At 40.3% G+C, this 66,684-nt stretch overlaps 2 protein-coding genes, 2 long non-coding RNA genes and 3 other non-coding genes across 14 annotated transcripts in view; 6 read left to right on the top strand and 1 right to left on the bottom strand.

Moving 5' to 3' along the window:
- Positions 1-6,793: 6,793 nt before the first annotated feature.
- On the top strand, positions 6,794-10,531 carry LOC102410616. 2 transcript variants are annotated; one of them, XR_006542338.2, is made up of 4 exons: positions 6,794-7,126; positions 7,226-7,376; positions 8,213-8,403; positions 10,348-10,531. It is a non-coding gene; the product is annotated as an uncharacterized LOC102410616 (long non-coding RNA). The 2 variants fall into 2 exon arrangements; XR_003111911.3 differs by lacking the exon at positions 8,213-8,403 and having other exon boundaries at positions 6,807-7,126.
- A 1,466-nt stretch (positions 10,532-11,997) lies between these two features.
- SLC18B1 (solute carrier family 18 member B1) lies at positions 11,998-46,308 on the bottom strand. 6 transcript variants are annotated; one of them, XM_044924216.2, is made up of 16 exons: positions 46,244-46,308; positions 45,722-46,061; positions 44,434-44,884; positions 44,003-44,142; positions 34,362-34,457; positions 33,972-34,045; positions 33,104-33,251; positions 30,691-30,847; positions 23,992-24,128; positions 19,897-19,998; positions 18,492-18,583; positions 16,919-17,014; positions 14,798-14,872; positions 13,112-13,205; positions 12,964-13,016; positions 11,998-12,740 (listed from the first exon to the last, which is right to left on the bottom strand). In XM_044924216.2, exons 4-16 carry the CDS (start codon positions 44,117-44,119, stop codon positions 12,674-12,676), a joined length of 1,308 nt encoding a protein of 435 aa, XP_044780151.2. In that variant the 5' UTR covers positions 44,120-44,142; positions 44,434-44,884; positions 45,722-46,061; positions 46,244-46,308; the 3' UTR covers positions 11,998-12,673. The 6 variants fall into 6 exon arrangements, with proteins under 6 accessions (XP_044780151.2, XP_044780150.2, XP_044780149.2 ...); XM_044924215.2 differs by lacking the exon at positions 44,434-44,884 and having other exon boundaries at positions 45,705-46,061; XM_044924214.2 differs by having other exon boundaries at positions 44,003-44,884.
- A 10,828-nt stretch (positions 46,309-57,136) lies between these two features.
- RPS12 (ribosomal protein S12) lies at positions 57,137-60,640 on the top strand. 2 transcript variants are annotated; one of them, XM_006059295.3, is made up of 6 exons: positions 57,137-57,245; positions 57,367-57,417; positions 57,602-57,718; positions 58,862-58,964; positions 59,406-59,507; positions 60,548-60,640. In XM_006059295.3, exons 2-6 carry the CDS (start codon positions 57,404-57,406, stop codon positions 60,608-60,610), a joined length of 399 nt encoding a protein of 132 aa, XP_006059357.1. In that variant the 5' UTR covers positions 57,137-57,245; positions 57,367-57,403; the 3' UTR covers positions 60,611-60,640. The 2 variants fall into 2 exon arrangements, with proteins under 2 accessions (XP_006059357.1, XP_025150303.1); XM_025294518.2 differs by having other exon boundaries at positions 57,193-57,259.
- LOC112587658 lies at positions 57,938-58,010 on the top strand. Its single transcript, XR_003112166.1, has one exon. It is a non-coding gene; the product is annotated as a small nucleolar RNA SNORD101 (small nucleolar RNA).
- LOC112587665 lies at positions 59,248-59,324 on the top strand. The gene has a single exon (XR_003112172.1). It is a non-coding gene; the product is annotated as a small nucleolar RNA SNORD100 (small nucleolar RNA).
- Positions 60,302-60,431, top strand: LOC112587664. The gene has a single exon (XR_003112171.1). It is a non-coding gene; the product is annotated as a small nucleolar RNA SNORA33 (small nucleolar RNA).
- Positions 60,641-63,240: 2,600 nt separating the features above from the next.
- LOC123327682 overlaps positions 63,241-66,684 on the top strand; it is a 6,848-nt gene continuing 3,404 nt past the window's right edge. Inside the window, exon 1 of the long non-coding RNA XR_006542337.2 lies at positions 63,241-66,684. This exon is cut by the window's right edge and continues 344 nt beyond it. This is a non-coding gene — a long non-coding RNA (uncharacterized LOC123327682).

Below are 66,684 nucleotides of genomic sequence, written 5' to 3'. Positions count from 1 at the left end.
TTACCATCTGAGCCACCAGGGAAGCTGGTCCTTCCTAGGACATCCATATTCTCCCTTCTCCAGTCCAATTCTATCACACAAGGATTTAGTGCATTTTGTTTATTTGTCTGTTTGATTTTGGTTTTTAATCTGTCTTTCTTTCAAATACTTTTAAATAGCATAAAAGAGTAGAAACAAATAAATAAAATTCTTGATATAGGTGAGGTCTAAAGGTTATAAACCAGGTCTGCCCAAATGTTCTGTGTTGAATAGAAATGTTTAGTAAAGAAATAACTTATTACCTATATAGAATAGAATACTGAAAATAATTTTTTAGAAAAATGTTTAAGTCTTTTAGTGGATAAAGTGAAGAGACTTTTTATCATCTATTTTCATACAGTAAGTCATGAGTGCCTTTAGAGTCTAGAGAGTGTGTAACACAAACAACACTTTATAGGACAGGAATTGGAGGCATAGAGAGACAGTGGTTTAAAACAGGGTGTAGAACTTCTCACTCTTTATTCCAGAATCTTTTCCTGATAACTAAGACATCAGGCATGCGTCCATACTCTAGTTTGACGTCTGTATCCAGGTGTCTGAACATTCAGTTGCATCTTTTAAGGAGTCCTATTCAAAATGACCATCTTAGGAAGATCACAGGTAAATCTAAATATTGAACAAATTGTTGATGTAGCTGTTGGAAATAGCATGTACAGTCATTGATGGTATTTTCTCATAGGTAGCAAGGAGGACGCATCAAAAATAAGGAAGCAAAACAGAAAAACCAGGCCCTTCTTTTAAAATTGTTTTCTCTTGATATTATATACTGAAAAAAAACCAAAAACAAACAAAAAAAACAATGTAGTTGAGGCCTCTAAGCCCTTGCATTTTTACCAGTATAATTTGGGTCATGATCTACTTCCTTGTCATTTAATCTAATTGATTCATTTCATTTCATCCAACTGGTAATACTTCATTATCTTTTTTGCTTAGTAGTATTTAGGTAAGATGGTGAAAATACACAAACAATCTTTACTTTTGGAGGGTAGGAACAGAAACAGTCTTATCTGTCTTTCAAATCTCAGTGTCTCCAAATTTCCTGGATGTTTTTCTCTTTGTTGCTATACACAAGAGATATAGTGTTTTGTTTATTAGAGGTTTTTCGCTGAAGGGCAAAAGGGGAAATGGTCTCTGATGCAAAGTCAGGGTGATGAAGTTTCCTTTTTTCTCTGTAGCATTTCAAAATTGTCTCATAAAAATTGAGAATTTGAATAACAAAATATTGGAAGAGTCAGAAACTAGTAAATGAAACAGCAATTTAAATATGGAAAGATCTATAATATATAAGAAAATGAGAATGAGTTTTACAAACATTTGCCATACAGTAGCTGATACACTTTTAAATCTTCACTAAATTCAGGACAGAGAACTTTATGAGTTTATATTTTCATGTTCATAAACATGATTGCTTAAGTAAGGCTGAATTAACTTCTTTAGTTTAACTCAGCTATAAAATAATGTTACCTGGCCACCGGGAACATTGATTAATTATAATTTATTGCTAATAAGATCTATTCCCTAATTTACCAGTTTCTGATTAATGTAATTCATTATAAGGGTGAAAAGTTCCAATCAATTCAAAGTTTTGAATGAAGAGTCACTATAAAAACTAGACAAGAGCTCAAATATTTGTTTCTAACTGGGATCTGATCATCTCAAAATAGTACTCAACTGAGCCTGGTTTTCTGGCTCTAATAAGTAAGAAGAGTAGAAATGTAGCTTCTTTTCTTTTCTTTTTTCCTTATTCTCATTTTTGACAGTACAACACAGCTTGTGAGATCTTAGTTCCCCAACCAGAGATTGAACCCAGACTCACTGCAGTGAAAACACTAATTCTTAACCACTTGATCACCAGGGAATTCCTTAGAAATGTAGTTTCTGCTTTGTATTCCACTTCTCTGAACCTCTATTTCTCACCTAAAAGTTCAGGTAATCATACATGCTCTATCATTTTCACAAAGTTGTCCTGAGAGTCAAAGACACATGAAAGTCCTCTGCAAGATTATGATGGAATGACAGTAATTAACAAAAAGGGGAGACAATTTATGTTAGGGCCACAGAACCACTATTTTTCAATTGAAGATCTAGTCCATATGGGGCACTGTGCTGAGGATGAAATTAGGAACACAGCACCTGGGCACCAACTCCTAGAGCATGCACAGCTAGACCAGACAGACGCACATCCATGGGCCAGTGAGAGCACAATAAGAATACCAAGGCCCAGAAAGGCAAGGAGTAGCTCCTGGCTCTGACTCAAGCTTCAGCACTTCCTGGTTTCCAAGGTTGAAATAACATTAACAAAGACTTGGAAATATCATGTACAGTCATTGATGGCATTTCCTCATAGGTAGCAAGGATAGCATCAAAAATAAGTAAACAAAACAGAAAAACCAGACCCTTCTTTTAAAATTGCTTTCTTTTGATACTATATACCAAAAGGAAACAAAAAAAGATAATACTGTACCCCCAAAAAAGTACTTAGTGGTAAAGGACAATGTTTTGTCCTCACTGGGGTTGTGCTTTGGTCTTCAGCATGCTTCTCTGACTCAGTCTCTGAGAAAGAAAATGCTGCTTGAGCCAAATCAGCCTGAACTTGAGCAGAACCAGCCTGAATTTTAACCACGTTTTGGAGTCATGTCCCACCCAAATGAGGTGCTCCTCCAGCTCTGGACTTGAAAGGGTATTCAACTCTTCAGACAGTTCAAGCAACTCAAACCAAGAGAGAAGCTTAAAGACTAAGGATTCCATCCTGGTTCTCCTAGAATGGATGGAAGGGTTAGGCATAGGAAGTTGCTAATCGCCACCTGTTTTTGACTTCTGGCAAAAGCGATTTCACATGGTTCAAACTACCCTTCTGTTTTCTTGCTCTCAAAAGTTTAGTACCATCATATGACAAGCTATAGAAGTCTCTTTGATCTGGCTTCTATCGGTATGCTCCCACACTGTCCTCAAAAGAAAAAGAGTAACAAGCTCTATTCTTAATGATTTTACTTGCAAATCCTTTATTTTGTTCTAATCCAACTCTGCCAGAAGTTCACTGACTTCACCAACAGGAACTTCTGAAATGTCTCTTTAGTTGGTGCTATAGACTAAGTGTTTGTGTTCCCCCCACAAACAGATTCACAAATTCATATGTTGAAATTTAAACCCCAGTGTGATTGTATTAGGAGGTGAAACCCTTGAGAGGTGATTAGACCATGAGGGTGAAGCTCTCATGAATGTGATCCCTGCCTTTATAATGGAAACCCCAGAGAGCCACTTAACCTCTTCTACCACATGAGGACACAGTGAGAAGATCACTATCTATGAACCAGGAAGTGGGTCCTACCAGACGGGAATCTGCCAGCACCTTGTTCTTGAACTTAGCCTTCAGAACTGTGAGAAAGAAATTTCTGTTGTTTTAAACTACCCAGTTGATGGTATTCTCTTGTAGCAGCCTGAACTAAGACAGTTGGATTCAATGCTTTGGGTAAGGTCAGGATGACTGCCACAAATGACACGAATCCATAGGACCTGAATCAAAGTCACTTGTTTATTTAGGTAGGCAGATGTACAAGCCTGCATTTGAAAGGGTTGTTGTTTAGTTGCTAAGTTATATCTAACTCTTTGCAACCCCATGGACTGCAGTATGCCAAGCTCAAACTCACGTCCAGTGAGTTGGTGATGCCATCCAACCACCTCATTCTCTGTCACCCTCTTCTCCTGTTGCCCTCAATCTTCTCAGCACCAGGGTCTTTTCAAATGAGTTGGTTCTTTGCATTGGGTGGCCAGGGTATTGGAGCTTCAGCTTCAGCATCAGTCCTACCAATGAATATTCAGGATTGAGTTCCTTTAGTATTGACTGGTTTGATCTCCTTGATGTCCAAAGGACTCAAGAGTCTTCATCACTAAAATTCAAAAGCATCAGTTCATCCATTTCTTATGGTCAAACTCTCACATATGTACATGAAAAACCATAACTACTGGAAAAACCATAGCTTTGACTATACAGATTTTGGTCGGCAAGGTGATGTGTCTGCTTTTTAATATGCTATCTAGGTTTGTGCTGTCTAGCTTTTCTTCCAAGGAGCAAGCGTCTTTTAATTTCATGGCTGCAGTCACCATCCGCAATGATTTTGGAGCCCAAGAAAATAAAATCTGTCACTGTTTCCACTTTTTATCCTTCTATTTGTCATGAAGTGATGGGGCCAGATGCTATGATCTTAGTTTTCTGAATGTTGAGTTTCAAGCAGCTTTTCACTCTCCTCTTTCACCCTCATCAAGAGGCTCTCTAGTTCCTCTTCACTTTCTGCCATTAGAGTGGTATCATCTATATATCTGAGGTTGTTGATATTTCTCCTGGAAATCTTCACTTCAGCTTGTGATTCATCCAACCCACCATGTCACATGATGTACTCTGGATGTAAGTTGAATAAGCAGGCTGACAATATACAGCCTTTTGTATTCCTTTGCCAATTTTGACCAGTCCACTGTTCCATGTCTGGTCTTAACTGTTGTTTCTTGGAGTGCATACAGGTTTCTCAGGAGATCGGCACAGTGGTCTGCTATTTCCATGTCTTGAAGAATTTTCCACAATTTGTGATCCACACAGTCATGGCAACCCACTCCAGGATTCTTGCCTGGAGAATCCCACAGACAGAGGAGACTGGTGGGCTACAGTTTATAGGGTTGCAAAGAGTCTCACACAACTGAAGCAAATGAACACACACACACAATCAAAGGCTTTAGCATAGTCAATGAAGCAGAAGTAAATTTTTTTTCTGGAAGTCTCTTGCTTTTTCTATGATCCAACGGATGTTGACAATTTGATCTCTGGATCCTCTGCCTTTCTAAATCCAGCTTGTACATCTGTAAGTTCTCGGTTCATGTACTATTGAAGCCAAGCTTGATGGATTTTGTGAACTACCTTACTGGCATGTGAAATGAGTCCAATTGTATGCTAATTTGAATATTCCTTGTCATTGCCTTTCTTTAGGATTGGAATGCAAACTGACCTTTTGCAGATCTGTAGCCACTGCTGAGTTTTCCAACTTTGCTGGCATATTGGGTGCAATATTTTAACAGCATCATCTTTTAGGAATTGAAATAGCTCAGCTGGAATCCCATCACCTCCACTAGCTTTGTTCATGGTAATGCTTCCTAAGGCCCACTTAAGTTCACACTCCAGGATGTCTGGGTCTAGGTGAGTGACCATGCCATTGTGGCTATCTGGGTCATTAAGACCTTTTTTGGTATTTGAAAGGGTACGTAGGATATAAAAATAAAACTGAAATCTCAGGTACTTACATGGGGGAAAAAATGAAAAGATAGGTTAAAAATAGAAAAGCATCAAGCAGTGGTACATTTACTGTTTTGTTGAGCAATATGAGGGCACCACAATAATTCACCAATAATTTACCTTGTTCTTCATGGGCAAGGATGTGAAAAAGCATGTTTGTTGCCTGAGGTAACTACTTACAAGTTTGGTCTACGTAAAATCCTCCACCCACCCCTGGCTGGATCCCATCTGCTTTCTTCTTTCCATGACCTGTAGCTCCTTCAGTCACCTTTGAGTTTCTGTTTTGGTTTACTTTCTGTATAGAGAGCAGGTGACCAGGGGAGGCTGACACCTTAGGCACCAGGAAAAGGAGTATGTATATTATTCTAGTGTGGCAACTCTGATTACTGGGTTTTTCTTTCAAGCAGTCATAGAGGCCAGATGGAATTATAGGGTTGGCCAAAAAGTTCATTTGAATTTTTTCCATAAGATGTTACTGAAAACCCAAATGAATTTTTTGGTCACATCAAAACATGATTTCTATTGAACAATGACAAAATAACCAGGAGAAGTAATAGAATAGAAGCTGGGCACTTCCTACCCCTCAAGGCCTAACTAAAGTTGACTCTTACATTTATTCCATATTCTTTCTCTTTAGCATATTTTTCTTCTATTGTAAAACATATCCACTCATGGACTTCCCTCCAGGTAGAGATAACTAAATTCTGCATGGTCTTGCATCTAATTACTATTTGCTTACATGGCATGAATTTTTTCCCACTGTATTGATGAGTGTCATGATCATATTGGATAATAGCTAAAGTATGGACCCTGAAGACAGAATTCCTGGGTTTGAACCACTCCTTGTGTGTACGGCCATGAGCCAGTTACACGTCCTCTCCTTACATTCCTCTCAGCTGGAAAGTGTTGATAAGTGGGCTGAATAGCTTTTGCTGTTGTTATTATCTCACACTCAAAAGGTGGAGGCCCTTTGGTGAGGGTAATGCCCAGTACAGCTTTGACACAGGTCTTTAAATCTCTCAGGTCAGATGCCTACCTGTTCTTGGCCACTAATTTGCTAAAAGAATGTCAATTAGTTCACTTGTGTATTTTCTCATTTTCTCAAAATTGTTCATGTTTCCTGTCTTCTAACATCAGCCTGACCTGAATGGCTTCTTTTGGAATTATTAACTTAAAGTCCATTTCTATGAGCTCATCTGGATGATTTTCCTCTAGCAGTCCCATAGATTTGCTCTCTGATCAATAATTCTCCCTATTTCATGCATCACTCTATTATTTTATTTTATATTATTTAAACCTATTTATTTAAACATACACACACAAAAAAACTTACTGAGAAACTGGGTTAGTCATACGTTACTGTTGGGAAGATTGTGAAATGGTACAACTGCTCTGGAAAACCACTTGGGGGTTGCTTTAAAAACTAGTCACAGCCCCACCCCTCCTGAGTGACAGTCATACTTGGAAGGAGGGCAGGGTCACAGTACCTCCCACAGCCTCTTGTTTCCTGTTCTAGAAGAGGTCAGGCAAATGTTTGTGGAGAATTTAGAGGTCTCAGTGATGGAGGAATTTCCTTATGAGCAGCGGCTTCCATTTCTTGTACGCTGGGCCATTCACCAAAGTGACTATATTCAGAGACAGAGAAGAAAAGCTGAAGTCTGTGTTTGTCTGCTTTGACCCACCCAGAATCCAAATCTTAGGCTTTGCTAAGTAAAATTTGTTTATATGGAAGATCAATTAATATACTGTATCTGTTTGGGAGTTCTTGCTCCTCTGAGTCCTGAGAACAAATCAAGATAAATTCACCAGGTACAGGAATGAAAAAGTGTGAGGAGATCTTTCTTTCTTGTGCAGTTATTTTTTTCCAATTAACAACGTGTTTGACCTCAAGTATATTTTTTCTTTCAGAGTTTGCAGTGGTATGCATGCAATTAAATCTTGCAACTTCCTTACCACCAGATGGCACTGGTACATAATGGACATCCTTGTCTTCCTACTATTCGTGTTCAAGATCTGCAGGTTGGACCTAGCTCTTAGGAATGGACACACCGACAACCAGGTAACTCTGACGGTCATCAGATACATAAATAAAAGAGGCAACAGCAAACCAGTAATAGCAATAGAAAACAACAGAAGAAATGAATATAACCATTCATTTCACTTTTGTTAGAAAATGTTTGAATGAAAAGTATTAATATGATGTTTGCAAAAATTTAGTAAACAGAAATTTCAATTAAATAGAGTTGGGAGATCAGAGGGGAAGCTCTCATACCCTGCAAGGACCAATGGGAAAAAGAAAAATTCATCTTCTTTCCTGGCAAGGACTCTCCCAATGAAATCCTAAGGCCTGTTTGTTTACCAGTGCCCTTCCAACTTCCTTTTTCCCTTTATAAAAGTGTTCTCCTTCCCTTGCTGTGTGGGGACTTGTGCATGGCTCACCATGGCTACAAACCCTGAATTGCAGTTCTCTGTTGATTCCAAATAAACCCATCTTTGTTGAAGAAATATCTGGCCATCTATTTGTTTCGAGTCAACGTGTTCAAACAAAATATTTACCTACACTGGCTTTAATTCTCTTAAAAGAAAAAAAAAAGCTCTTTTCAAATTCTGATTTGAAACTGATTTCATGCCAACAAGAAACTGAAATCAGCCAACAACTGATTTCATGGCTGTAATTTTTGAAACATATAACAATGGGACTTAGCTGATTTGGTGTTCAAACTTATCTTGAATGACAAAAACTTAAAACTGATAATCATGTACTGCTTTTTGTATTTGTTGTGCTACTGTTGACCACGATCAGTAAGAAATAACATTCCAGACTATTTTTGTACTGCTGATGCAATGGCACTAAACTATAAACTGCAAGCTATTACTGAACATCATGTTTCTTAGATTGTCACCTATAAATAAACTGGGATTCAAAGTGGATCTGTCGATTTTCTGAAAGAAAGGTCAACTTAAGAAAATGCACAACATGGAAGTTGCTAGTTAAGTTTTATTTTGGGCAAAATGAGGACTGCAGCCTGGAAGACTGCACTTCAGATAGCTCTGAGAAACTGCTTCAAAGAGACAGATGGAGGAAGGTCAGTATATCTATGATTTTGGTGAAGTGGGAAATACATGCAATCAAGCACATATTTTTCCAGAAGTTGCTGCTAGTCAGGAGGAACAGTTTCCACCATGAAGGATTTTAGTGCTTTTCTAGATATGAGGAGATACAAGAATTGGCCTCATAAAATAGGCTCCTAAAAATGTCTAACGATGTGAAGACCTGTCCTGCCAGTTTTTTCCCCCTGAGCACAGAGTGCCTCACTTTTGCTCTCCACAGTGAACTCCTTTCAGAGGGTGTTGAAACTCAGTAGAGGAGGCAGCAAATAATTTAATCTTCATAGAGATAGAGGGTAAGTGCCCATGGCAAGTGCCAGTTTGTAGTTGACAGAAAATAGTGCAAATATTTTAAGAGTTGCAGGTTGTTCTTAATGGAAAACTGAATATGTAAAGTTTTGTTTCATTTGTTAATACTTTAGATAACATTTTACTTTTTCTAAGTATGCTGTTTCAGAGTCTTACTTTCCTGCATGTTTATTTCATAAATTGAAGACATATGATACTGATACCAAAGGAAAAAAAAACATCATAACTAGTCTTTAGATCATTCCCTTTTGCAATGATTGTTTATAAATAAAAGATACCAGCTCTTCACTTCTCACTTACTAATTGTATTTAGTGAAAATCATTTGGCAGTTCAGTATTTGTTACCCACCTCTCTTGCCAGCTAGATATGAGAAGGTATGTTTAACATATTTAAATCTGGATAACTTAATAAGCAAGTAAATAGACTATTTCATTGATGTGTAATATTTAATATTTGTTGTCCAAATCTAATCTCCTATGTAAAATATATGGGTTATTTGGGGGGGAAACTAATCATGCAATTACCTTACAACTCAACAGCTGTATTCCTGGGCATTTATCCCAGAGAAGACATTTTCACACAAAAACCTGTACATGAATGTTAATAGCAGCTTTGTTTTACCTAAAAACTGAAAACAACCCAAATGCCCTTCAGTGGGTGAACAACCCAGCTGTATGCCCATATCACGTAATACTACTCAGTGAGAAATGACCTACTGACACATGCAACAGTGTGGATGGGTTTCAAGAATCTTATGCTGAGTGAAATACGGCAATCCCAGAAGATAACATACTAAATGATTTTATTTATGCAGCATTCTTGAAATGACAAAATTACAGAAATGGAGAACAGATTAGTGATTGCCAGAGATTAAGGAAGGAGTAGGTCTGAAAGAAAAGTGGCAGCCTGGGCAATCTGAAGACTGGGAATCTTTCTTTATCTTGAATCTACCAATATAACCTGGTTATAATATTGTACTATAAGAAGGCAATGGCAAGCTACTCCAGTACTCTTGCCTGGAAAATCCCACGGATGGAGGAGCCTGGTAGGCTGCAGTCCATGGGGTCGCTACAGGTCGGACGTGACTGAGCGACTTCACTTTCACTTTTCACTTTCACGCAATGGAGAAGGCAATGGCAGCCCACTCCAGTGTTCTTGCCTGGAGAATCCCGGGGAGGGCAGAGCCTGGTGGGCTGCCGTCTATGGGGTCGCACAGAGTCGGACACGACTGGAGCAACTTAGCAGCAGCAGCATAAGTGTTACAAGCTGTTGCCTTTGGGGGAACCTGGATAAAGAATAAGATGATCTCTGGGTATTATTTCTTATAACTACATGTGAATAAACAATTATCACAAAATTTTTTAAATTTAATTTCTAAAAATCTGTGATTTTTATTTATTTGTCCTGTTTATTTTTTCTTTGGATTAGTCTATGTCATATATGTATATAGGGTGCAATATGATCTTAACATAAAAGATATTTTTTACTTATATTCTACATTCAGCCTCATTAAAAAAAAAAAAAGGAGTTCTTTTAAACTGGGTACTTTTGTTACATTTTGTTACATTTAGAAGACCACAACTCAGTTGATAAATTATCTGCCTCAATACAGGAGACCTGGGTTGGGAAGATCCCCCAGAGAAGGAAATGGCAACTCACTCCAGTATTCTTGCCCGGAGAATTCCATGGACAGAGGAGCCAGGCGGACTACAAACCGTGGGGTCGCAAGAGTCGGACATGATTTAGCCACTAAACCAACCAACCATAAACACAAACAAAGATTCCCCTTGAAAGTTTTGACCTACTTCTTGGTTTCATTGTTCAAAGTTCTGCTATCATTTCTCATACTTCTAACCTTTCTGTCATTTACTTTAATATTTCAAAATCATAACATGAGGAAAGTGCAAAGTTGGTTTGGCACAAAGTGGCTTTAAATACACCAGGACCCACAGCACGTATGGACAGCTGTGTTTGGGGAGTGTGAACAAAAACTTCTGTCGCCGGACAGCCTGGAATCTTTGCGCTGACTTGGAACTTCTCTCCAACAGTCAGCAGCGCGCTAACGGTAATAGGCCGACAGTCCTGAGTGACGTCTGGACGCCAGGTCGGGGCGTTTCAAGCTACAGCGCCACTGCCCTGCTTTGAGCCGCTGACGGATCCCGGCGGTGCTTTAATAGCGGCCCTACGTGGCAGAATTGGGAACTGCAGGCACTCGGCGGCATCCTTGACCCCTGCGCGGAGGAGCGGCAGCTCCGTATTTTCCTCTAGCCTTCGCCAAAGGAAGAAAAGCACTGGAATGGAGCCAGGATGCTCTGGGCCTGGCCCTTTCCGCACTGCACACGAGTGCAGCGGGCCGGGGTCACAGTGGTCCTAGAGCCGCTCCAGCAAGCGGGGGAGGAGTGATAGGCCATTTGTGCTTGGCTTGGCACTCCCTGGACCACGTCCTTTTCTCTCTACATCATCACCTTCTTGCTTGGTACTATTAATGATTTTCTCAAAGCTTCCAAGATCTCCCTCTACCCCTAGTATGCAAACACAATGAGCTTCCTGAAATATGAATCAAATTCTGGCATCCTCCATTCAAAAGCCACTCCCTCCTCACCTCTCCAAATTCCTGTTTACTGGTCTCCAACCTTGTGGACCACGGCCGCCTTCTCTTTGACCATGTCAAGCCTTTTTGTGCAAACTGAGGAGGGCTCTTCCCTGTCAATGGCTGCCTCATTGTCATCCTTCAGATCTCAGTTCAAAAGCCCCTCCACAGACAGGCCTTATCTAAAGGAGGATGCTCACACCTAATCAACTCCAGCCAATTACTCTCTCATATCACCAGGTTTTTTCTGTCATAGATGGAGGTTCTGGTATTTATTTATCGTTCATCCCTTCCACTGAAATATTAGTTCCATAAAGGCTAGACTGTTTATCTTGATCACAGCTAACTTTGTAATACCAAGCACAATGTCTGCTTAGAGAAGGCATTCAATATGTTTGAATTACTAAATAGATGAAAAACCATTTAGTCTACTAAAAAATTGGGGGTGGTGGTAAATGTGGCTATGAAAATGGATCAGGAGGTATGAGAGTTGCACAGCAGAGATTCACTCAAAACAATGACATGGATTTTACATGAAGTCAGAGGAACCCCTTCCCTAACACAGAACAAGTATTCCTGTGGACTCACTTGCTCTGGAAATGGGATACATCTATTGGAAATATTTAATTTTTTTAATGATAGAACTAAAACAGAGACATTAAGAGAAATGAATAACATTAAACCAAGCATTATTTATAAGTCAAGATCCTAATTCACAGTATGTTACAAAATTGGAAGTGCTAAGTAATATTATTCTTGTATCTTTCACACAAACAAAATTTTTAGAAGAGCTGATGGCCATGATATACAATAGAGTTTTTATACCATAGGCTGGAAATTGCTTTTTGAACAAAAACAAACAAATAAAAACTCAGGACACAGAGAAAGCAACTACTTTAAAAACTGATTTCACAGTAATTTTTCTGTATATTTTGAGTTATCTTTACATTACCTATAGGCATGTCAAATAAATTCATTTCTTTTCCTGTTAATAAAAAAGGTACATTCACAGAATCAGTGCACTCAATAAAGTAAACAGATGAAACAGGACACCTAGAGTCAACACATCTTCAATCCAAGTCTAGCCACTCAAAACCACAAACTTCTGTTCATTTTCAATGAATCCTCTCATCTTTACGATTTCAAATATGACTGTTCAGTAGGCCAGTTCTTCAGGACGACAGGATGTGTAGCCCAACACAGGATCACCCAAAACTATGTTAACATTTCCAGGATGCTTGTGTGGAGTCCACGGAGTTTTGTGCGTAAAAATTAAGAAAGTCAAACACTAATGTTCAAGGCCAGGAGCATCCATCTTCCAGTCCTGTACTGGTTGAAATTCCTAAGGCTACCTTTCATCAGACAAGAGAGCAGTCCGTTCCTCCTCTGTGCCAAGGATATTTTGAAGTTCAGATCTATATTGAAGGAAAAAAGAAGCCAATCTCAATATTTCTCACCTTAAAAAAAAAACTCAGTACCTACATCACTACCCAACTATTTCCATATATATGTCTATCAGGTAATGAGGCACAGAGTGCCCAGAGATCTTCAGACTGGAAGAATGGGTATAAAATGTTGTTTTGCACTCCCACAAGCCAAATTTTAAAGGGAGGAAAAAAGGTCCAGAGTTGACCATACCTCCTCCTTCTCCTCAAGTGCTCCAACAGATAAAACAAGCCCATCGCTAGTCCCTTTAACACAATGAAAGATGTGGTTAATGTCAATTATCCAAGTCATGTTTCTCCATAAACATAAGAAAAATGAAAGGAAAAGACTAATTACTCACACTTGTCAGAGCCCAGAGACCCTGTAGAGCAGCTGCCCACTCGAAACCAATTTTCTCATAGAGAAATCCCCCCAGCGTTGGTCCTACAAAAGCACTAACAGTGGAAAAAAGAAAGAGAATTAAATAGAGCAAAAAAAAAAGTTACTTCTTATGGGCTACATGACCTCTTCAATTCATCATATTGAAACTACATGTGCATGCATGCTAAGTCGCTTCAGTTCTGTCTGACTATTTGTGACCCCATGGACTGTAGCCCATCAGGCTCCTCTGTCCATGGGAGTCTCCAGGCAAGAATACTGGAGTGGGTCGCCATGCCCTCCTCCAGGGGATCTTCCCGGCCCAGGGATCAAACCCTTATCTTGTCTCCTGCTTTGTAGGCGGATCCTTTACCACTAGCGCCACCTGGAAAGCCCTGAACAGGGCACTGCTGCTGCTGCTGCTGCTAAGTCGCTTCAGTCATGTCCGACTCTGTGTGACCTCATAGACGGCAGCCCACCAGGGTCCCCCGTCCCTGGGGTTCTCCAGGCAAGAACATTGGATTGGGTTGCCATTTCCTTCTCGAATGCATGAAAGTGAAAGGTGAAAGTGAAGTCGCTCAGTTGTATCCAACTCCTAGTGACCCCATGGACTGCAGCCTACCAGGCTCCTCTGTCTATGGGATTTTCCAGGCAAGAGTACTGGAGTGGGTTGCCATTACTTTCTCCAGAACAGGGCATTAGGTGTAAGAAAATAGAAAGTGAAAGTCACTCAGACGTGTCCGACTCTTTTCGACCCCGTGGACTGTATAGTTCATGGAATTCTCTAGGCCAGAATTCTGGAGTGGGTAGCCTTTCCCTTCTCCAGGGTATCTTCCCAACGCAGGGATTGAACCCAGGTCTCCCACATTGCAGGCAGATTCTTTACCAGCTGAGCCACAAGGGAAGTAAGAAAATAATTCTACCTGAAAAGGATGATGTTTTAAATGTTTAAACAATCCTAAAATTATGACTGCCTCTGAAAAGTTGGTGCCTTATATGAGAATTTTAAAAAGATGGCATGCATTCAAAAGAGTTTTTATTATATTCTCTCCAGGTATTTGTATTGAAAGTAACTCAGTACATACTGATTGATGATAGCTACGCAGCTAGCATATAATTCTCTCTCTGGTATAGTACAGAGTGGGCTCCCCTGGTGACTCAAAGGAAAAGAATCTGCCTGCCAATGCAGAAGACACAGTAGATGTGGGTTTGATCCCTGGGTCAGGAAGATGCCCTGGAGGAGGGCATAGCAACCCACTCGGTATTCTTACCTGGGAAATCCTATGGACAGAGGAGCCTGACAGGCTATAGTCCATGGGGTTGCAAAGAGTCAGACACGACTTAGCAACTGAACAACAACACAGTACAGAGTAAAAAACAGATACAAAAATGAATGAATAAATGAATACATCTTTAAACCTGAGACATGCTCCTGTTAAAAGAACTTTAAAATATCACTTAAATAAGACAAAGTATATGAGAAAACTGTTGGTATAACCACTTATCTTGAAGTCAGATAGCATGAGTCAAAACTGCAGCAATTGCCCTAAGAGAATTATGCACTTTCTTGCAGCTCATCTGACCTCTCAGTGTTTGAATTTCTCCATCTGTAAAGTGAGAGTAGTAGTCTCCAACTTACAAGCGTGAATTAAATTCCAAAGCTACTCACCCAACTGACCACATTGCACCAAAGAGACCTGACACAAGTCCCAGGGTACTTAATCCTTCTTCAAATCCATTTTCACTGCAAAAAGAAACAAGAGTATATTCATGATTAAAAGAGAAACTTTCATGAAACAAAGGAATAGCGTATGGTAGATAAATTAAACCAAACCAGGGATAATCTGGACAAACCCGACAGCAAGAGCACTCCATTTCTAAAATAAAAAGTTAACCTAATTTGAAGATATTCTCCTAGTTATGGTTACTCCAGGGTTTTCTAGAAATGCTTCTACTGTATATATAGGATATAATATTAAGAATCATAACCCACATACATTACATGTTTATTAAAGTTTACAATTAAGAAACCTTGAAATGAACATGTAAAGAGAGCAATGAGCAACTTTCAGAAAGTACAGAAGCAGCTCCTTATTCCTATGAGGACTGTTGAATTGGCACATCAGAACCAAGTTATTTTCCTGCTCAAGTTCACTTTGTGTTCTTCATCATCACATCTACTAAAGACTGACGGCCAAGTGACAAATGCCTGATGTGCTATTCAGTTCAGTTCAGTTCAGTCGCTCAGTCGTGTCTGACTCTTTGCAACCCTGTGAATTGCAGCACGCCAGGCCTCCCTGTCCATCACGAACTCCCAGAGTTCACTCAAACTCATAGTACTTCATAATAAAAAGATATATTTGGTCTTCTTCCCCATTCCTGGCACAGAGCTCCTAAAATTTGTGGACTTTCCTAAAAGATGAAAGCCATTAAAAAAAAAAAAATTGTCTTTTGTTGTATTAATGAAATAATTTTGGGACCAGTACCCAGGTGGCATGGAGAATCAATATGGATTAGAGGGTTGGAACTTTCAGCCCCCACAAACTTCTTCCTCATAGGGATGGGAATGGGGCTGGAGATTAAATCAATTGCCAATTGGCCAATGATTTAATCAGCCATGCCCATGTAATAAAGCTTTCATAAACATCCAAAGGGACTGAGTTCAGAATGCTCCCAGCTTGGGTAGCCAGAATGCTTCCACGTGCCACAGTGCTGGGCCCAGATAGAGGCTCCATTGCTTGGGACCTCACTGCCCTTTGTGTCTTGTCATCTGACTGGTTTCCTGAGATCTATGAGCTAGTCTAGTAAATTAATCAAATCCTAGTCATGGGAACTGCTGATTTACAGCCAGTGGGTCAGAAACACAGGTAACAACTTGCACTTGAAATTGGCTTCTGAAGCAGAGAGCAGTCTTGTGGGACTGAGCCCTTAACCTGTGGGATCTGCTGCTATCTCCAGCTAAGTGGTTTCAGAATTAATTGAATTGCAGGACACCCACCTGGTTTCAGAGACACACACACTGGAATTGGTACTAAAATCATTTTACCTGGTCACTCTGTGTCCTTGTATGGACCTCCACTGTGAGAAGGAAATGATGCTGAGGTCTTTCCACTGTGCTTTGGCTTTATTTTAAAATTTATTGAAGTATGATTTACTATGTTGTATTCATTCCTAACTGGAGAAGGCAATGACACCCCACTCCAGTACTCTTGCCTGGAACATCCCACGGACAAAGAAACCTGGTAGGCTCCAGTCCATGGGGTCGATAAGAGTTGGACCCGACTGAGCGACTTCACTTTCACTTTTCACTTTCATGCATTGGAGAAGGAAATGGCAACCCACTCCAGTGTTCTTGCCTGGAGAATCCCAGGGAGAGAGGAGCCTGGTGGGCTGCTGTCTATGGGGTTGCACAGAGTCTGACACGACTGAAGCGACTTAGCAGCAGCAGCAGCAGCAGCATTCATTCCTACTGTACAGCAAAGGGCTTCAGTTATGCATATACATATATATATGCTTTGACTTTTTAAAAGTAAATCTGTACCAAGGTGTAAACCAAGCCAAGCTTCTATCCACAACCCATTTTACCTATCACTGTATTAATATTACTCTCTATCATCATTTATATTATTGTATAGTTGCTTATAATATTTATAACTATATTGTGTGACATGAAATCATGAAGATTTAGTAATGTAAAAAAATATCCAACATCCTACAAAATTGAGAAATTCAAGAAAGCTTGTGATGTTTACTGTTAATTACAACACTTCAAGCAACGGAAGTAACTTACTGTGCACAACTGAGAATCTCTGGGAAAGTTGGAATCAAGCCAATTCCAGCAGAGATACCATTTATGACTAATATCAGCACCAACAACCAGAGCTGACTGCAAAAAAGTTTTAGAGAAAAAAATAATTAACATTGAAAGAGACAACAAAGCTTCATACCAAAAAGGGCAGGCAGGATCTTGGGAGAAGTTCCTTTCACAGATTACAAGACTAGTCTGATTCTTATTCCCATCTGATCTTTACATTTTGATGGAAAAAAAAATCAATTCATTCTGCTATCCCAAGGTCTTTGGCCAAACATGTCACATGCCTGGAGTCAACTTGCCTTATCACCATATAAAATCCTTTCAAAGTTGATTAAAATGTCAATATTAACACCCCTCCTTCAAGCACTTAGTTTTAAAATTCCATTGACTGAAAAAGGGCACAAAAGGGATGTGGTAAAGGAAGTGACAGGAACCTGCTATTCCTTCCATGCCAGGCCCTATGTCAGTTACTTCATATCCACTGCTCTTTTGAATCCTTGCAGCGACCCTGCCATGTGAGTCTGTTAAAACAATTAAAGAAGACAATCTAGGTGATAGAAGCAAACTTTACTTAACACTTCATGAGGTGTATGGTCTCCTTTCAGAGGACTGCAAAATGGGATGGAAGGCAGGAAGCTTTTACAGGTAAAGAGTAAAGAACAAGGAAGAGAAAATCAGAAAATATCTGATTGGCCAGGGCCACACAGTCTATCTTGTCTAGGGTGAGAAAGCCAGAGCAGGGTTGGCGATTGGGGGGTGACTGGCTGACTGGATATACTGCTTTCTGGTCAGGAGGGACATTTACAGGGACATGAAAGGTCTGTAAGCTTTGGTTTGCTGATATGGCACCCTGGGCTGGAGTCACTCCATCCTGAGCCTAGAAAGCTATTCCAGTGGCATAATTATCACCTGTTTTGTGTGTGTGTGTGGATAAGAAGACCTAGGCTCTTCAAAGTTAAATGAGTTACCCAAGTTCACACACCAAAGAAGGCAGAAAGTCCAAATACAAACCCAAACATGAAGGACTCTGAAATCCTTGCTTTTTCCATGTCATGTTTTGTCCCAGAGGTACCTAAAAATCTCTAAGTAGCTCACTTTATTTTAGCAAAGAAATTATAATAAACAAGCTTTAGTAAGCAGCTACCACATACTAACAATGACACAGAAACAAAAACAATTTAGTTCCTACCTCAAGGAGCAAGAAGTGGTGAAAAAAAAAAAAAAGAAAAGGCATATTCTAAGAACAATCAGCTAAAGGTAGATAACAAATGCTATTTTTAAAATAAAGTACAAATTGCAACTGAAACACAAAGGAGAAATAACCATTTTTCTCATTTGATATAGATTTTATGCACTGATGTTTGCTTAGACCATTGCTAGCATCCAGTAATACTGTCAGTAAAACAAATATTTCAGTATAGTCCTAAATCTCATAATTATTTAAATAATAAGATTCAAAGATACTAAGCATATCAGTGTTACACCAAAATTTTTAAAAATAATTCTTAATAATATTTGGCCAAAAATTTCAAAGAAGAAAAAAGATTACCTCTTAATGTGCAAGAATGGGGCAGGTCCTAAGAGCATATAGCAACCTGCTAAGGTTACGTTTCCAAAAATCAGAAGCCATTTCCTCAGGTGCTGAGAAAGAAAGTCCAAAGAGACTTAAGAGGTTAAAAACCTCCCATAATCCAAGAATATAAAGAAATCATCAAGGAATACAAGTCATGATATTAAAAAAAAATCAGTACATTGAAGAAAACAAAATTTTACATGTAAGAGAAAACAGGGTAGATGGTAAACACAAAAGCAAGTACAATCAGTATACCTCAAGACAGGGTGTGAGCAAAGGACAAGATCCCTTGGAAAGGGAGTATATTCTGGATTTTGCAAATGATGAGCTGTTTCAAATATAACAATTTTAAAGAAGCAATCACCACAAGAAACAGCCAAGTAGATGCATTATCTAGAAAAATTCACATTTTAAAAAGTATCAAATAAAATGTTTTCTTATAAACTACTGAAATGCAGGCTAAACATTACAAGGGTATGATATCCGTTCAGTTATATATATGGCTACATCTTAAAACTAAGCTCCAAACACTTTAAGACACTTGCTTTTTGTCACCTGGATTACCAAGTAATCTCCACATAATCAGTCTTCATAAATATATACCCACGTGCAACGAAGAGGGAAAACATGAAAATAAGCACCAGTATCACAGAAGCTTGAGACTTGGTGAATAGTACTAAGCCCTCTATACTGGTCATCTAGACTGAATCATTTAAACCTAGTTAAAGGAGAATAGAAGAAATTTTCTTTCAGGATGGCTCTGGGATAACGATGCATACTGACATGACCAGTCCTTTCAGTCTCATAGAAAAACTACATTTTATCCTTTCAAGTTGGTCAAGTCGTAAGTACCTTTGAGCTCTGTCCTGATTATTAACATCAATCCATTTTTTTTCATTGAGGGAACTTTTTCCTTTAGAAAGTCTAATCCAGGAGTTTTTCAACAGTTTTGGCATAAGCTTCCCCTTTTCCCAGCTGAAGCAATTAAAAAGTGAATCTGCTCAGGGTGATGACAAGTTGGAAGATACTGAGACCTCATACTGAAACCTCTCCATCAGCTCAAAGAAAAATGAATATTTAAGAATTTAAATGTTCTCACTGCTCCCCCTCCCCCACAAAGATAACTGTGGGGATGGATATATTAATTAAGTAGATGGAGTGAATCCTTTCACAATGGGTAGACATAGCAAATCACCATGATGTATACTTCAAATATCTTAAAGTTTTATTTGTCAACTATACTTCAATAAAGATAACATTTTAAAAAATTTGAATATGTTCATTCTGATCAGTAGCCCTGCAGAACTCCAGAAGTACAGTTGGACAACCACCAGTCTAAACATACAAAAGTCATTCGTAAATATCAATGAAGTGTACATACTGGCATTTTATCACTGAGTAGGCCCACCAGTGGTGAAGAAATGGCATAGGATAATGCCAAACCCAGGAATACCAGTCCCACATATCCAGCTGGTAAATTAAACTGTAAAAGAAATCCTGTGTTAAAGTTACATGGTTAAGTCATTTAAAAAAAATAAACATCTATCTTTTCCTTCTACATCTCTTCAGCTCTTATCACCTGCCATGAGGCTACAACTAACACTTAGCATCCTTCGTGATTTTTGTCTTACGCTTATAAATGGATTATTTTTTCATTATGGGAGAAGAAACCTAACCAGAGGTCAGAAATACAGGATGTTTTTGCTTTGTTAGCATTTGATAGTAAATATTGTATAATTACCCTTCTATGAAACACAGCATTTTTACATGTCAACCTGTGCTTTGCAAACATTGGTATACACAAAAAATTACCTGGAGAACTTGTTATAAGAGGTTCGTGAACCCCAGCCCAAGAATTTCTAATTCAAAAAGTCTGGGAGAAGGCCTGAGAATCTGCATGTCAAACAACAATCCCAGGTATGCTGTATGTCCACAGACTAAAGTGCATTGCTGTAAAAAGCACTGATGATAATATCTACTCTATCCACCTCAAAGGGATATTAATATCTAATTAAAGAATTAGATGGTATGACACTTTTAAAAAGACTTTTATAATAGTAAGCTACCTCATAACTCTGTTACTGTTACCAACATGATATAAATGCCTTTATTGGTTATCTGAGTCATTCTCATTTTCCTTAATCTCCTTCAGTTCAGTTCAGTCACTCAATTGTGTCCAACTCTTTGCAACCCCATGATTTGCAGCATGCCAGGCCTCCCTGTCCACTAGCAACTCCCGGACTTCATTCAAACTCACGTCCATCAAGTCCGTGATGCCATCCAGTCATCTCATCCTCTGTTGTCCCCTTCTCCTCCTGCCCACAATCCCTCTCAGCATCAGAGTCTTTTCCAATGAGTCAACACTTCGCATGAGGTGGCCAAAGTACTGGAGTTTCAGCTTTAGCATCATTCCTTCCAAAGAACACCCAGGACTGATCTCCTTTAGAATGGACTGGTTGGATCTTCTTGCAGTCCAAGGGACCCTCAAGAGTCTTCTTCAACACCACAGTTCAAAAGCATCAATTCTTCGGCACTCAGGAAATGGGAACCCACTCCAGTGTTCTTGCCTGGAGAATCCCAGGGACGGGGAAGCCTGGTGGGCTGCCGTCTATGAGGTCACACAGAGTCAGACACGACTGAAGTGACTAAGCAGCAGCAGCAGCCTTCTTCACAGTCCAACTCTCACATCCATACATGACATAGCCTTGACTAGACGGACCTTTGTTGGCAAAGTAATGTCTCTGCTTTTGAATATGTTATCTAGGTTAGTCATAACTTTCCTTCCAAGGACTAAGCGTCTTTTAATTTCATGGCTGCAGTCACCATCTGCAGTGATTTTGGAGCCCCCAAAAATAAAGTCTGACACTGTTTCCACTGTTTCTCCATCTATTTCCCATGAAGTGATGGGACAAGATGCCATGATCTTCATTTTCTGAATGTTGAGCTTTAAGTCAACTTTTTCCCTCTCCTCTTTCACTTTCATCAAGAGGCTTTTTAGTTCCTCTTCACTTTCTGCCATAAGAATGGTGTCATCTGCATATCTGAGGTTATTGATATTTCTCCCGGCAATCTTGATTCCAGCTTGTGCTTCTTCCAGCCCAGCGTTACTCATGATGTACTCTGCAGAGAAGTTAAATAAGCAGGGTGACAATATACAGCCTTGACATACTCCTTTTCCTATTTGGAACCAGTCTGTTGTTCCATGTCCAGTTCTAACTGTTTTCCTGACCTGCATATAGGTTTCTCAAGAGGCAGGTCAGGTGGTCTGGTATTCCCATCTCTTGAAGAATTGTCCACAGTTTACTGTGATCCACACAGTCAAAGGCTTTGGCATAGTCAATAAAGCAGAAATAGATGTCTTTCTGGAACTCTCTTGCTTTTTCCATGATCCAGCGGAATTTGGCAATTTGATCTCTGGTTCCTCTGCCTTTTCTAAATCCAGCTTGAACATCTGGAAGTTCATGGTTCACATATTGCTGAAGCCTGGCTTGGAGAATTTTGAGCAATACTTTACTAGTGTGTGAGATGAGTGCAATTGTGCAGTAGTTTGAGCATTCTTTGGCATTGCCTTTCTTTGGGATCGGAATGAAAACTGACCTTTTCCAGTCCTGTGGCCACTGCTGAGTTTTCCAAATTTGCTGGCATATTGAGGGCAGCACTTTCACAGCATCATCTTTCAGGATTTGAAATAGCTCCACTGAAATTTCATCACCTCCACTAGCTTTGTTCATAGTGATGTTTTCTAAGGCCCACTTGACTTCACATTCCAGGATGTCTGGCTCTAGGTCAGTGATTACACCATTGTGATTATCTGGGTTGTGAAGATCTTTTTTGTATAGTTCTTCTGTGTATTCTTGCCACCTCTTCTTAATATCTTCTGCTTCTGTTAGGTCCATACCATTTCTGTCCTTTATTGAACCCATCTTTGCATGAAATGTCCCCTTGGTATCTCTAATTTTCTTGAAGAGATCTCTAGTCATTCCCATTCTGTTGCTTTCCTCTATTTCTTTGCACTGATCGCTGAGGAAGGCTTTCTTATCTCTCCTTGCTATTCTTTGGAACTCTGCATTCAGATGTTTATATCTTTCCTTTTCTCCTTTGCTTTTCACTTCTCTTCTTTTCACAGCTATTTGTAAGGCCTCCCCCGACAGCCATTTTGCTTTTTTGCATTTCCTTTCCATGGGGATGGTCTTGATCCTTGTCTCGTGTACAATACTACTCTTTAATTAAGCACATGGGATCTACTTAAGTCAGTATATGTTTTAACAATTTTTATGACATAATTCAAGCTAAAAATTAGCCTTTTAAAGACAGTAGTGAGATATAAAAGTCAGAAATATCCTCTTCTGATTTTAAAACACGGTGGACCCCTTCCTTCCCTAAAAGACTGGTCGACCAATAATGGGACAGTAAAAAGCCAATTCAAACAACAGATAAGGCAGAAGAAGGGCAACAGGAAAAAAAAAAAGTGATAGAAAAACAGGGAAGTACATTTCTAAAGATTTTTATAAGTTATACATGAGCAACCTGGGTTTATGAAAGATTGTTAAAATTTTTTTCAAGGTTTGGACAGAGTTCTTAAAAGGAAGAAAAATGACTCTTAAGCAGACTCGTTGTTGACAATATGAATGGAATGTGTCATTGAAAACACAAGATATTTCTCTTATGCATTACCTCATAGATGCTCACTGCTTAATTGTAATATTATATTATTTTCCAAAACTTAGGCCTGACAGTAAAATTACAGTCCCCAAGTTTACCCGTAGAATACCCTAAACTGTCAAGTGACTTGAAGGGGTTGTGTTTCTGATAATGGTGCTTTCTTCATTCTAGGGCCTCAAAGTGAACACGGGCTGCAGCTAGTAGATTTCTGTCTTTATAAACACAGCTTAACTCTCTAGTATAATTTACCTATCAGACCCAGTAATATACTCTATTGCATTATTTCTTAATAATCTTTTTTCAAAAATATCAAAGAACAAATTGCTATGACATCAAACTTTAAAATTCAGTCATTTTCAGCATTAAAAAAATAGAGTCTCCTGGTTCCTTTCTCCCATTTCAGATCAGTATAGTTCATAGTCTTTCACATATATGCAATAGACTAAAAGTAAATGGACCCAGAGGGGATCCATTAGAAAAGAAGGACATCTCACATTAAATGAGCCACTCAGAACCTCAAATGCCTCAATGGAATTTAAAACAGAGGAAAGTATCCTTGTTAAGCAGTCAGGATGCTGCCCAAGCCAGACCTATGATGACTAGAGCGAGGCCTAGGAGAAAGAGACCATTTACACAAATCAGACCCCTAGTTATAGAGACATCACAGAGGGAAGGTACAGGCTATGTTGATGTATAGATTTCATTCTGCCTCCTCCTTGCAGCCACACCCAGAACTTTCTAGCAAGCAGGGCCTGAGAACAAGCAATTATGTGCACCTACCACAATGGGGAGTTTTCATCACCAGGCTACTCACCTTCTCCAAAACAAAGAGGGACAGTGTAGGATCAAGGAAGCCAAAACAGGAGCTGAATGAGGTGATGACAAAGGATAAAAAGGCAACCTTGGGTAAAGTGATGAGTTTCCAGAATGAGTGTTTCCCTTTATCAGACTCTTTGGGGTAAAAATTTAAAAAGAAATTAGAGTAATTAACATTGCTGAACTTAATCTTTCAGTCTACTTTCAAAAGTAAAATTGGTAGCGCCATCTTTATCCAGTAATTAAAACAACCATGCCTCTGAGTTTGCCTAAAATTGCACATTATCAACATTTGCATATAAGTTATTCAAACCTAGAGGCCATTTTCAGGTACTTAAAAAATAATTTCTCAGATTCAAAAAAAATCAACTGGAATCAGAGTATGAGGAGAAGTGGTCTTGGTTATAGGTCATAATCTAGAAGGCTTTCCCCAGATGGGAGAGAGAACACATAAAGTTGCCCTTGGTGGTAGGAAAAACCAGACACTTTATCAGCCAACAATGTGTGTGTGCTGAGGAGGAATCTGAGTCAATCAAAGAACACAAGACAATTTTTTTCTGCTTATGGAAAAACACTGGATTGAAAGGGACGCCAGTGAATCACGAGTACATTCAATTTGGCATCAAGGTCAGCTAAGAGCCAACCTCCTGTCAGTCGCTCAGTCGTGTCTGACTCTGCAACCCCACAGACTGTAGCCCACCAGGCTCCTGTGTCCATGGGATTCTCCAGGCAAGAATACTGGAGTGGCTTGCCATTCCCTTCTCCAGAGGATCTTCTCAACCCAAGGATCGAACCCTGGTCTTCTGCATTGCAAGCAGATTCTTTACTGTCTGAGCTACAGGAAATCCTTTGAGCTATAGGGAAGCACCAACCTCAGGTGCTGCCATTTCCCCAACAGCAACACAACTACTGCACTGTCCCAGGCACCAGGCACGGTTGCTCCCAAGCCTCCAATCATATCCTATAACTCCCTTCTTTTTCCCCTGCTAATTTTTCAATCTCTAGCCACTCTGTAAAGCCTCGTTCTGGTCCTAAGCATCCTGCAAATTTTACCTCCATTACCATGTAATTGAGCAACCTAAACTGCGTTTCATCTTACATGGTTTATTGTTTGATCACTTTCCTATCTTCCACCTAATGCGCTCAACAAAATCTTTGCTGAGTCAGGTACCATGCCAAATCACTGGACACACAAAGCCAAAGAAGACAAACTCAGATCCTGACCTCACAGAGAAGTTACAAAAAGGTGTGGTGAGAGCCAGGATGGAGGGTAGCAATTGGAGCATATGAGAGGCTTGCCTAATAAAGAGGGAAAGCTGTTTAAGAGAGAATTTATGAAAGTTGTAATATCTAAATTACTGTCTAAACGATGAGCTTGAGATGAGCAAGGAAAGAAGGAGGAAAGAATAATCCAGGCATATTATCCAGGAATGGCTCATTGTGAGACTCAAAAGTGAGGGGAAAGTATTCTGTTTGAGGAAATGAAAGAGCAAAAGTAAAGAAGGAGGGTGGAGATTGGAGTGTCGGGAGGAGAGATCATACTGCAGAAGGATGTAGTGATAAGATGATGCAGGACTTTGTAAAGTAGGCTAAGAAGCCCAGGAAATCACTAGAGGTTTCAAACAAGAAGTGAGAATCAGATTTGCAGTTCAAAGAGCTACACTTTTGGTCTCCTGGGAAATAGAGACAGGAGGTGAGTTAGGAAACTGTGCGGTGAGCTAGCCAGGAAGCTCTGAGGGCCAGAGCAGCACTGACATATCCTCATTTCAACAGAACTCATTATGTAATAAATGCTTGGTAAATAATGATTTGGTAGGAAGCAAAGTACAAAAGAAGCATCAAGTGTGGTCCAGCTATATTTGTCAGGATAAGAGGGATACAGTTAAACTGTGGTGTTTGTTTCTTAATTATTAGCCAAATAGTCAATGATGAACCAAACGCGAACCCAACCTGTTTCACTACAGATTTGACTTAGAAAAGGGCTAAGCCCACCATGTGGCTCAGTGAGGCAGGCCAGTAGGGAGACTTCATTGGTTATGGATTTTGGATTGTATATTACCAATGTTTAAAATAACAATGATAAAGGACCAACTTTAATCAATTACATTTATTGTGTATATAGAAGTATTACGGGTCTATGGCATAAGACAAACTATTATGAAATAAATAGTCCCTTTCTCTGAATGCAAGGTGGGAAAGGGGATTAGCACCATAAGAACATACAGGAATGTCCATGAAAATGAACACATCATGAGTTTAGCTAAGCTGTTGAAGAAGCCCAAGTAACGAAAACTTAGGGTGATACCTGTTTCCAGAGACACATAGCAGAATTACCCAGGGAGCTTTTCCAACCTCCTTAAAGAACTCTCTGCTTCCTCCATTTCTGATACATTCTTCTTGGAGGACATGACTCCATAGTTGACAATGCCTGCCACAGGAAGCTGCTCTGAGAGGTAAGGAAGCGGAGAGGCCTTCAGGTATGAAGGGACAGGAAAAATGCAGAGCACTGCAGCACTACCAACTCAGCATTTAGATCAATGATTGAGAGGGTTCAGGGAAACTTTCCAGAAGAGGTCATACAATTAAAAGTTTTGAAGGATGAGTCAGAGTTAGGTAGAGTGGAAGTGGGAGACAGTCCAGCTCATATGACTTGCCTGAGAAACCTCTAACAACAGCTTCTACTGGCTTTCAAGGTAAAGCTCACAATTCATGGATTCAGGAATTTTTATTAAGAGGATTGTCATCCCTACAGGGGGCTTCCCCAGTGGCTCAGTGGTTAAAAAAAAAAAAAAATCCACTGGTAACGCCGGAGACGCAGGAGATGTGGGTTCGATCCCTGGGTGGGGCAGATTCCCTGGAGGAGAGCATGACAACCCACTCCAGTATTCCTGCCTGGAGCATCCCATGGACAGGGGAGCCTGGCAGGCTACTATCCACAGGGTCTCAAAGAGTGAGACATGACCAAAGGGACTGAGCACCACACACAGGCATCCCTAGAGGGGTGGGAGGAGGAAGTGGTGGTGGGAGGGAGACTCAAGAGGGAGGAGATAGGTGCATACTAATGACTAATTCACATTTTTATATGGCAGAAATCAGCACAACATTCTAAAGCAATTATCCTCCAGTTAAAAACATACATTTAAAAAAATTAAATTAAAAAAAGAGGATTGTCATGTACATGACTGTGTTTTAAAAATATTTCTTTAGGGACTTCCCTGGCAGTCCAATGGTTAAGACTCCGCATAGCCACTGCAGGGGGCATGGGTTCATCCCTGGTTCCCTGGTCAGGGAACTAAGATCCCACATGCCAAACAGCATGGCCGGGGTGGCGGGGGCGCGGGATTTTTCTTTAGCACAATACAGAAGAGGAGACTTGGCAAGCAGATATAAAGGATGAGAGACAGCGAGGGACTGAAATCGACTCTTAGTAACCCAAATCCACAGTGTTTATGGGTTTAAAAGGAAGTAAACGAGTGGAGTAGAAGTTATAGAACACAAAATTCTGCCAATATCATCAAAATAAAAGGAAATTTAACTTTCCAGCCTTACCTATAAGCTTTCCTAAAACCATAATTTTTAAAAGTACTCCTTAATGGGAACACCTAAATCTATATTTATAGCTTTAACATTATAAATTGTGAGATTTAAAAAAATATATATCAGGTTTTCCCATTCAATCTAAATACAAGATCCTTACTTAGATAAACAGAAAGTCTGCCAAACCATTTTGTTCATAAAAACATAGCAGGCCTTAGGAAGCAAAAGAAAGCATAGTGGGCCAAACAAAAGCTAGCGGAGGTGATGCAATTCCAGCTGAGCTATTTTAAACCCTAAAAGATGATGCTGTGAAAATGCTGCACTCAATATGCCAGCAGATATGGAAAACTCAGCAGTAGCTACAGGACTGGAAAAGGTCAGTTTTCATTCCAATCCCAAAGAAAGGCAATGCCAAAGAATGTTCAAACTACTGCACAATTGCACTCATCTCACACGCTAGCAAAGTATTGCTCAAAATTCTCCAAGCCAGGCTTCAATAGTACGTGAACTGAGAAATTCCAGACGTGCAAGCTGAACTTAGAAAAGGCAGAGGAACCAGAGATCAAATGGTCAACATCTGTTGGATCATAGAAAAAGCAAGAGAATTCCAGAAAAAACATCTGCTTCTGCTTCACTGACTACACTAAAGCATTTAACTGTGTGGATCACAACAAACTGTGGAAAATTCTTAAAGAGAAGGGAATACCAGACGACCTTACTTGCCTCTATACAGATAGAGATATCTGTATGCAGGTCAAGAAGCAACAGTTAGAACCAGACATGGAAAAACTGACTGGCTCCAAACTGGGAAAGAAGTACATCAAGGTTGTATATTATCACCCTGCTTATTTAACTTATATGCAGAGTACATTATGTGAAATGCCAGGCTGCATGAAGCACAAGCTAGAATCAAGGTTGCATGAGAAATATCAATAACCTCAGATACACAGATGACACCACCCTAATGACAGAAACTGAAGAGGAACTAAGAGCCTCTTGATGACAGTGAAAGAGGAGAGTTGAGAAAGCTGGCTTAAAATTCAGCATTCAAAAAACGAAGATCATGGCATCTTGTCCCATCACTTCATGGCAAATAGATGGGCAAACAATGGAAACAATGACAGACTTTATTTTTTTAGGCTCCAAAACCACTGCAGATGGTGACTGCGGCCATGAAATAAAAAGATGCTTGCTCCTTGGAAGAAAAGCTATGACCAACCTAGATAGTGTATTAAAAAGCAGAGGCATTATTTTACTGACAAAGCTCCATATAGTCAAAGCTATGGTTTTTCCAGTAGTCATGTATGGATGTGAGAGCTAAACCATAAAGAAGGCTGAACAATGAAAAACTGATGCTTTTGAGCTGTAGTGTTGGAGAAGACTCTTGAGAGTCCCCTGGACTGCAAGGAGATCAAACCAGTCAATCTTAAGGGAAATCTATCCTGAATATCCATTCAAAGGATTGTTGTTGAAGCTGAAGCTCCAATTCTTTGGCCACCTGATTCAAAGAGCTGACTCATTAGAAAAGACTCTTATGCTGGGAAAGACTGAAGGCAGGAGGAGAAGGGGACGACAGAGGATGAGATGATTGGATGGCATTGCTGACTCAACAGACATGAGTTTGAGCAAGCTCCGGGAGATAGCCTGACATGCTGCACTCCATGGCGTTGCAAAGGGTCAGATACGACTGAGCAAATGAACAACAACTGGAGCTTTAAGTTAATTAAAGATGCAGGAAATTTTTAATTGAGGAATAACAGGAACAAAGAAAAATAAGTACCAAGTAACTAGGCTGACAGTGATTAGAGGGGCTTCAAAAGATACCATGTTGTGGGAGTGAGGGGCAGAGATGAGGAGAGCAGGCCAGGACTCAAAGAATTACTGATGCTGGGGCCAGTCCAGCACCTAATCACAGAAGTTCTAAATACCACATCCCACAATTAACTAGTAAGCCATCTTTTTTCCCTATATGATGTTATTGATAAAGAGTAAACAGAACTCTTTCCCCTATTGCAAGAGAATCTGATCTGGTGTCAGTTTCTTAGTTGACAGCCAAGTGTTCACCTGTGAACCCAATAGGAGGCCAGTCCGGGATGCCTGACTACAGAAACAACTATCACTATGCACAGAAAGATGACAGGCTCTCTTCCAGCTCTCAAGCTAACTCGGTGGCTGTGTCACAGTAGGAATCTGATAATGGTAAAATACCGACTCCATTACTAGGCAATCTGGCTTATAATGAAAATAATCCCTGACTCATAAATTTCATCTGTACAGAAAGAACTATAAACCAGCCATCAATACTCGATGCTTTGTGCCTCCCTGAGCTTGGGGACTCTTGTACCCAGAACGTGCCTTGTGGAGACCCAGGCAGCTGTGCCTATGGAGTTGTTATGGGATAGGTTGACTCCTACAGGGCATGAAGCTTCAGAGCCAAGATGATTCCCATTACTGCCTGATGTGGCCCTGAGTCCTCACACTTGAGCTATGCTGCACACACAGCTACAAGAAACCTGCGGAAGGAAGGTCTAACTTTGTCCTCCTGTCACAGTGCCTTTGGAGAAGACAATGGCACCCCACTCCAGTATTCTTGCCTGGAAAATCCCATGGACGGAGGAGCCTGGTGGGCTGCAGTCCATGGGGTCTCTAAGAGTCAGATACGACTAAGCGACTTCACTTTCACTTTTCACTTTCATGCATTGGAGAAGGAAATGGCAACCCACTCCAGTGTTCTTGCCTGGATAATCCCAGGGACGGGGGAGCCTGGTGGGCTGCCATCTGTGGGGTCACACAGAGTCGGACACAATTGAAGTGACTTAGCAGCATAGTGCCTTGTAATGGAAAGATTCTTTACATTAAAAGATGTAAAGAATCTTTAATTTAGAATTCAGGAAGACATCTGGTGGGCATTGCATATGTTTTATGATAAGAAATTTAATATTTGCTAATTTTATAGGTCAGAAAGAGTTTATGACAATTTATATAAACTAATTGCCTATTGCAACATTTCTGAAAAGAGAATTGATTCTTTCAGCATGCACTACAAATCTATTAGTGATTATATAAAATGAAAGTGAGTATATGTTAAATTGGTCTCCTACAAAGGCATAAAAATACTTAAATTTAAGATTCTTAAAATGAGCAATAAATGAGGTCTTACCATAATTGGGTAAAATACACATGTTGAGGGGAACCATCAGCAGAACTATGCATCCCAGAAAAATGAAAGGCACCTCATAGCCAAAGGACTGATACAAAAAGCCACCCAAAGGAGGCCCCAGCACTAGTCCCAGTCCAGAGAAAGTCTCAAGACTTCCCTAAAAATGGGAAAACAAAAGAAAGTTGAGTTAATATGTTTCATTTGAAAAATGGACAAAGCATTAATGGAAAGTTCTGAAAAAAATTCTATCCACTTTACAATTTATACACACACCACCCACCAAGATAGACCAAAAATTTAAACATGCACATTGAAATTATAAAAGTACTAGAAAAATAAAATATGAGAGTTTTTTCCTAATCCTTACAGTGAAGCAAATTTTCTAATTATGACATAAAAACTCAGAAGACACAAAAGAAGACTGATAACTCTGATTACATGAATATATGAAAAACTATGGACAGCAAAAAAAAAAGACAAACGAAGAATGGGGAAAAGTACTGACAAAAGACTAATTTCCCACAAGCACCATGACAGCAACTATTAATGAATGAGACAAATCAGCAGTACTATGGGGAAATGGGCAAATGTTATAGTCTATGCTATGCTATGCTAAGTCACTTCAGTCATGTCCGACTCTGTGTGACCCCATAGACGGCAGCCCACCAGGCTCCTCTGTCCCTGGGATTCTCCAGGCAAGAACACTGGAGTGGGTTGCCATTTCCTTCTCCAATGTATGAAAGTGAAAAGTGAAAGTGAAGTTGCTTAGTTGTGTCCAACTCCTAGCGACCCCATGGACTGCAGCCTACCAGGCTCCTCCGTCCATGGGATTTTCCAGACAAGAATACTGGAGTGGGGTACCATTGCCTTCTCCGATGTTATAGTCTGTTCACACATAAAATGAAAACAACTCATGCTAATGTGAACTGACCACCTCTAACTTGCAGGACAGCAAAGCCCTACTCCAAACATGTTCAGCCACAAAACCTTGTTTTACAGAGCATGTCAACTGACTAGCATCTTTCTGAACCCCTCTGAAAAATATACTTTATGGAAATGGAAATAGTATATCTGTTACAGTGGCCACCATGGCATGACAAATTGCCATAGAACCTAAAGCGAATTTATCCAGATATACAATACATATACAGATATATGTACTTACATTAACTGTATAAATACATATGGGTATATGCTTAATAAAAGTGTGGATATTTATATTTATACAGCAAATAGTTTACCTGATGGTCAAAACTTTCAAACTGTAGTATTAATACAGGTAAATGAGGGAACATGGTACTGAGCTGATTAGATCTGAGGTCTCTGAAAGTGAAAGAAAGAAAGAAAAGGAAGTGAAGTCGCTCAGTCGTGTCTGACTCTTTGCGACCCCATGGACTGTAGCCTACCAGGCTTCTCCGTCCATGGGATTCTCCAGGCAAGAATATTGGAGTGGGCTACCATTTCCTTCTCCAGGGGATCTTCCCGACCCAGGGATTGAACCCGGGTCTCTTGCATTGGAGGAAGATGCTTTAACCTCTGAGCCACCAGGGAAGGTGAGGGTGGTGCCTATTCTCATATACAAACCAGGAGTCCTTCAGGAATGCCTGGCTCCAGAGGAGAGAAGGCAGCAGATAAAAGCTGGGACAAGAATCTGCTACGTCACTAATACTCCGTGTCAAGGCATCTGGGCAATATATGAGAATGTATGTCAATATGATGCTACCAGGCTCCGGATTTTTATGGTAAAGTAAGTTGGAGAAGACTCTTGAGTCCCTTGGACTGCAAGGAGATCCAACCAGTCCATTGTAAAGGAGACCAGTCCTGAGTGTTCATCAGAAGGACTGCTGAGGCTGAAACTCCAGTACTTTTGGCCACCTCATGCGAAGAGTTGACTCATTGGAAAAGACCCTGATGCTGGGAGGGATTAGGGGCAGGAGGAGAAGGGGACGACAGAGGATGAGATGGCTGGATGGCATCACTGACTTGATGCACATGAGTTTGGGTGAATTCTGGGAGTTGGTAATGGACAGAGAGGCCTGGCATGCTGCGATTCATGGGGTCATCCTTTCCATGACTCTGGGAAAAGTGGAAGCAGGACTCTAGTATAAATCTGCTTCAGACAGCCCAGCCACAATCTAGGCTACAGAGAGATAGCAAATATTACTATGGAGGCTTTTTTTTTAAGAGGTAAAAAGGAGTATTTGGTTTTGCCATTTAGGGGCTTGTAAGGCCAGGAAAAGCACATTTATTGACAGCCTGCTGCTGAAAGTAGAAACTAGGGTAAAAGGTAACAAACACAGAGAGTAGAAAAAAAGCAGGTCTAGAAGAATGGGCCCCAGTTTTGGCTTGAAAGGTCAAGCAAACATTTTAGCTACACTAAAAGGAAAATAGGAACAATGTATAAAATACTTACTAATACTGTAGCCACATTGTTTGGAAAAGCCTTTGCAACGATAGAAGAAGAGGCAGTTATTGCTGCCTCGAAACTTATTGCATCAGTTATTCTCAGTAGAAAACACATAGCAATAAACACTGGTCCTTCTGGAACTTGGTCCAAGAGACTAAAAGAGAATAAAACAATCCTCAAATGCCAAATTGATTTTATTTTTTTTTTCAACTGTACTCACTGAAAACAGTAACACCTCAATCATAGTTATTAAAATAAGTCACTTTAGAATACAAATTTTTAAGAGTTTCTTTGTTATATTTTTAGTAGGAGGAATTTGAGTCATAATAACAGCCTGATTGTCCTTTTCTACTGACATATTTGATGGCTTAAATAATAATACTAAATAGGCCTTTTGAAAAGTGTAGAGTCAATCTAACAAGAACCTATGCAGAAAGACTTAGATTTAGGTCTTCCCCAAACAACAACAACAAAAAAAGCAAAATCAGGAACCTGAGAAAGACTTCTGATACATTATCTTAACATCTATATTCTGATCTTCTTTAGCTGATTGTTTAGACAAAAAACTTACCTTTTTGCTTGAGCCAAAAAAATTTGTGACTCAGAAAAGTGAGTTAAGTTTCTGTCACTCAAGTCACAGAAGTCCTAAAGAACAGATTCAGCAGCCAACTTAATGGTGATCCCCTAGAGGATTTTTTTCTTAAGATAAATGTCATTCATTTCATTCTCCACACCATCCAACTCCCTTCACCATTAGTCATATGCCAGGCATTTGATAATCAATGGTAATGACTGATTTAAAGAAACCATTAACCATTTTAAACTGAAGATAAATTAGGAAATACTGTTCAGTCAGTATCAGAACATGACTTACCCAAAGAGAACTGTAACTGCTCCTGAGACAAACATTCCTGCTACAAACATAAATTTTGCTCCAATATGTACAAGCTATAATAAACGTAAAAGAAAAGTGGTAAATTGATGACTGCCACAAGTCTATACTGACATAAACAAATCCACTGTATCAGAAAACAGAAGATTTGGGGAAGATATATACAGTTAACAAAATGTAATTCTTTAGTGGAATGACAACACGCATTCTTACAAACATGGAAGAAGTTAAAAATCAATCAACCATAAGAATGGAACTGTCGACTGAAGCACAGTTCATAACATACGATGCTGGTTATTTCTGCATCAGTGGAAATTTTAGACTTGTATATTAGAATAACTCATTACACCATTAAAAAAAAATAATACTTACATATTTTCCAAATACCAAAGATGCCAGAAAGTCAAACAAAGCATAACATCCAAAGATCGTACCAATAACTGTATTGCTGGCTCCTTTCTTTTCAGCCTTTAAAAAAACAGAAAAGAAAAAGTTTGAAAGATAAATTAGCAATAGTATGGGGAAAAAATGGATCTACTAGATCAGAGGATCATCCTCCTGTAACCTTTATCTGTAAAGCAATTTCAAAGATTATTATTTCAGAATAAACAGGCTAAGAAAGGAAAGGAAACTGTAGTAAAAGTTCTCTGACATGAAAATAATTCACTCACCAAGCCTAAAACAAATTGTTAACTTTATGATTCTGAGAAAAAAAGAGCAAAACTGGAGGTATCACACCTCTTGATTTTGAAAATAGATTACAAAGGTGTAATAATTAAAACAGTACAATACTGGCCTAAAGACAGACATATGTATCAATGGAACAGAACAGAGAGCTCAGAAATAAACCTAAACAAATATGGGCAATTCATCTTCCATGAGGGTGCCAAGGACACACATTGGGGAAGAGATATTGTCTTCAACAAATGATGTCGGAACAACTGGACATCCACATGCTAAAGAATGAAATTGGATCCCTATCTTATACCACTCACAAACTAAACTCAAAGCAAACTAGACTTAAACATAAAATCTGAAACTGTTAAACTTTTTGAAGAAAATGGAGGATGGGGGACTTTTTAAAAATTATTTTTATTGGAGTATAGTTGGTTTACAATGTTGTGTTAGTTCACTGTACAGCAAAGTAAATCAGTTATACATATACACATGTCTACTCTTATTTAGACTCTCTTCCATATAGATCATGACATTGATCTTGGCAATGATTTCTTATATTTGACACCAAAAACCTAAGCGACAAGACAAATCAAACAAATGGAATTACACTGAACTAAAAATCTTCACAGCAAAGAAAACGATCAACAGAGTGAAAAGGCAATCTACAGAATGGGAGAAAGCAATTTGTAAACCATCTCCATATAAGTAGCTAATATCCAAAATATGTAAGACTCTCCTACAATTCAATAATCTATTAATAAAAAAACACCACAAAGAACATGACTTAAAATGAGAAAAGGATTTCAACAGACATTTCTCTAAAAAAGAGACATACAAACGGCCACCAGGTATAAGAAAAGCTGCTCAAGATCACTAATCATCAGGGAAATGCAAATTAAAATCATAATGAGATATCATCTCACAGCAGTTAGGATAGACAGCAATAATTGAAAGCACAGAAGATAACAAGTGTTGGTGAGGAGGTAAAGAAATCAGAACCCTTATACATTGTTGGCAGGAATGAAGAATGGTGCAGCCTCTATGGAAAACAATATGGAGGATCCCCAAAACATTAAAAACAGAACTACCATATAATCCAACAATCCCTCTTCTGTGTATATACCCAAAAGAATTGAGAGCAGCGTCTCAGAGATATTTGCAATCCCATGCTCACTGTGGCACTAGCTAAGATAATACAGAAACAACTAAGAAATAGCTAAGATAATATAGAAATAACCCAAATGTCCATTGACAGATGAATGGACAAAGAAAATGTGGTATATACATAACACAGGATATTATTCACCTCAAAAATAAGGACATCTTGGCATCTGCAACAATATGGATGAAACTTGAGGAAATTATGCTAAACAAAGTAAGCCTTCATAGAACAAACACTGCATGATTCCACTTGTATCAAGTATCTACAATAGCCAAATTCATAAAAGCAGAGCTTAGAATGGTGGTTGTCAGGGACTTTGAGAAGGGGGCAGTGGGGAATTATAGCTCTTTGGATATAAATTTTCTGTTAAGTAAGATAAACTCATGTTATGTTCTCACCACAAAAAGAAGAAGAAGAAGAAAGAAAAAGTCCACAAGAAAACCCAAGGGATTTTTTGGAGGTGCTGAATAAGTTTAGTATTTTGATTGCAGCGATGACATCATAGATGGTGTGCATATGTCCAAACTCATCAAGATAGATATATTAAATAAGTGTAAATTTTTGTATAACAATTATACCTCAATAAAGTCTGCCCCCAACCAAAATTAAGAATTGTTAGCTTTAGCAGGCCAAAATCAAAATTAGAGTATAAACAAAACAAAAAGCCTTGGTTGAGGAAAGGTAAGCTCTGCTTCTCCTGTAGAACTAAGCCAACAGTTGATCTTGAAATGCTTTCTTTTTGGTATCTTTAAGTTCATAGAAAATATATTTATTGGTCTCTGCCTCCAGTTCTTGGCACAGAACTCTGACTATCCTTGTAACTTCCTTAGTGATAAGAGCCCTAGGAGTACTAATGTTCTAATATTTGGTCTTTGACCCTGGTGCCTGACACCAAGCTCCTAGTCCCTTGGCATCTCCTGGGTGACTCTTGGTGATTCCTGCTTGGGGATTAGTCACCAGAAAGACCAAGCCATGATTAGAAGCTTAGAACTTCTGGTCCCACACCCCATTCTCCAGAGAAGGGCTAGAAACTGAGTTAATGATTGATCGTGCCTATGTGATTAAGTCCCCATAAAAATCCCTAAGGTGTGGAACTTGGGGACCTCTGGGGTCAGTGAACACATGGAGGATCTGGGAATGTGGCTCACCTGCAGGGGACATGGGAGCTGCATGCCCCTGCTACATACCTCCCGCTCTGTATCTCTTCCATCTACATGCCCAGCTATATACTTTATCACATCCTTTTATAATAGTGTTAAGCAAGTGTTTCCCTGAGTTGTGGAAGCCATTCCAGCAAGTAACTGAATCCTAGGTGGAGAAGTGGGAGGGTCATTGTGTCTTGCCTAAAGTTTTACCTATAAGTTCAAAGGATTTGCTAACAAAAGAAACCATTTGTTACACACAAATAAATAATTTCAATTTTTTATAGGTTTGACTTAATTTCAACATGCAGTCATTAAAAAAAAAGAGAAAGAAATAGAAACAAGAGAGAGAACTAACAGACAATACACCACCAAACTGAGCCAACAACCTACATCCAGACTTGAACAGTGCTGGGAAGTCCCTTGTTAATAGCAATCTGGAGTCACAATGGGAAAGGGTCCCGAGTGGTGTGTCCACCCCATGGGTGAGACTTCAAATTGTGGTTAGGGGCTCCCACTCATAATCCCAGGCCTCAAACTGATATCATCATCAGTTTGCATGCAAAGCAGCAGCTCTGGTTTTGGGGTTCTTTGTTAACTTTTACACTGCAGTTTGCTTCACTTTGTGAGTCATAAGATTTTGTTAGACCCCAGGGATTGGCCAGATCTTCAGAGGCTCAAGAATTCCAAGACCCACTCCTTTTCTTATCTAAGCACTAGCTGTGCTTGGAGGCAGGATCCACGGTGTCCAGGCAGGTCAGAAGTAGGTCAGAGGCCCACTGTCCTGCTTCTGAAGCCTGAACAAGGTTTCCTCCATTTTAATTTCCCTAACACATGGGAGGGCTTCCCAAGTGGTGCTAGTGGTAAAGAACCTACCTGCTAATGCAGCAGACAAGAGGCACAGGTTCAATCCCTGGGTTGGGAAGATGCCCTAGAGAAGGGCATGGCAACCTACACCAGTATTCTTGCCTGGAGAATCCCATGGACAGAGGAGCCTGGCGGGCTACAGTTCATAGGGTCGCAAAGAGTTGAACATGACTGAAGAAGCTTCACACACACACACACACACACATGGGAACCTGTAACTTGTAGCCAAGTTGGACGGAAGTTGGGGGTAACATGGAGACCTACTACTTGCAATTGGCATCTGAAGTGGAGGGCAGTCTTGTGGGACTGAGCTCTTAATTTGTGGGGTCTGGGCTAATACAGATCAGCGTCAGAACTGAATTGAATGGTAGGACATCCAACTGGTGTCACAGAGAATTGCTTGGTATGGGGAAAAGACCTACACATCTGGTGTCAAATGTGTTGTGAGTGTGGTAGCAGTGTGAGCATAAAGGTGAAACACACGGGAGGAAGGTTTTCCAACTCAATATCACATTTAGTTACAGGATCAAATGCCACTAAAAAAAACAAAAAAACCCCCAAACAACCACTTTACTTTGCTGGTCAAAAAAATCTAACATAAAGTTCCTTAAGCTAGTACATGAGTCATCCCAAGGACCGTTCAGACCATTCAGTTCTCTATTTCTGATACCAATTACCTAACAGTTCGCAGAAGATAAAGTTTCCTTTCCTGACATCAATGACACAGATGAAAGAAGCTCCCTCTCCTCCCAACATGCTGCTGAAACATTTGGAGTAATGTATCGCCCATCAATGATTCCTATGATTGTTTATAGACTGCTCTATCATGGCTCCTAAATTTGCTACAGGTGGTGCTGCTGCTGCCGCTTTAGTCACTAAGTCGTGTCCGACTCTTATGACCCCATGTACTGTAGCCCGCCAGGCTCCTCTATCTATGGGATTCTCCAGGCAAGAATACTGGAGTGGGTTGCCATTACATTCTCTAATTGCTATAGATGATATAGTGTTTATTCTAAAACTGCTTCTTTTGAACTTCAAATGCTACTATTAGCTGTGTTGTACAACTGAACAGACAGAGGTCTGAAACCCTTTCTAAAACCTTGGAATTATGGTGGATCCTTAGATCAGGTTCGAGCTATAATCATTTAAGGGGTTAAAATATGAGTTTAATTTTTTAAGATAAGATTGGCAACTTGGCAAACCATGAAGCACTAAGTCTGAAACACACATCTGTCCTCTCGGGCAGTCAGTGGTCATTTATCCAGCACCTTCTATGCCTCACACAAGAGCCAGCAGTGAATATTTATAGTTAGAAGATGTGACTTAGATTCATCCTTTGCCAGAGCTTCAGCTTTTCCACAAATCACTCTACTCTGAATACAGAAATGTATGTGTACACACATACTCCCTTTAAAATCTGTCATCCACAACAGCCTTAATTCTATTTATTTATCTTTTCACTCTAACTACATTTTTTAAGATAAAAAATAAGTTTATCACTTCCTATAGGAAGTTATGATAATCATTCAATCCTTGTCTTTAAAAATATATATTCTTACATTGTGTTTCTCAATAAACCCTACATTTCTCAAAGCATCATACCACAGGAATCCAGATAGGTGAACTCTTATCTTTTTCTAATTGTGGCCCTATCACATGGCTTGTGAAACTTCCAGACCAGGGATTGAACCTGTACCCCCTGCAGTGGAAGCACAGTCTTAACTCTTAGACCACCAGGGAAGTCCAGGTGAACTCTACTTTTCATTGCTAAACTACAGGAAGGAAAGGCCCTCTCACTCTGGGAAGCACATCCTACCCCTGAAGTGCAGTCCCTAAGTGCCTGGTTGTGGGATAGAGTGGAGAAGTTGAACCTAGAGCATTCTAGAAACTGCTTGGGTGGGATTTCGGCCCATAATTTGATGAGACTCAGGATTAACCATTCCTTTTCCATCACTAATCATCATACGAGATAACGGTATAGAGAAAAGAGAGCTCTCACTATGAAAAATGTCTTCACTGGTATCCTAGCCAAAGGTTATGCTGTATGTAGACAGGAACATGGAGTCCATGTTTCTACCACACCAAGCATCAGGGGGTGCCAGGGGGCTCACTGTGTCCCTCAAACTTCTTATGCTGATGTCCTAACTCTCAGTACTTCAGCTGTTGTTGTTGTTGAGTCACTAAGTCATGTCCGACTCTTTGTGACCCCATGGACTGCAACATGCCAGGCTTCTCTGTCCTTCACTATTTTCTGGAGTTTGCTCAAACTCATGTCCATTGAGACAGTGATGCCATCCAACCATCTCATCCTCTGTCACCCTCTTCTCTTCCTGCCTTCAATCTTTCCCAGCATCAGGGTCTTTTCTGATGAGTCAGTTCTTTGCATCAGGTGGCCAAAGTATTGGAGCTTCAGCTTCAGCATCAGTTCTTCCAATGAATATTCAGGATTGATCTCCTTTAGGACTGGCTGGTTTGATCTCCTCACTGTCCAAGGGATTCTCAAGAGTCTTCTCCAGCACCACAGTTCAAAAGCATCAATTCTTTGGCACTCAGCCTTCTTTATGGTCTAAATTTCACATCTTCACATGGCTACTGGAAAAACCATAGCTTTGACTATATGGACCTTTGTTGGCAAAGTGGTATCTCTGCTTTAAATACACTGTCTAGGTTTCTCATAGCAACTTAGAAGGTGACCTTATTTGGAAAGAAAGTCTTTGTGGAAGTAACCAGTTGAAAGAGGTCACGAAGGGTGGAGTCTAACCCAGTATTACTCGTATCTTTGTAAAAAGGGGAAGTGTCTTCAGAGAGACACATGTAGAGGGAAGATAATGTGAGAAGACACAGGGAGAAGTTGCCCACCTACAAGCCAAAGAGAGAGGCCTGGGACAGATCCTCTCCTTATAACCCTCAGAAGGAACTGACCCTACCAATGACAATGATTTTGGACTTCAGAGCTGTGAGACAATACATTTCTGTTGTCCCCAGTCTGTGGTACTTTGTCATAGCAGCCCTAGTCACATAGAACAGGTAACTCTAAGGGAAGGTGTTATCAAAGGGGTCGATTGAGATGTGGAAACAAGAACTTCCCTGGGGGTCCAGTGGTTAAGACTCCATGTTCCCAATGCAGGAGGCACAGGTTTGATCCTCATTGGGGAACTAAGATCCCAATGGCCGAGATGTGGCCAAAAAATAGATGAGGAAAGAACATTCATTGGTCAAGTTATATCCATGTTGTTTGCTTAATAGATCTGAAAGTTATTTAGTTCTCAAGTCTGGCTGAAAATGTATAGAAGTTACAGCAACTAACATTTATTGGCCCCTCATTATGAGCCATGCTGATCTATATGGTTTCAAACAAGTAAGGGATGTACTTTTAGCTGGCCCCTTTTTATAGATGAGGACACAGACTTGCAAAAGTTACTTGTGTCATGGTCATAGTAGTCCTGTCCGTTTCCATCTTGCACAGGTTCCCACATTCTCTGTGAAAGTGGGATGGGGACTTAGCATGTTCAAGAATCAAACACCACAGCAGCAACTGAATACTGCTTTTGACATGCAGATCCTGCTGCATGTTACGATGGCAAGAACGGTTGTCAAAAGCAAAATTCATTATCCTCTGCCAAAGGAGGAGGGGGCCAGGAAAAGGATGAGTAGAAACATTAATTCTACACCACAAATTAAAAAGGACCTTGTTTTTCCTTGACCTAATTAGCTCGTTAATAAGAAGCATGATGGGGCTTCCCCAGTGGCTCGGTGGTAAAGAAATGGTCTGCCAATGCAGGAGATGAGGGTTCAATCCCCGGGTCAGGAAGATTTCCTGGAGGAGGAAATGGCAACCCACTCCAGTATTCTTGCTTGGGAAAGCCCATGGACAGAGGAGCCTGACAGGCTACAATCCATGGAATTGTACTGAGTCAGGCACAACTTAGCAACTAAACACAAATAAAACAGGAAAGAAAAACAGAATACACAGGGGGAAGAGCAAGTTTTGCCAGTGTGTTTGTCAACCCTAATGCTTTTTTTTAAAATGAAAAAGAGCCCACTCTTCATGTCTATACCTTTTAAAGTTAGAATGCTCTCTCTCCTGCCTCTTGCAAGCAAAAATCTAAATCAAATGCTTAAAAAAAAAGAAAGAAAGCACACACCCACAGCCTGCTTTTCCTCTGTCTGTATTTCACTGCTGCTAAGTTGCTTCAGTCGTGTCCGGTCCGACTCTGTGCGACCCCATAGATGGCAGCCCACCAGTCTCCCCCGTCCCTGGGATTCTCCAGGCAAGAATACTGGAGTGGGTTGCCATTTCCTTCTCCAATGCACGAAAGTGAAAAGTGAAAGTGAAGTCGCTCAGTTGTGTCCAACTCCTAGCAACCCCATGGACTGCAGCCTACCAGGCTCCTCTGTCCATGGGATTTTCCAGGAAAGAGTACTGGAGTGGGTTCCCATTGCCTTCTCCACTGTATTTCACTAAGAAGAATCTAACACTAGTTACTCTCACTGAGTTCCAGCTGAATCGGACATGCCTTTCTAACTAGTTGGCCACTACTCCTGTTCTTCTCTGTCTTAATTCCACAGCTTCCATTCCTCATTTTCTTTCCCCAAAATCCATATCTGTCCAGTCTAATCTGTCTTGCCCAGACATCTCTGATGACTTCTCACTGACGACATCTTTGACCTGCATAGAAGGACCCTTGCCTTTGAGCACCAACCTGCCTATTCAGATCCTCAGCTCCCATGGACCTTACTGCACCCAGACACAAGCCCCACCATTGTCCATGGTTCCCTAAGAACATGGTATTTACTTTGCTAATTTTGTGACTGTCTCCTGTGAGTTTCTAACCTAGAGGACCCTTGCCTCTCTTGTTCACCTTGGGAACTAACATTTCTCAAGACTCACCTTGGGCTTACCCTGCCAAGTCCCTTTCAGTATTACTCCTCTCTTCTTCCCTCTCACATCTGCCAGCCTCACTCATCACAAAATTAACCATTCCCTTCCCTAGAGTCTCCTTACACTTTGGGCATTCTCTTCAAGGAGATTCAAATATTCTGCATCTTTCTTATCATACTTTTTCCCTCCCAATGGACCGATGAGAGAGGGAAATTTTCCTAATTTTTTTCCAACCCTAATACATCCAATACCTAGCACATTCTAGGGTCGGAAATGGTTAAACATCCCACTCCCATTCAGTAAGCAGAACTGAACTGGGCCAGTCACTTAACTTTGGGGTCTGTTTCTTCATTTGCAATAGGATGGGATTCTGAATATTCTGCCTATCTTACAGAGTTGCTCCAGAAACCAAATGGAATAAACATGTTGGGAAGTACACTGAAAACTAAAAAGAATTTAATGGGTACAGGGTTGTACTACTGTTCTTTTAGCAGAGAAGCCATGTTTATCGTCTTTTGTAGCACACAGAAGGAAGGACCACATGTTATCAAAGAAGTCAGAGGACTGGGAAGGACACCTGCATCAGAGCTGAGGCTTTCAAAGAGGGCATGAAGCAGAACACACAGGCATATTGTCTACACCCAGCGAAGACAGTGTCATTTCCTCCATACTACACCTCACCAACCTCCAGATTTCAGGTGGATTCTCTAGGGGTTATTCCTTCATGTCTGTGCCATTATCCATAGACCCAAACATCACATAAAATGCTATGATTAGAAAGACCTAATCAATATTAATCAGAATTCCTCCTCGGCACAAATATTGCAGCTAGATTCCATATAAAATTCAACTCAGAAAAGGGAGTGGACCATGCCTTCCTAATTCCAAAATATTCATAAACCCAAAATCCAGGAAAACTGTCACTGTCTTAATATAGATCTTTCGTAATAACATTGAAATCTCAGTTATTCAGTGCACTTCCTTTTTTTTTCTTTTTTATCGGTTGCAGAAGCCAAACAGATGAATCAAACTTCATGATAAGCAAAGCAATCTTCAGAAGGTCAATCATATTTAGGTGAATTACTTCTCAAGATGATGTTATTATGACTGATTTTTTTTTCCTTCTAGTATCAAATATTCTATAAGAATTCTTCCATTGGCTTAAGTTCTATACATTATCTTTGCTATATGCAGGTTTTCACATTCTCCATACTGTCAAGTGAAATTTGTCAAAGGCTTTTTAAAAACATTAATAGTTCATATGAATATCAAAATGTCTTACCTCCTTGGGGAAAAAGGGTCCAAGGATAGAATAGCACATCATGGAACCTAAGTTAATGGAAGCTGCTGATATCAGTACAAAAATCTGTTCTCTTGAAAGCCGCCTGGATGTCTCCATTGCACCTCCTGGAGGGCCATCACCTTGAAAGCAAATAGGCTGCAATTAAATACAGGTAATTGGGGCTACTGATCAAAGTACAGAAATGTCATTTCTGTGTACAGACAATGTACTCTGAAGCTAATATTTGCTGAGCTAAAGGCTATTTTGAATATAGCATATTTGGTCTAATGTAACACAACCCTTGTATATCACTGCAATTTTCAAAACATATCACTTTCGTTTACATTACTATTCCCTATTAGAATTTCAGTGCAGAATTTATCAAACCATCTGCTTTGTTTTGCCTTCACCTTAAGGCTTATTTGTTTTACCTTTAATAGATTCTTTTAAGAATGATGAGGTCACAGGGTGCTCTCCAAATGGTACTGTCCTCTGAAGTAATGTACTTTCTCAGGTTGAAAAGTGAAAGTGTTACTCACCCAGTTGTGTCCAATTCTTTGGGACCCCTTGGATTGTAGCCCGCCAGGTTCCTCTGTCCATGGAATTCTCCAGGCAAGAATCCTGGAGTGGACAGCCATTCTCTTCTCCAAGGGGATCTTCCCGACCCAGGGATCAAACCCGGGTCTACTTCATTGCAGGTGGATCCTTTACTGTCAGAGCCGCCAGGGAAGTCCACATTCACAGGTTACTAGCTTCATATGCTACATGGACTCAATCATGTTTTAATCACTTCCTGTTAGTGGTTTATTAAGGTGGCTCAGTGGCAAAGAAGCTGCCTGCCAAGCAGGAGATGTGGTTCGATCCCTGGCTCAGGAAGATCACCTGGAGAAGGAAATGGCAACCACTCCAGTATTCCTGCCTGGAGAATCCCATGGACAGAGGAGCCTGGCCGGCTATAGTCCATGGAATCTGAAACAGTCAGACATAACTTATTGACTGAACAGCAGAAAAATTATTGAAGTGTAAGTAGGAAAAAACAAACTAAATCATTCAACTGGAAAAGTAATACTTACAGTGGCAGCTCCTGGAAAAACAAGTGTCATAAATCTATAAATCAGTAGTGTTTTACAGTAATTACTGGTCTTCTGCATCAATTCACTTAATATTTATTCTCAGGGCTAAATTACCATTTAATTTAAAGACATCAGGTCAATTACTCAGTTCCAAACACCCAGTAAATCTATTTGCAATTTTTAAATTATAAATGGTTTTGAGAGAAAAGAAGTTTAAGAAAATATATTTTGTATTTTCTGTATTTTCAGAGGCTGCCATTAAATCTGTGAGACAGAAGGAAGTCTTAAGAAGTTTTAAAAATTTTGGTAGTGGACGAGGAAAGGAGCTGAACGAGTTAAAAGGGTTAGGGGGATAACAGCGGGGCTGGAAATGTCACCATTTGCGTTTTCCTAAAGGGCATACTTATTTGAATGCATTCTTAAACACACACTACTTAAAAGTAGAGCCACAGAAAGTCATCAGAGACCACATCCTGTCACGCCAGTATCCAAACTTTAACCCTTTCCAGGGAGAAAAAATACCCACTGCCAGGACCCTGCCTTTTCCAATCTCTCTAAAACAAACCAAGCTAAAAGCAATTCAATCGCTGTTAAAGACACGGAACCCAAGCCACAGAGGTGCAACTGGCCTCCGGCTCTCCGTCACCTCCTGGGGGGCGTGGGCCTTCGGGGTCTCCCGGTGAGTCCATAGGCGGTCTCCGGCGCCTCGGCTCCCGGGTCCAAGCCCCTGGGACTCGACCTCGAACGAGCAGAAGCGCAGACGGCCACCTCTCAGCGCGGCCTAGACATCCCTGATTGCCTAAGGACAGCGCGCCTCAGAATTCTACGCAGACCTGGACAACAGCGAGGAGCTCCCGGAGGCGGGGCGGGGCGGAGAGGGGGCGGAGCAATGACTTTTTTTTTTTTTTTTTAAGGCTCAGCCTGTTATCCACCAACAGCCAAGACCTGTCCTGTCCACAAATACTCATGTCTTGTCCATTTTCTTTCTGTATAGGAAAGAAAAAAAAAAATGAGTCTGTATTTCATATAACTGAACCCCATATCTTAAAATGAGTAAAATTTAGGAATACCAAGAGTAAGAAAGGAAGCTTATGTAGTCACAGAAAAGATAGGTAGTACATAAAATTAAAAACTGGCTTCCCTGGCGGTTCAGTGATTAAGAATGCACCTGTAATGCAGGAGACGTGTGATCCATCCCTGGGTGGGGAAGGCCCCCTGGAGAAGGAAATGGCAACCAACTCCAGTATTCTTGCCTGAGAAATCCCATGGACGGAAGAGCCTGGCGGGCTGCAGTCCACGGTCGCAAAGAGTCGGACACGACTGTGAAATTTAAAAATGCAAATGTGAATTAGAAAATTAGGTTTATAACGACTCTTTTTTTTTTTTTAAGTAAAATCAAGTTTATTTAGAGAGATGCATATTCCATAGGCAGAATGCAGCCCATCTCATAGGTGAGAGAAGCCAGGACATTTTATTGAGTGAGTTATTCTTTAGAATGGGTGAATGGCGTAGTGTTTGTAACCACTGAAGCCAGACATTAGTAACCTGGAAATGAATTAACTGATGTGAAGTACTCTGAGTTTAAAAAAAAAAATTGCAAGAATTATAATGAATGTTGAAGACACATGGTGGAGTTGCTGGGAGAACCACTTCTGGAAGGAGAGGCTCGAGGTTCAGTTCAGGCACTTGTCCTCAGCGGGACATACCCTCCTTCTGCATTCCTGGGATTCAAATAAGGAGGAAGGAAATTGAAAATATTTTTTAAATTTTTTTCTAGAAATTTCCAAAAAGTGAAACTTGAATTTGCCAAGCAGAAGCAACTATTTGTAAATTATTTAAATTTCATTTATAACATTTACATTGCATTGGGTATTATAAATCATCCAGAAATGATTTAAAGCACATAGAAGGATGTGCTATAGGTTATATGCAAAAGCTATGCCATTTTATATAGGGGACTTCAGCACCTGTGTTGGGGTGTTGGGGGTCCCAGAACAGATACCCTTGGATATCCAGGGATGACTGTACTAGCTGATTGTGACTTTGCGTCACAGGTCAGTTTCTCCATCTGTGTGACTGGGATTGTAACGCCTGTCATGGAGAGTGGTTGTGAGCACTGGTGATAAAGTATGTGAAGGGCTTGGCTCTGGAAAGTGAAGCCTGCTATGTTATTCTCATCCTCACAATTTTCTGGCACAAAAAAATAGAGGCTTCACTTATCTTCAACTGATTTACTGTTTGGGAAGGGTTAAAGTTTAAGGAATGGAAAATTCTTAATTTGGGGCCAAGATAAAATACAATAACTTAGGACTATTGAGTTACTATCCTGTGCCAGGCATTGTGAATTCAAAAATAAGTGAGCCCCATCCAGTCTCTGCCCTTTGGTAACATATATACTCTCTTCTAACAGATAAAACAGACACCGATTAACAATTTATTATAATGCAATGCGTTCTGTAAGAGAAACATATTGGAAGAACTGTTTACTTGTATTACAGTGTGTGTCGAAGATTATGTAAATATTTCTGGGAAAGCAAGTAGGTGAGGAGAGCCTGTAGAGACACTAAACAGGTTTAGCTCTAGCAAAGTTTTCTTAAAGTGGACTCCAGAATCTTTTTGATATAACCCCTGCCAGTTTCTCCAATCTTATTTTACTCTACATTCTTGCTCCAATCTAACATCAAACCATAGAAGAGAATTTTCTTGAATTACTTATTTGATGACTGCATTCTCCCTCTCTCTTTTTCTTTTGTTCTTTCTTTCCAGACTGTTCTTTAAGCAGCTATTGGGTTGCTAAACTGGTCCTCTTACTTATTACTCTACTTTTCATCTCTTTCTCTTTTTGCTCCATCTTATAAGAAGTCTCCTTAACTTCATCTTCCGATCAATCCTTCAACTGAATTTTTAATTTGTTGTAGGCCTGGCGTGCTGTGATTCATGGGGTCGCAAGGAGTCGGACACGACTGAGCGACTGAACTGAACTGAACTGAATTTGTTGTCATCTCTTTCTCTGTATCCCTAGTCCCATTCTCTCCCCATCAACAATAATTCTTGCATGTTTAATACAAAATTTGTTTGTATATATTTTCATAAAATGTATATTTTTGTTTTGCAATGATCTCTTTTTAATTTACATAAAGATTTTGTGGTACACATATTCATACTCCTATCTTCCTCTCACATCTAACCTCTCCTTCCAATCCTTCCAGATCCTTAGTGTTATCGTGGAAAACATTATCATGTTATTATTTTTCTGCACCCACTGTAATAAATAACCATGAATTTGGCAGCTTAAAATAACACAGCCCTGCAGGCCAATAGTTCAAGATCAATTTCACTGAGATAAAATCCAAAATAATCTCTTAATCTCAAGATATTTAACTTAATCACACCTGCCCCCCCCCTTTTTTTTTTTTACAAAAGGTAACATTTATAACTTGCAGGGATTTAGAATGTAGACTTTAGGATCCATTATCAGCCTACCACAACTATCTATTCATGTTTTTATATGTTCATCTAGACATATATACACATATGAAACATTTTTTTCTTTACAAACTAAAATGGAATAATAATATGGTCTTTATTTAAATGTTACCTCCTCTGAGTTCAGTCTTACCCCTCTATCCAAAATACAGCCCCTTAACCCTTTGTCTCTTCATCCTTCTTTATTTTTCTTCCTAGTATCTGTATCAATCCAGGTTGCCTGTTTCTATTAAAATAACTGACTTCTGTTCATTTGAGCAGAAAATGAATTTATCCTAAGTTATTTGGTAACACATCAGGAGGGTTGTATACACCACTCAGGGACTACATGCCTAAAACCACATCCAGTGTTTATTGGTTGTGTGGTATAGATCTTTTTCCATCCTCTTACTCTTAACCTATCCATGTCTTGGATATTAAAAATGCATCTCTAATAGACAGAATATGATTTTTTAAAAAATCCATTCTAATGATCTCTATTTTTTTAATTTGAGCAAATAGCTTATTTACATTTAAGGTGAGTATTGACATGGTGGGATTTAAGTCTACTATTTTTTAAAATTTTATTTACTTATTTATTTTTGGCTGTGCTGGGTCTTCATTGATGCTTCTGCTTTCCTCTAGTTGTGGCAAGTGGGGCTGCTCTTCGTTGCAGAGCACAGGCTCTAGGCGTGGGGGCTTCGGTGGTTGTGGTGCATGGGTTCAGCAGTTGCGGCTTGAGTACAGGCTCAGTAGTTGTGGCGCACAGGTTTAGCTGCTCTGCAGCATGTGGGATCCTCCCGGACCGGGGATCAAACCCATATCTCTCCTGCATTGGCAGGCGAGTTCTTTACCACTGAGCCACCAGGGAAGTCCCCTAAGTCTACTATTTTATTATATGTTTTACATCTTCCCATCTGTTTTCTTTTTTTAATTAGTTTCTTCTTTATTATGGTCTTTTTGTTTAATTGAAAACAAATTTTGGAATTTATCTATTGTGTTTCTAGCTATGTCATTTTGTGTTATTTTTCAGTGGTTGCTTAGTGTTTTCAAAACACATTCCTAACATTTCTGGTCTATTTTGAGTTAATATTGTAGCACTTTATGCAAAGCATGAGAACCTTACCACCATATAGGTCCAGTTATCCAGTGTCAGCTTCCAATTATTTATGTTCTAGTTTTTGTAAGTATTACAATTTTTTGCTTTAAATAGTTGTATGTATTTTTAATTAATAGTTGTATGTATTTTTAATAAGAGAAAAATAATGTATCATGAATAATACTTTGTAGAAACTCTGGATTCTCTTGTGTTCTTTCAAAGAGTATTGATCGCTTTTTCTTTTCTAATTTCAGCAGAGTTAAGCTACCTTGACTCAAACTTTATAATTAGATAGCATCACCGACTCAATGGACATGAATCTGAGCAAATTCCGGGAGATAGTGAAGGCCAGGGGAGCTTGGTGTGCTGCAGTCCAGGGTGTCAGAGATTTGGACACGACTTGGTGACTGAACAACAACAATGAACAATACTCGTGTGTACAGGGGCCAATCAGAGATTTAGCTGAGTCTCTACACAGAATCACTACACAGAATACTAGTCTTCACTTTTCTGGCTCTCTCCTATCTGGGACTACCCCTCCCCTCCATTTTTGGCAGCTGTGTTTGCTCTAAACTCTGTCCTCTGATTTTCAAGGCAGTAAAATTGAGGACCTCTGACTATTAGCTGCTCCACGTGGTGCTGACAGTGGGCTCCCCTCATACTGAAAACCATAAACATGGGAATGCAGCCAGGGCCATTCCTTTTCCCAGCTGTCAGTCTCCAACTGCACTCTCCACTTCTGTCTACTTTGGGCCATCCTCCAGGATCTGCAGGTAGTTGTTTCCAAACTTTTTAGACTTACATTTGTTATCTGCAAGAGGGTTAGTCTTGCAAAACCACTAGTAATGAATATTTATTGTATTTTATTAAATTATTTAACTGTGATGGATAGGGTGAAAGATCTTCATTTAGTCATATAGTAAGCCAGACAGTTTGAGAAGCGCTAAAACTCAGCAGTGGCCACAGGACTGGAAAAGGTCTGTTTTCATTCCAATCCCAAAGAAAGGCAATGCCAAAGAATGCTCAAACTACCGCACAATTGCACTCATCTCACACGCTAGTAAAGTAATGCTCAAAATTCTCCAAGCCAAGCTTCAGCAATATGTGAACCGTGAACTTTCAGATGTTCAAGCTGGTTTTAAAAAAGGCAGAGGAACCAGAGATCAAATTGCCAACAGCCGCTGGATCATTGAAAAAGCAAGAGAGTTCCAGAAAAACATCTGTTTCTGCTTTATTGACTATGCCAAAGCCTTTGACTGTGTGAATCACAATCAACTGTGGGAAATTCTGAAAGAGATAGGAATACCAGACTACCTGACCTGCCTCTTGAGAAACCTATATGCAGGTCAGGAAGCAACAGTTAGAACTGGACAGGGAACAACAGACTGGTTCCAAATAGGAAAAGAAGTACGCCAAGGCTGTATACTGTCACCCTGCTTATTTAACTTATATACAGAGTACGTCATGAGAAACGCTGGGCTGGAAGAAGCACAAGCTGGAATCAAGATTGCCGGGAGAAATATCAATCACCTCAGATATGCAGATGACACACCCATATGGCAGAAAGTGAAGAGGAACTAAAAAGCCTCTTGATGAAAGTGAAAGAGGAGAGTGAAAAAGTTGGCTTAAAGCTCAACATTCAGAAAACGAAGATCATGGCATCTAGTCCCATCACTTCATGGGAAATAGATGGGGAAACAGTGGAAACAGTGTCAGACTTTATTTTTCTGGGCTCCAAAATCACTGCAGATGGTGACTGCAGCCATGAAATTAAAAGACGCTTACTCCTTGGAAGGAAAGTTATGACCAACCTAGATAGCATATTGAAAAGCAGAGACATTACTTTGCCAACAAAGGTCCGTCTAGTCAAGGCTATGGTTTTTCCAGTAATCGTGTATGGATGTGAGAGTTGGACTGTGAAGAAAGCTGAGCACCAAAGAATTGATGCTTTTGAACTGTGGTGTTGGAGAAGACTCTTGAGAGTCCCTTGGACTGCAAGGAGATCCAACCAGTCCATTCTAAAGGAGATCAGCCCTGGGAGTTCTTTGGAAGGAATGATGCTAAAGCTTAAACTCCAATACTTTGGCCACTGCATGTGAAGAGTTGACTCCTTGGAAAAGACTGATGCTGGGAGGGATTGGGGCAGGAGGAGAAGGGGACGACAGAGGATGAGATGGCTGGATGGCATCACGGACTCGATGGACATAAGTTTGAGTGAACTCTGGGAGTTGGTGATGGACAGGGAGGCCTGGAGTGCTGATTCATGGGGTCGCAAAGAGTCATAAAAGTTCCTGTAACCAAAATCTCTGGAGTTACTTGTTTCTATCATTCCCTAAACCTGATTGCTCAGCAAACCCTTTTATTCTCTGAGCCAACTCGTTGCTACAAAGTATATTCATTTTGTAGTGGGCGGAGGTGGGGATGGGGGTGGGAGGGTTATGTAGACCATAGGTTACTCTGTTGCATGCAGTGTACTATAATTGATACAATATTATCCAAATTTTCTATTACTTGTCCTAATATAAAAAAGGAACAGCTGTCATTTACAAATAAAGAAACCATTTGTAATCCGGAGACAGGGGAGGGAAGCTGACAGCAACTACAGCTAAGTGTCATGTGGCTGAAGTCATACAATATGGCAAAATGACTATGGCAGACCACATAGATGCTCAACATTTACTAAAAGTTAAAATTAGTGTTTAAATGATGACATAGAATGTCCAAACCATGTGCTAAAGAGCATCTCATCAATTCTCTGCTTCATTTTACAGCCGAAGCACTTTTGAGACCAAGAGACTAGAAGTACGTTGACCAAGACTACAGAGTCAGAAAATAGTATAGAGTGGAATCTATATGAAGGATTCTTAACTACCAGTCTGCCTTTTAACTTCTTTGTTGGGGTTAAAACTGGTTGTGTAAGAAGGACTTTTTTTTCCCCCTTTAATGTATGTGCTTAGTTGCTCAGTCGTGTCAGAGTCTTTGCAACCCCATGGATTGTAGCCCACCAGTCTCCTCTGTCCACAGGGATTCTCCAGGCAAGAATACTGGAGTGAGTTGCCATGCACTCCTCCAGGGGATCTTCTCAACCCAGAAATCGCATTGCAGGCAGATACTTTACTGTCTGAGTCACCAGGAAAGCAGCTCCCCACCCCCCCACCCCTTTAATATTTTAAGTTTTAAGCACAGCAGCAGACCCGCCTTCATTCCAATGATTCTTCAATAAAAACTGCAGTTGTTGAGTACACGTTAGCGCATCAGGACCCATTTTTCAAAAAAAAAAAAAAAAAAGTTACACAGATAACAGCAGAGTTGGTCTATAGGAAGCAGTATTGGGAGCTGAAATTTTGCATACCCAGGTTCTCCTTGTTGGCCAAGTGAATAAATTGCCCATGTTGCTGGTTTATTAGTTTATTCATGAACATTAAGTATTGCCTCTAATTGTTTCGTTCCTACCAATCCTGAACCAGGCCTGTGGTGAGCTGCCACAGCACCCAGAAAGCTCTACGTAGCATCTGGTAGCAAGAAAAACAAGGGCTGAGGAAACATTTTTAGTAACACTTCAGAAAACTTACACATTATTTTTACAAACTGCTACTTAGAGACTTCATTAATCTATTCCACTCCACTCTCATTCATCTATTTTATTCTTTTTTATGCTGTTTCCTCTCACCAACTGCTTTCTCCTTTGATTCGTCCTTTGATATAATCAGAATCTGCTAGAGCTATTTTTCAGCTACAATTATTTTTCTTCAATATGTTTAAAATCATATGCCACTTAAGCCAAAGCTAGACCTATGTTCTGGAGCTTCAGCAGGATAATAGTTTTGAGTTGTTTTCATGTTTTTAGCTTCCATTTACATCCATGATATTTATTTCTACTCCCCAAAGTGGAAACATTTAAAAGTTTTCAAATTAAAAGTGGTTTTCTGGGATTCCCAAAGCCTCCAACTAGCTCACAACAGGCATAAATTTGTCACAGTAGATGTCAACATGGCTTTCTTTTTGGTGTGCTGACTACCCAGACGCTTCTTTAATCTTATTTCATTCCATGAATTCATTTAGTACACACTGGTTTAGTGACTCCAACATGTAAGTCACGGTACTAAATGCCAGATGCTTTAGGACAGGAGAAAGGTTATATTAAGAACCTTTCCATGTATTCTCCTGTGAAGTTATTTATAAGGTAAGTAACTATGTCACTGGAGAAGACTCTTGACAGTCCCTTGTACAGCAAGATGATCAAGCCAGTCAATCCTGAGGGAAATCAACCCTGAATACTCACTGAAGGACTGATGCTGAAACTGAAGCTCCAATACTTCAGCCACCTGATGTGAAGAGCTGACCCATTGGAAAAGACTCTGATGCTGGGAAAGATTGAGGGCAGGAGGAGAAGGGACCGACAAAGGATGAGATGGTTGGAGGGCATCACCGACTGGATGGACATGACTTTGAGCAAGCTCTGGGGGTTGGTCATGGACAGGGAAGCCTGGCGTGCTGCAGTCCATGGGGTCACTAAGAGTCGAATGTGACTGAGACTGAACAACAGCTACTACTTCACAGGCAATGGTGAACACTTTTAACAATTATCTGTTTTTACTCCTCATAGTATTCTAGTATTATCACTTTACTGGCTCAGAAAAATATGCCATTTGCCAAAGGGCACAGAGTTAGCCGGAATTTGAACTCAGCTCAGCTATGCCCCACCACTCCCTGATATAAAATCTTTCCTGTGCACTGGTTTAGCTTCTGTTCCCACTTTTGGTCTTTTAAGTAAAGCTTTTTTCAGTTCAACACAAACATCTTTCCTAGCATTTAAACTGTTCTTCATCCCCTTCTTTTTTGACATCTGTCGTGGGTTGAATTGTGTCCCCACAAAATATATAGGTCAAAGTCCCAACCCCAGCACCCCATATCAAGACCTGATTTGGAAATAGAATTATTCTATATATAATTAATTTGGACACAGAGACAGATATGCACACAGGGAGAACATCCTGTGAAGACTGGAGTTATGCTGTCACAAACGAAGGAACATCAAGATTGCTGGCAAACCTCAGAAGTTAAGAGAAAGGCATGGAACAGATTCCCCACCTTAGCGGTAACCAGTCCTACAAATACCTTGATTTCAAACTTCCTGTCTTCAAAATTATGAGAAAATAACTTTGCGGTTTAAGCTACCAGTTTGCCATACTTTGTTATGGCAGCCTTAGCAAACTAGTACATCTACACTTAGACGATTCAGAAACTCAGATTTCTACTGCTGTGTCTTTTTCTGCTTGACACTGCAATATTCCCCTTCTCTGTTTATGTGATTTTTTACATGATGAAGGTAGAACCAGTGGTATCATTGCCAAATGTGAGATGTCAAGAGTTATCTTTGAAATCTTGATCTCCCTCCCACATTTGGGCAATCATCCAAATGGCTGAAGGCTTAGAAGAATCAGCTTTGAAGTCAATTGGGCTCAAATACCAGTTTCCACATTTACTAGCTGTGTAGCTTGGGCAACTCCTTAAGCCTAAGTTTCTTTCCCTATTAAAAGGGCTAACACCAACACTACCACATGAAGTTTCGATGATACTTAAGGGAGAAAATATAATAATTAGTACATAAACTGACATCTAAACAAAATTACCTATTATCATTAACGTTTCTAAAACACACAAACTTTAGAATTTATTTTTCATAGGTATTTCAGACACATATTTGTATACATTATTTAAGCGTTATAATCTGCCAGTATGAGAGTGACTCTAGCTATTAACTCCCCTGAAGCCTTCAGGTGTTATCAACTTTGGCTCAAATCTTAATCTCACCACAAACATGAGAGCAGCAGGAATAAATATACTCATCTTTATAAACTCTGTTCCCCACCTCCCAAAAGCTCAATAAGTTAAGTGAGTAAGTGAACAACTTTTTAGGATGAGCTATGGATGGAAATAAGTAGGTTCAACATGTATACAACAAAAGCTTGAAAGTTAATATTGAACAACATGGATTAAAATTCCACTATATCATTACTCTGGCTACTCTACCTCACACTCTGAACATGTTACTCTTTTTTTTTTTTTTTTTTTTCACAGTACTCAAAAATTTAACGTTATCTGTTTGCTCTTCGTTGTTCGCTGGATTCATGGGTGCTAGAATCCCAGGGACGGGGGAGCCTGGTGGGCTGCCATCAATGGGGTCGCACAGAGTCGGATACGACTGAAGCGACTTAGCAGCAGCAGCAGCACCTATCAAACGCTTAATAATTGCTGTCTTGGCTACTTGTCAGAAGAGGAAGTTACAACACAAGAAATGACATCAGGCTGTATTTCATTACCATGTATTTCATTAGCGTTCGAAATGCTGGTGGGGGAATGGTCAGTCAATGCAAAATTCAGAATACTGCTTTCCGAGAAAGTCAAAGTTAAAACTGACTTCTTAGAGAAGATTTCACTAACTCCGCCAGTCCTGGAAGGCGAAATTAACGCCGGATTTCTCAAAGACTACGTTTTCTTCTCTGTATTCCCAGACCCTATGTTTGGTACACTGTGTTTCAAATGCACCTGCTGAATCCCGATTCGGGCGGGATTACGAATCCACGGGGCAATTTAGCGTTAAAAACAAAACAAAACAAAACCCCCCAAACCAAAACTTCTTTTAGAACCAACTACATTAGGGAACCGTAACCAATCATTAGGCTGGCCAGGGGTTTCACTTAACAGTGGTCAGCAAAGTGGAATTTGAGATGTGCTTCAGAAGTAGCGAAAACGTGTTGGCTGTCGTTTCAGGAAAACACAGACACACAAGCACGCGCGCAATCACCCACAGACTGACAAATCACGAACATTCAGAGTGACTTAGAAACGAAGCGAGAGTGTGCCGCTCAGGGAGGCCCAGTTAGCGGGGTCGACAGGAAATTACAATTACGGCGTAGTAAGGGTTAAAATTTGGCACCCCACTCCAGTACTCTTGCCTGGAAAATCCCATGGACTGAGGAGCCTGGTAGGCTGCAGACCATGGGGTCACGAAGAGTCGGACACGACTGAGCAACTTCACTTTCACTTTTCCCTTTCATGCATTGGAGAAGGAAATGGCAACCCACTCCTGTTTTTGCCTGGAGAATCCCAGGGACGGGGGAGCCTGGTGGTCCGCCGTCTATGGGGTCACACAGAGTCGGACACGACTGAAGCGACTTAGCAGCAGCAAGGGTTAAAATTAATTTTCCACCTCAGCCTGGGGTGCCTGGGCTCCCAGAGCTTTAAAAGATCGCGCGGACAGCAGAGCCAGGCCCTTCTCGCGCTCCGTAGAAGAAGCTCTCTGGGCCTCCGCAGGCCGCGCCTCCAGCGGGAAATGACGTTAAGAAGCTGCCCGCGTTAGTGCCTGCTTCGTGAGCCAATGACCGGCCGAGCAGAGTCAGAAAGTTAGTAGGAGTCCTGTCTCAGGACCGCCTCAATCCGGAAAACAGAAATTCTCCAGGCCCGGCATTGCCAGAGCCAGCTCTTTCATAGCAGGGAGTGCGCACGCGCCCAGGGGTCCTGGGAAACCCTTAAATACCGTCATGCAGGCTCATTCGTTCTCTTTCCCTGCCGCCGCGGAGCCGCGCGGAGGCGGAGGCTCGGGGTGAGTGAGGCAAAGTAAGGGTGTTGGTTATGCAGCGTGGCTGCATTTTACTTGGAGTTGGCGTTGAGTATGTGGGACTAATTGGGATCATTTCTTTAACTTATTGCTGTTTGTTTTGCAGTGCATTCAAGATTCGGCTCCACCCGTAACCCACCGCCATGGCCGAGGAAGGGTGAGTCCAGGGCTGGATGGTGGGGCGGGCAAAGCGTGGGCCTGGATCCAGTCGCGTGGTTTCTAGATGTGCCCTGGAGCCGTAAGCGCATCTGGCCTACCTTGCTGATGACTGCCGAGTCCAAGGCGTTAGATTGTGGGCGAGAATTTACCACATTAAAAAACTTAAAATTTTTGTTTTTTAGCATTGCTGCTGGAGGTGTAATGGACGTTAATACTGCTCTGCAAGAGGTGCTGAAGACCGCCCTCATCCACGATGGCTTAGCACGTGGAATTCGCGAAGCTGCGAAAGCTTTAGACAAGTACGTGTATCAGTCTCAATACTGTGGGTTGTTGGAACCGGAGCAAAACTGCAGCTGAGGGAAGAAAGCGTGAAGTTCATGGTGTTAGCACAAAAGTTCTGAATGACATCCGTTCTACAGGAAACATAGGAAAAGGTATCAGCTCAGAACTCGAATGGCCCGCTGAGTGTGTGTTTTTGAATGGGGACGAACGTTTGATTCTTGAAGTAAAACTACAGTGTTTGAATGATGACTTAAGTTGTCGGATACCCCTTCACTCTTTGTATGAGTGAAATCTCATAGTCTGACAAACCTGTAGATTTGGGGGCTAATTTCACTGTTAGTTCGGGAATAGATGGGAACCTTCATTTTGCACTTTGGAGACTTAAACCACTAAATTACTGTGGCAGAAACATTGGGATTTAGCATGAAGTTAGTAAGTAGTAGCTGTAGGGGTCAATGTGGATGAGAAATACTTGTAAATTTACTCAGTGAGGTCTTGGGGCTGGTTATCTTGGCAAAACAACTGTTTAAGGTTTAAAGCCAAAATTAATGACCACTAAGCTGAGTGAAAGCTACAGTCCATGGGGTCGGGAGGAGTCGGACAGGACTGAGCGACTTCACTTTCACTTTTCACTTTCATGCATTGGAGAAGGAAATGGCAACCCACTCCAGTGTTCTTGCCTGGAGAATCCCAGGGATGGGGGAGCCTGGTGGGCTGCCGTCTATGGGGTTGCAGAGAGTCGGACATGACTGAAGCGACTTAGCAGCAGCAGCAGCAAGCTGAGTGAATTTAAATCTATTAATTTGGAGTAAATTTGCCAGTGGAACCAGCCTTTCTTGGAAAGCTGGTTAGAATGTCCTTTACTATCCTGCAGGGAAATGCTGTGCAATATTAGATTGGGCCCAGTAACAGGTAACAGTTAAACAGTTGCTATATGTGAAATTTAGAGTTTTACAAGTTATTGAAGATTAGGTGGTTCTATAGACAGATGGAAGTAAAGAAACAGTATGCTTTCTGGCAGCTACTTCAAACTGAAGTTGTGTTCTCCAATGCCTGGTTAGGTTTTTGCCAGTGTATCCAATGCAAAGATAATTCTGTTACAGACTGCAGGTGGATTTAGACCCAGATTTTAGCTTCTGCTGTTGGATTTTGCATTTCAGGCGCCAAGCCCATCTGTGTGTGCTCGCATCCAACTGTGATGAGCCTATGTATGTCAAGTTGGTGGAGGCCCTTTGTGCTGAGCATCAAATCAACCTGATTAAGGTAAGTTACTCTTTGGATTTTGTTTTTGTGAAAGAGAAATCAGCTTATTGTAAATTAGACCAGTTACAGACCTGTGTCCACATAAAGGCTATCCATAATGATTTTTGTCATTCCAGAGAAAGTTTTTAAAGAATTCTTCTGCAAGTCTGAAAAGCATCACAAACTTGGCATTTGTTGGCTATGCTAAAGCTAGTTAGGGAAGCATTTTTATTCCTGAAGATTTAAATGCTAGTTTTACGTTGATACAGAATAACCTGCGTAGGGTATTGATAGGTTTCTTTGGGCTGTACATGATGACAACTGGCTCCCTCTACTGAACCGTGGTGAGGAAACTGCCATGTCACCCTATCTGACTACAGCCACCTTTCATCTAATGTATTGTCAGTAGTATTAGTGCCTACTAGTGTGGTGATTTATATTTGTTCTTATTCCCCCTAATAGGTGGATGACAACAAGAAACTAGGGGAATGGGTAGGCCTCTGTAAAATTGACAGAGAGGGAAAACCTCGTAAAGTGGTTGGTTGCAGTTGTGTGGTGGTTAAGGTAAGCTGATATTTATGTCTGGCATAAATGTTGTACTGGGTAACCATGCTTAACATGGGATATATGTCAATGTCTGTTTGGAGAAGTGATAATAGTTACATTACCATGCAAAACTTAAAAGCTTAAAAGTGATCGAGGGTTCATTATACAAAGTATGACTGTTAAATTTTGTGGTTAGATTTTTGTCCCATCCTTGTGTATATTACAAACACAAACAAGTGATGGTAAAATGGTCAGAAATGACACAACGTGGAATTTTGTGTGAATTTTTGAATGAGTTTTATGTAAATAGCTTCTGTCCAAGTGACGTTAGTGTGTCAGATGATTGTTTTTCAGTGTGTTAGTCATGCAGTCGTATCTGACTCTTTGTGACCCCATGGACTGTAGCCCACCAAGAGCCTCTGTCCATGGAATTCTCCAGGCAAGAATACTGGAGTGGCTAGCCATTCCCTTTCAAGGGTAATCCTGACCCAGGGATCAAACCCGGGTCTCCCACATCACAGGCAGATTCAAAACAAGCAAAAACATCTTAGTGATTGATTCTGATATAGAAAGTGAAAATGAAACTCATGGTGCTGGATAATACAGATGTATCAGATATAAATATTGAATGTAATAGTTCTCAAAGTGTAAATGAAATAACAATTTTTGTCCAGGCCACAGGTGTTAGTTTCAGCAAAAATCTCCTGGTCAATAATGAGTTAACCCTGTAATAAGTCACTTAAAAGCAAAGGTGTAATTCTCAACAGACGTAGAAAGTCTTTCTTACAAAAAAAAGGAAATAAGCCATAATTAAGCCAGCCAAAGAATCTGCTAACCTGAATGTGTTTCTGCAGAAATTTAGAAAATGCTGGCAATAGGAAAGCCATGTTACGAGCCTTAAAGACAATGAAGTCATTAAGGTCCCTGAAAATGGCTACAAGGCATTTTAATGGTGGGAAATACTTAATAAAATGTGCTTTTTTTTTGTAAAGCTTCACTAACTACTGCTAACAACTTGGGAGTTTGTAAATTTTAGTAAAACCACATTTGTTTTTTAGGACTATGGCAAAGAATCTCAGGCCAAGGATGTCATCGAGGAGTACTTCAAATGCAAGAAATGATGAAATAAAAAACTGATTTCTTGTTTTCCATCTCTGGCTTTTTATTTGGGGTAGGAAAATTAAAGTGTGTTAATGAAGGACAAAAGATTCATTGCAAAATAACTGGATGCATGCTGTTTGTCCTGGTTTCTAAGTGAAAGCATTTTTCGCAACCAGTAAGTAATTTCAGTTGGCAAGTAGAGCCCAAGTGAAGATAGGCTTGGTGATGGTCAGGGTTTTATTGGGTGGATATTTATGACTGACCCATAGCCTAGAAAAGTGAACTGGACAAATCAGCAAAATACAAAGGGAACTGGATTGGATTTAGGCTGTGGGGCACTAGAAGGTACGTGAAGCACAGGTGTGCTTTTGTACAGCCCATTAGGGCAGGTCAGGGTTTCTTATTTAAATATCAGTCACAGAAACATGTGCTTTCATGTACTCAAGTCCCCAAAATTCTCAGGGAAAGGCAATGGTGATCTGTGTACTTGAAGCCTGAGTCAAGTTGAGATTGTAGGAATATGAAATTCCCTTATAGATAACCAAGTGGGGTACTTTGAGTTTCTTTTAGTTTACCAGTCTAAATATGCAGTGACAGGGCACATGGGAAAAGGAATTAGTTTTAATTGCAGTTTCTCTATGTCTTAATATATTCTCTGTACTGTATTTGGTGCCATTTGAGTGTGTTTATGTAGTGGGAAAACCATATGTTTGATCTTTTATGGGAAATAGTGTAATTCAGGCTAGGAAAAATAGAATTACTGCAATGTGCATTTTCGTACTGACTCACTGGCCCCTCTCAAAATTAGTGCTAGGAAGGCTTTGTTTGGCCTTTGTTACTCTCAGTTCAGTCATTCAGTTGTGTCTGACTGCAATCTCATGGACCTGTCCATCATGGGGCAGTATGATGGCACAAAGCCCTTGCTTAAGGGACATGAGTTTGCGCAAACACCAAGCGATGATGGACAGAGAAGCCTGGGGAGCTGCAGTAAATGGGGTTGCAGAGTTGGACAGGACTCAATGACTGAACAACTGAATTTTTTCCCTTTTTTGTGTAAGAGTAAGGGGCTTCCCTGGTGGCTTAGCTGTAAAGAATCCACCTGCATTGTGGGAGACCTGGGATCAATCCCTGTATTGGGAAGATTCCTTGGAGAAGGGAATGGCTACCCACTCCAGTATTCTGGCCTGGAGAATTCCATAGTTTGAGCAAGGCAGGCTAGTCTATAGGGTTGCAGAGTTGGACACTGAGCGACTTGCAGAGCAAGAGGAAGAGCTATTGATCTAGACTGAGTGGCTTTACTAGGCTCTGCATTAAGTAATTAGCTAGCTTTTGTGCTCCCCAAGCTAGATTGAGTGTCCTCTGCTCCTACCTTATTTCACAGTCCATAGATGTCAGGTTTCAATGGCCCCAGTGTTGGATCTGCACTGCTCAGTTTCAGTGGAGTGATGTTCTTCATAACCTGTTCTACCTCTCCTGAGGTGCATCCTTTAAAACCCAGCTCTAAGAATTACAGTTGTGATTTCTGGTTGTGACTTGTCTGTAGTTTATATGAAACTGAAGTCGCTCAGTTGTGTCTGACTCTTTGCGACCGCGACCCTGTGGTCTGTAGCCTACCAGGCTCCTCTGTCCATGGAATTTTCCAGGCAAGAGTACTGGAGTGGGCTGCCATTTCCTTCTCCAGGGGATCTTCCCGATCTAGGTTTCGAACCTGGGTCTCCTGCATTGCAGATAGACACTTTTACCATCTGAACCACCAGGGAAGCCCAGGTTTATATGAGGGAGCTCATCCAAAATGTCAGGGAAGAAGCAGGTATCTTTAGTGGTGAAAATAATTCGCATTACCAAAGGAATTCTGGCCAGTCCATTACACGATACTGTTTTTTTTCCTACCGGGGAGAGTGAGACTTCCAGTTCACTTGAGCTGCAAGAAAACCTCCATGGCAGTTTTTTTCCTGTTCCTAATTATTTGTCTGGTCCTGACTTTATTAAAATTTCTAGTATGTGTATTTTTGGTAAGCCACTTCAAATTCTTAACAAAGAACAACCAGGACATCCATAGAAAAACTGTAAAAACGCTGTATCAGGCTGAGACCTCTTGAGGTAGTGAAACCACTGAGGTTAACAGGCAGGAAGGCCAGGGGTCTCCAAACGAGGAAATAGCCTGCAAGTATCAACCATTTTTACCTCTCAAGTGGCAGGAGTAAACAAACTAGCAATAATTTTTCCCTTCTCTATACAAATTTAAAAGGTTTCTCTTAAAATACTGTGTTGCCATAATGACACTTGGTTTCATCTGAAGTTAACTATTCTCAAACCTTGTGATAACCAATGCATTTTCTTTTAGAAATGTTTGTCTTAAGCTATGCTAATGTGCTATGCATTTACCCCAAACTCTGTCTTCAAGTCAGTTCTGCCTCATGGCTCAGAACCTACTTGACAAACCAGTATATTATACTCAGATACTGTTCCCCTACTGTATGTAAACGAAACTATTTGTATGGTAATCTGTCTTTCTACAAGATTGAAGTTAATCATTTTATGGCCCAGGATGAACCATTTGGTGCCAAGATTATCCCAAAATGCATCTTACAGGTGAAGGGCCTGGCGCCATTCTGAGTTTTAAGACATTCCTTTCTTTAATTAACAGACTGCTAGTGACTATATAACATCCAGCTGAAGACTAGCAGGGGGGTACTCTTTCTGCTCCCTTCTGATGCCTATGTCAGAAGCTTTCTCTGTCTCCTTTATACTTTAATAAAACTTCATTATACAAAGCTCCGAGCGATCAAGCTCATCTCTGGCCCCAGATTGAATTCTTTTCCAGAGGCCAAGAATTGTGGCCGTCTTTTCATTCAGCAACAACTTTTCACCACTATATAGACAGAGGTGTTACAAAGCCTGGAAACATGGAAATATCTGTTAGTATTACTGAAGACTAATCTAAGCCTTAATATGGTGCTTGAATTTGCTTTTTTAATTTTCTTTATAGATGAGTGTACAAAGAGCTGAGCTCAAGGAAAATGTTAGGCACAAGCAAGATTTGAATGCACCTTACACTTGATCCATCGTGGGAAGAGAGGGTATTTAACCAAGGAGGGGAAATAAGATCTTGGCCTTCATTTCAGGCTGAGGATGGGGCAGGATGATGGTACAGAGGGATAGGGCATTGTCCCAGCTGGGGTCTTCATGAAGCTCAAGCCGCAAGGCAGAATTTGAAGCAGTAATATCTAAGAGCAGCGGAGGTGTCGTGGCTGGGCTGTAGAGGTGCCCAAAAGGCCATCACACCTTCCCAACCTCCCGGCGAGAACCTGTTGGGTGAAGTCTGAATCGTTGCAGGTGCTCAGGTGCTGGGGGAAGAGGAGTAGTTGGGGATCAAAGTCGAAGATGAATTTCCCAGAGGGTGATCAGCTTGGGCTATATAAATAATACATCAGTGTTCAAAAGGACTGGTGGTGATGTTGATCTTGGCAAAAACTTCAACCCTTTTTAAAAAGTACTGCTTACACTACAGATGGCATCAGTTCAGTTCAGTCGCTCAGTCGTGTCTGACTCTCTGCGACCCCATGAATTGCAGCACGCCAGGCCTCACACCTAAATTAATGCTTTATCACGTGTAAGATACTTTAGCTTTTTATCCAAAACCTACAAGGCCGAGTCACAGTCAGCTGATTAGAATTGCATTGCAACCTGGGTTTTGTTTGAAAAGACTTAGAAATGAGGGAGGTGGGTTACCCTGAGTTTTTTAAGACCTGCACTAAAATGGACAATTTTCTAAGCTCTCTCCTAGTTTGTATGAAGCGTACCTTCCTTAAGAGTGTTGACTTATGTTCAGTGACTACCTTCACCACATACATTCCTAATTTGTTTTCAGTGGCACATTGGCTTTGGGAAGGGAGTGAACAGGAGAAGAAACCGAAGTGTTTTTGTAGGTAGAAGCTGAGCCTCAAATTTACTGTTAAGGAGCTAAACTGGGTTGTGAAACAAAGACTGGTGGTTATTCCATGGCTCTGCCAACCTGGAAGATTCTGTTAACCTTGCGTTTTCTGATGAAAAAGGGTACATCTTAGTGGGATTTTACGGTGCTATAAGGACAGAATGGAAGGGCATTTTCTTAAAAATATTGCTTATTTTTTAAGAAATATTCAGAAAATGTACAGTAAGACCACATTTTGTAAAAATTAAAGGAATATAAGGGCACATCCCTGCAGAAGATCAAGGTTTTAATGGTTGTTTCTGGAAAGGTGGGTGTTTTGCTGCTTTTGCTTTTTTTTTTTTTTTTTGCTTTAATGTGCATGGCATTTTTAGTAAAAAAAAATTCTTGAAGAAATGAAAGAATGGTGCAAGATATTCTTAGGGTTAATTTTAAGTAGCATTAATATAAAGCTTTAACAATTTTTTATGTTTTGCGAACACGTGGTTTGTCTAATAAAAATAGCATTTGGATGCATCAGGACAGGTTTAAAAGACTGAATTCAGACCTGGCCAGCAGAGGGCGGTAAGAAGCCAGTGTCAGAGCGATCTATCCGTGTGAAGACAAGCATAGACTATACTGCAAACTCCCGGTAGAAAAAGATTCTCCCACCCCCTGGAAAATTGTTGGGCTTTAGTGTACTATTTCTGGTTGCGCTTGCTTTTTTGTCGTGATTTTGCAGAATCCACACTCCCTAGCTGGGGAAGTCAATAGTGGTGACTGACTACAACTAAGAAATTGAAACTCCACATGTTCCTAGAGGAAGAGGTTTTGCTCTGTGATAGTCGATTGTGTATTCTTATTAAGCCTCTTTCTCTGCCACTATACCAAGAATTTATCTGATGCCATCTGAAAGCCAAAAGGTGTCAGAGCAGGCCTATTCTGAAAAATGGGCATAATTTCAAAAGCAGCAAAGCCACAGCTGTACTCTGGATTATAACCCACTGTATAGCTCCATGGAAGCACTGACTATGTTCTGAGCTGTATCTCTGGTGCCTAGAATAGTGCGTGGTGTGGTAGGCATTCAAATATTTTCTGTCGGATGAGTAGATATGAACTGCCAATTTATGTTTAGTTAATTTGAGAGTTCTCTAGAGTCATAGGCTTAAATTCCTCAACCATTTTTGACACTTTAATTTCTTCTTCTTTTTTTTTTTCTGGCAACAGGATGACTCCAAGTTGGGCCCCTTCTAGACTAGGATGGTGCCAAATTGTCTGAACTTCCCCTGTCTCCAACTCTCCTCTAGGGAGCAGGGCAGAGAAACATATCCTATCACAATATGGGGTACATGGCTCTAAGAGTCTGAAAAAATAATTTTAAAAGCTATTATGAGACCCGGGAACAGTAAAAAGCACATGAGTTCAGGGAAACTTTTTACACTGCAGTAATTTCTTTTTGAAGCCTATTTATTGAGACACATTCCAACAGTACAGTATTGTACAACTGATGTGAATTAAACCTTACACAAATGTAGTATTTGTCTTTATTTTTTCTTCTCTCAACTGCCCCCAACTAAAATTTACAAACAGATGTAAAAATCCCATTTGAACCTGGTTGGCTTGTTAGAGAAATATGGGGTCAAAGGCTTGTGACATTTTGTAGGGCTGACACCAGGTTAAAAGGAGCAAAATGCACATAAAAAAATAAATATGAGATCCATAAGGGGAAAATAAAGTATTAACATACAAAATGCTGCAAATTAAAAATCCTGTCTTCTCTTTTAGATTTGATGCTTGGATATACTTTAGCGAGTTCCAGGGGTCAGCAGATGTGTGGCTAAATGGGTGTGTGTTGTGTCTTGCTGGGAGGTACCTACCCACATGTGGATCATAAAGTGATACAGTTATGCCATTATTTTAGTAGGGAGTATACATGTATAATTTTAAATAAGAAATAAAACCTTTTCCATCTCCATCCACAAGCTGCATTTTGAAATAAAATAATCCAGTTCAAAATTTGATTCCAGATTTCTGTCATGTAAAGAGTCTAGAAATTTTATTTTCAAGAAAATACGAAAATGATAATGCGGATGATGTTAACGTGCAGAAGCAAAGTTCAAAGCCCTATGTGGAGAGGAAACTGTGAGTTTTTTTTAGATTTTTAAATAACTGGTCAAGGCATAA

This window comes from Bubalus bubalis, chromosome 10 (genome assembly GCF_019923935.1).
Source record: "Bubalus bubalis isolate 160015118507 breed Murrah chromosome 10, NDDB_SH_1, whole genome shotgun sequence".
In the NCBI taxonomy this organism is placed as follows: domain Eukaryota; kingdom Metazoa; phylum Chordata; class Mammalia; order Artiodactyla; family Bovidae; genus Bubalus; species Bubalus bubalis.
The sequence above is the reverse complement of the archived record's forward strand: the minus strand, read 5'-3'. Positions and strand labels throughout refer to the sequence as shown.

Bases quoted from the DNA above. Each gene is read 5' to 3' on its own strand.
- RPS12 (XM_006059295.3), top strand. The intron at 58,965-59,405 runs GTAAGTTACTCT...TCCCCCTAATAG, and splicing joins ATCAAATCAACCTGATTAAG to GTGGATGACAACAAGAAACT. The intron at 59,508-60,547 runs GTAAGCTGATAT...TTTGTTTTTTAG, and splicing joins GCAGTTGTGTGGTGGTTAAG to GACTATGGCAAAGAATCTCA.
- SLC18B1 (XM_006059296.4), bottom strand. From the start codon at position 45,764: ATGGACTCACCGGGAGACCCCGAAGGCCCACGCCCCCCAGGAG. The intron at 17,015-18,491 runs GTAATCTTTTTT...ACTTTTTTGCAG, and splicing joins CCATTCTTGCACATTAAGAG to TCAGCTCTGGTTGTTGGTGC. The intron at 13,206-14,797 runs GTGAGTAGCTTT...TTCCACTGTTAG, and splicing joins GGTGCAATGTGGTCAGTTGG to TGCTTTTGTAGGACCAACGC.